Source organism: Carcharhinus amblyrhynchos, chromosome 6 (assembly GCF_965287045.1).
Source record: "Carcharhinus amblyrhynchos chromosome 6, sCarAmb.v2.hapA, whole genome shotgun sequence".
NCBI lineage: Eukaryota > Metazoa > Chordata > Chondrichthyes > Carcharhiniformes > Carcharhinidae > Carcharhinus > Carcharhinus amblyrhynchos.
The window spans coordinates 68,371,532-68,422,221 of record NC_137329.1 but is presented as its reverse complement, the minus strand read 5'-3'; the positions used below and the strand labels follow the sequence as shown (position 1 = coordinate 68,422,221).

The following is a 50,690-nucleotide window of genomic DNA, read 5'->3' as shown; positions in this document are numbered from 1 at the left end:
TGACACGGCTGCTGTCGAATTACTATATCCACATCATCCCTTTCCTTTGTGAATATGCAGACAAAAAAATTAACCTAAAACTCTTCCCATATCTTCACACAAGTTCCCTTCTTCACCTCTGATATGATCCACTTTTTCCTAAGCTATCCTTTTGTTCTTTATATATTGGTAAAACATCTTTGGGGTAACTCTTGCCAATATATTTTCCTGCCCTGTGATTTTTTTTGTTTCTTTTTTTATTTGATCCCTCTGCTGTCTACACTTCATTACAGAGGCTATCTGCATTGTTCACTTTTTTGTGACTATCATAAACGTTCTTTTATAGAACCACTTACTTCCCTTCCCGGAGACCGAGAAGTTCTGGAACCTGCGGAGTAGCTCACTGCTGCCTTGATGTTGAGGCTGGCTATGGTCACCTTCATGTCAGCAGCTTAGTGCTCCCATCACCATTCACCACTTATTTAATTGTTTGTGGGAGTGGTGGCGCAAGACATTTCAGTTCACTCCCCCATGAGCCCAGAGAGGAACCTTTCAAGCTGGCACTGTTCATTTTCATCCGGGCCCAGCGCTGCTTGCGAGCAAGCTTGCGCAAACTGGATGAGCAGCACCAGGTCCAACTAACAGTCAAGGGCCAGTCGGACACGCTGTCAGGGCGATCACAGTGTTCCTTACAAAGGCCCTGAGTTCTTCACTCCAGACAGACTCCGAAACCATCGCCGTGCCCACCACTGAGCAACTCTCCTCCTTAGAATAGTCGCCCTCCGACTCCAGGTCTCCCACTGCAGTGTATATGGCAGATGGCAGAGAACTGGCAACGAGTCGTAGCTCCACCTTGATCCCAGCCCCAGGATCGGCGGAGGAGAGGTTCCCCCGGGCTCTTCCCTTGCTTAGAATCATAGAAAAACTACAGCACAAACAGGCTCTTCGGCCCACAAGTTGCACCAATCTTATCTCTACCTACTAGGCTTATCTATAACCTTCAATCCTGTTAAGTCCCATGTACTCATCCAGAAGTCTCTTAAAAGACCCCATCGAATTTGCCTCCACACCACCAACGGCAGCCAATTCCACGCACCCACCACCCTCTGAGTGAAAACTTAAACCTGACATCTCCTCTGTACCTACTGCCCAGCACCTTAAACCTGTGTCCTCTTGTGGCAGCCATTTCAGCCCTGGGAAAAGCCTGTGAGAGTCCACCTGATCAATACCTCTCATCATCTTATACACCTCTATCAGGTCCCCTCTCATCCTTCGTCTCTCTAAGGAGAAAAGATCGAGCTCTCTCAACCTATCCTCATAAGGCATGTCACCCAATCCAGGTAACATCCTTGTAAATCTCCTCTGCACCGTTCCAATGGCTTCCACATCTTTCCTGTAGTGAGGTGACCAGAACTGAGCACAGTACTCCAAGTGGGGTCTGACAAGGGTCTTATAAAGCTGCAGCATCATCTCCGGACCCCTAAACTCAATTCCTCGAGTGATGAAGGCCGGTACACCATACACCTTCTTAACCACATCCTCTGCCTGCGAAGCCGATTTGAGAGTCCTATGAACCTGGACCCCAAGATCCTTCTGATCTTCCACACTGCTAACAGTCTTATCCTTAATATTATATTCCTTCATGCCATTTGACCTGCCAAAATGGACCACTACATATTTATCCGGGTTGAAGTCCATCTGCCACTTCTCCACCCAGTCTTGCGTCCTATCTATGTCACGCTGCAACTTCTGACATCCCTTCAAACTTCCACAACACCACCAACCTTTGTGTCATCGGCAGCCTTACCAACCCATCCCTCCAGTTCCTCATCCAGGTCATTTATGAAAATGACAAACAGCAAGGGTCCTAGAACAGATCCCTGGGGCACTCCACTGGTGACCGACCTCCATGTAGGAAAAGACCCATCTACAACCACTCTCTGCCGCCTGCAGGCAAGCCAGTTCTGGATCCACAAAGCAATGTTCCCTTGGATCCCATGCCCCCCCACTTTCAAAACAAGCGTTGCATGGAGGACCTTATCAAACACCTTGCTTCTGGGCCCAAGGGATGTGGTGGTTCAATCCCCCACTCTGCCCCAGACACCAGGACACCACACAAGTCCGGAGAAATCTCTGGTTGGAGAGCTGGGGTGCCCAGCATCAAAGGTCAATATAGAGAGAGAGGTTGGGGGGCGGTGGGGGGGGGGGGGGGGGGGCGGTGGTTGCGGATGCTTTCCTCACCACCACAACCCAAACAGCAGGGTGCTGCCGCAGTCCTCCAGCACCAGAAAAACGAACTCCTCCAGAACGCTAAATTGCACCGGGTGGAATGAAACGACAGGGGTCCCACTCGCACCGGGTCCCAGGGAGTCCCACTTGAGGGACTGCAGCAGCAGGTGTTTTATTTTCTTATTTTACTTGGGGACAAGGCACAAAAACGCTTGGGGGCAGGGCAAGGGATGGTGGAAATGGGGAGAGGGGTGTGGGTGCCTCCACCTCTACGCTAGGGGAGGGGTGTTGCGAGTCCCAGTGGTCTTAAGGTCCCCCTCCCCTGAAGTGTAGCACCTTTTCTTGAGGGGCATCCTGCTGGCAGGGGATCCCCCTCGCACTCTGCCCCTCCTTCCTGCCTCGCCCCTCGGGCTTTCCCTTCCCCAGGAGGTGTTGTAATTGCTGGCTGGGGGTTGCACGTCCCCCCAATGCCCAGACCTGGATAGCCGCGCATTCGTGATGCTGGGCCCAGCATAGGATACTGAGGCATCAACTGACCTCCCCCAGTAGATGGAGATGGGGGAGGAGGAACTCCACAGGAATGAAGGGCAGGACATGAGATAAAATGACCCCCCCGGGTGGTGGCCTCAAGAGGGTCCACCGCCAGGAAAGTCGCAACCACCGTGAGCCCCTTTTCCAGGGCAAGCTGAACAGCTCGCTCAGCCTTCAGGAGGCTGCAACAGTGGCTGAGGGGCTGACAACCCCAGCCATTGCCTAAACGCACGCCTCGATGGTCATGTCGGGGTGGGCATCGTATTTGACCCAAGTTGTTTTGCGATCAGGCAAATGGTGGCTGGGCCTTGGGAGTGGCAGGGGCCCTTGATGCATATGTGGGCCTGGAAGGCCCTGCCACCGCCGATGATGGATTGTCACCATTCTATCAATGGTGCTACTTCCACCCCAAATTGTCTGGATGTAATGATTGTTCTTTATTTTCTGTGGGGATGGAGGGAGGATTAGGCGGGGGCCTCTCTGGCTTTTATACAAAGCACCGAGAGGAGTAAAGAGGGAAGGGAGGGTAGGTATGTTGGGGGAAGGGGTTCTCTGTGCAGTTGTTTGCAGGGTCAGAGAGAGGATGAGGGAGGGTGAGGTGGGTGTGGACTCTGGTGCTCCCTCCCTGGTTTCAGAGAGGGAGAGGGGGGGACAGAGGAGCAGGAGGGAGGACGAGGGACAGGGCACTGAGGTGGGCTAGTGCTCCAGGTCAGAAGGGGAGAAGAGAGGGTGCCACTGTGGATGAATTAGCAGTGGGTGAGGAGGACTTTAGGTCTTCAGTCCTGAGGAACCAACAAAAGTCCAGGGAATCTCCCCCCCCCCAACCCCGACTGACCCCACAGATGGAACAGATTTCTTCCTTCATTCCCTCCCCTTCCTTTGCAGGTACAGACCTTAGGTGGATGGGACATCAGCCCAATAACTCAAGTCTTTTGATTTTTTAAAAATCCTTGGTGGATTCTGTCCTCCCTCCTGCAGATGAAGTTGGGCCCTGAGCCTCAGGCCCAAGGCCTCCAGTCTCCCAGGCCTCCCTCGCTCTCCCAAGGAGAGAGCACTTGCCAGTGGTTGCAAGTTGGGGCAATGGTTCTTCTGTACTCCCTTCCTTCTTTAGAAACACCCTGGAGGTGAACATCCCATCACCAGGGTTTCTTTATTCACAGCAGAATACTGTGCAATAGCTCTCTCATTCTCAGTTGCTTCCTGCTTCAGCAGGTAGGGAACATGAGGCTCCCTGATTGGACCATCAATTAGGACTCATCAGGGAGCTCTTGTTGTGTTTAACCAAATAAACAAAATCAACTTAACTTAGGGACAAGTCAAAAAGGGCAGCTGTCTAAAAAGAGGGGAAGTGCCCGAAACAAAAGACAAAATGGAAAGGAAACTTAAAACATCAAATTAAAATGTGATTAAAGGGGTCAGTAATACACCCCAGTCCCTGCGGTGCCCAACAGGCATGGAAAGCATCAAATGTGCCTTCGAACACCATATACGCCCTCTCCAGGGACACCCAGCCGTGAATATAGCTGCAGTGGCGGAGCAGGACAGACTCCCTCGATCCCCCGCTGCCTCGACCTGTAGATGGCATGCCTTGCTAAGCCCAAGAGCAAGTTCACGATGAGGTGCCCCTCCTTCCCCAGCCCCCCTCTGCATTGGGTGCCCATAGAGCTGGAGCATGGGGCTGAAGTGCAAACAGAACATCAATAAAAGATTTTTGAGAAAATTGGAAAGGTTGTGCAGCTATAACAAAATGACTCATTAGGGAGTTCATACTCTAGCAAACCAACCTCATTGGCCTGACTGAAGTCATCACAGGCTTGTAGTGTATTGTTTAAAAAAGTTCCTGGGCACAGTGCATGAATTTTTACCCTCAATGTTCCTTATATTGTTTAAACCAGTTGATATTGAGATAGTTAAACTCTCCCACTGTTATTGCCCCCTTATTCCTAAAGGCAGAAATTCATCTATATACATGTTCTTCTATCACCCCTTCACTATTTGGGGGTCTGAGTATACTCCTAGTAATGTGATTTCCCCTTATTCCTAAACTCAACTCATAAAGCCTCATATATTAACCCATTTAGTATATCATCCCTTCTCATACCTACAATTGATTATTTAACCAATAATGTTACAGTCCCCTGCCCTCACTTTTTCTGTCACCTACTCTATCCTACCTGAAAACTCAAGGGATCTTGAGCTGTCAATGTTGCCCCCTCTTTTAGCCAGGCTTCTGTGAGAGCACTGACATCCTGCTGCCATGTGTCTATCTGTGCTTGAGTTCATCTGCCTTGTTGTCACTTTGCATTGAAGTATAAACAGCTCATCCCATCAATTTGTCCTAATGCTTTAAGAAAAAAACCCTCCCTGGTACAGCATTTCTCCAGCCACACATTCATCTGATCTCTCCTCTTATTCTTGCTCTTGCAAGTGTGTGGCACTGGGAGTAATCCTGAGATTACTATATTTGAAGACCTACACATTAATTTATCTCCTAACTTCCTGTCGTCAGCTTTCAGGACCTCATCCCTTAGTTTGCCTATGTTGTTCATACTTATGTGGACCACAATCTCTGGCTGTATGCCCTCCCTCTTCAGAATGTCCTACAGTCGCTCTGTGAAATCTCGGACCCTGTTACCAGGGACACAACATACCATCCTGGATTCACATCTGCAGCCCCTGAAGCCCCTTGTCTGTAGCTGTTACTATCAAATCCCCTATCACTATAGCCCTGCCACAAGTTTTCCTCCCCTTCTGTGCAGCAGAACCATCCAATATCCTGGCTGGGAAGTTTGCTAATATGGTTTGGGTGGGTTTAAACCAATGTAGCAGGGAAGTGGGGATCAGAACAATAGGTCAGCAAGCGTAGAGACTGGGGATAAGCATGGGGCCAAGACAAGGCTACCTAAGAGGAAGAGGAGGGGGGAGGATGAACTCAGTGGGTCTGGAGAGCATCTGCTTCAATGTAAAGCACGTAACGGGCAAAACAGATGAACTTAGCCTTAATACATGCGCGGAACTTGGATGTGGTTGCAATGACAGCGACTTGGTTAAAAGAAGGACAGGACTGGCAGCTGAATATTCCGGGGTGTAAGTGTTTTAGGCAAGACAGAGGAGGGGCTAGAAGAGGTGGGGGAGTAGCAATACTGGTTAGGGAGCATATTGCAGCAGCACAGAGGGTGGACAATTTGGAAGGATCATGTAACGAGACACTGTGGGTAGAGCTCAGAAACAGGAAGGGCACAGTCACTATGCTGGGGGTATACTACAGGCCTCCCAACAGCCCACAGGAAGCTGAAGAACAGATATGTAAGGAGATTCTGGACAGGTGTAGAAAAAATAGGGTTGCTGTTGTGGGAGACTTTAATTTCCCATCTATAGACTGGAAATCCCTTAGGGCTGGGAGTCCAGACGGGGAGGAATTTATAAAATGTGTCCAGGAAGTTCCTTGGAACAATATGTTATAATCCAACTACAGAGGGAGCTATACTGGACCTAGTACTGGGGAAAGAGCCCGGTCAGGTCATCAAAGTTTCAGTGGGGGAAAATGTGACAAACAGTGACCACAATGCTGTAAACTGTCAAACAGTCATGGAAAAGGATGAGTGTTTTCCTATGGGTAAGTGATGCATTTTGGTAGAACTAATGCAGGGGCTATACAATAAATGGCAGAACCATCAGGAGTATAGACACACGGAGGAATCTGGGTGTGCAAGTCCACAGATCCTTAAAGGTGGCAGCACAGGTGAACAAGGTGATGAAGAAGGCTTATGGCATGCGTGCCTTTAATGGACGGGGTACAGAGTATAAAAGTTGGCATGTTATGTTACAGTTATATAGAACATTGGTTAGGCCACATCTGGAATACTGTGTCCAGTTCTGGTCGCCACGCTACCGGAAGGACGTGGAGACTTTGGAGAGAGTGCAGAAAAGGTTTATCAGGATGTTGCCTGGTATGGAGGGTATTAGATATGAAGTGAGATTGAATAAACTAGTGTTGTTCTCCTTGGAAAGATGGAGGTTGAGGGGCAACCTAATAGAAGTTTATAAAATTATGAAGGGCATAGATAGGGTGAACAGTTGGAAGCTTTTTCTCAGGTCAGAAATGACAAACACGAGGGGTCACAAGTTCAAGGTAAAGGGGGCAAGGTTCAATACAGATATGCGGGGGACGTATTTTACACAGAGGGTGGTGGGGGCCTGGAATGCACTGCCAAGTAGGGTGGTTAAGGCAAACACGCTAGAATCATTTAAGACTTATTTAGATAGCCACATGAACATAGAACATTACAGCGCAGAACAGGCCCTCCAATTAAGAAAAAAGCAATGACCCTCTAACCTAAACCAATCCCATTCCATCCATAAACCTATCCACGGACCTCTTAAACACCCCCAAACTAGGCGCATCTACAACTGCAGCAGGCAGGGCATTCCAATCCCTCACCACCCTCTGGGTAAAGAACCTACCTCTGACATCTGTCCTATAACTACCACCCCTTAATTTAAAGCTATGTCCCCTCGTGCTAGCTTTCTCCATCCGAGGAAAAAGGCTATCACTGTCCACCCTAGCTAAACCTCTAATCATCTTGTACGTTTCAATAAGGTCTCCTCTTAGCCGCCTTCTTTCTAGCGAAAACAACCCCAAATCCCTCAGTCGTTCCTCATAGGACCTCCCCTCCATACCAGGCAACATCCTGGTAAACCTCCTCTGCACCCTCTCCAAAGCCTCCACATCCTTCCTATAATGTGGGGACCAGAACTGCACACAATACTCCAAGTGTGGCCACACCAGAGAACAGACTGGGAATAGAGGGATACAAACAGATGGTCAAGTTAGGAACACATGATCAGTGCAGGCTTGGAGGGTCAAAGGGCCTGTTCCTGTGCTGTTTTGTTCTTTGTTCTTTCCATGGTGCCATGAACGTGGCTGTTGCTGCTTTCCACTGAAAGGCAATTCGCACCCCCACCCCCCTCCCCCAACACCAACAACATACAAAGCAATATATCAGTTTGAGTGGGGGATGACCACAGGGGACTCCTGCACTACCTTCCTGAATTGTTTTTTACTGTTCCTGATGGTCACCTATTCCCTTTCTGCCTCTATAATCCTCATCTGTGCTGTGACCACCTTGTAAACATGCTATCCACAATGTGTTCAGTATCACAGATGCTCCACAGTGAGTCCACCCACAGCTCCAGCTCCAAAATGTGGTGAGCCATTAGGTGCAGCAGGACACACTTCCTGCACATGTCAGAGATACTGGAAGCATCACATATTTCCCACATTGCATAAGAGGAACACACCACGAGTCTGAGTTCTCCTGCAATGACATCTCTCTAGATTAAGCTAGTTACTCCCTTTAAGAGAATTTAGTTTGGGACTTTCCTTTGTTTCAAATACTTCTATTATAATTGAAGTCCCTACCTTTTTTTTCCCAAAAATTCATAAGAAAAGACTCTGTAGGTATCATCTACCAATCGGCTGTTTCCAATGGGACTTTCTGAACCATGCTGTCACCTCCAAAAGCTGCTGTTGTGCCCCAGATTATCTCTGCTGCAAGGCTGCCGCTGCTCACCTCGCGTCTCTCTGAGGATAGAGAGAAAAAGGAAAGGAGCAGCTCACTCCCTCCACACCAAACTCCAACTTAAATACGGCCATCCAAAGTAGCACTCCAGCACAAACAAAGCACTGTAAGATAGCCTGCTTTTATACTACCTGAATCTAGCCTCTGAAAACCAGTTTCAGCCAATTATCTAGTTGAAGCTGCAAGCAGAGCCTGCATGAACCCTTTTTTAAAGCTGAATTAAAACTTACCTTCTTCTAAACCAAACATCAACATTTAGTTAAATTTTGTGGGATCAAAAAAGGATAGATCAGGGTATTTTTTAGAAGGCACCAATTCAGTGAATGTCTAATGAGATTTGGGGGTTCCGGTGCATCTCTCCTTAAAATGCCACGAACAGGTGCAGAAAATAGTCAAGAAGGCCAACGGGCTGGAGTATTGAGATACAGATGTTATGCTGCAGTTGTACAGAATCCTAGTTAAACCCCAGTTAGACTACTGTGAGCAGGTATGTGCACCACATCTTAGGAAAGATGTTTTGGCCCTGGAGGGAGCTCAACGCAGGCTTACAAGAATGATACCTAGACTTGAAGGCTTAGGTTATGAGGAGAGATTGGACAAATTAGTTTTGAATTTGGCTAGGATAAACGTGAGATGTTTCACTAATGTCCTTTAGGGAAGGAAATCTGCCATCCTCCCCTGGTCTGGCCTACATGTGTCTCCAGAGCCACAGCAATGTGAACTGCTCTCTGAAATGGCCCAGCAAGCCACTAAATTGTAACAATCACTACAGTCTCAACAAAGAAATGAAATTGGACGGACCACCTGGCATCGACCTAGGCATTGGAAAAGACAACGGCAAAACAAACAGCCCTGTTGACCCTACAAAGTCTCCTTACTAACATCTGGGGGCTTGTACCAAAATTGGAAGAGTTGTCTCACTGATTAGTTAAGCAACAGCCTGATATAGTAATTCTCACAGAATCATACCTTACAGGTAACATCCAGGCACTACCATTACCATCCCTGGATGTGCCCTGTCCCACCAACAGGACAGAGCCAGCAGAGGTGGCGGCAGCACAGTAGTATACAGTCGGGGCAGAGTCGCCCTGGGAGTCCTTAACATCGCTGCAGCCACTGGCAGTGTCTTTCCAGGGTTATGGCGTTGGCAGAGAGGCATTGAGCGGCAAATTTTCCTGTCATGGTGGAGAATCCTGGTGTCAACCACATTTGCTGCGTCATCCTGATTCATTCCCCCCTTTGCCCACATGGGTAAACTAATGTAACATGCGGGCAAGGATGAAGAGGGGCCACATCACACCAACCAGCAAACACCAAAGACTGTCGGAATGCTGGGAGCATTGGGCCGGCAGCTATACATCTGGTTCTGACTGGGGAGCCTCAGATTACAAATGAATAACATCAGGAAGATCAGATAACTGGATATGGGTGGCAGCCTAATAACAAAGGGGAACCACTTGCCCGAATGGATCGGCTGCAGTTGCCCAAACAGCACGATCCGTCTTGTCATTACCTTGAGAAATAAAGTCACCACCATTGGTGTGACTTGTACACTTAATAATTGCAACATAATTTGGGAGCTGAATACCTGAAAGGAGATTAGTGATGAGCTAACCATGTTTGACAGAATTTCCTTCAGAAGTAAGAAAGCTCCAGCGTTTCCACAACTGTCCAATGTCATGCATGACACCAAAGGCATGGCATGTGTCAGAATAGATATTCACAGATTTTCCAGTGTCCAACACAGGCATGTGTGAGGGCAAACATTTCAGCTGCCTATACAGAGCAAGTCGGTGGGAAGCAAGCTGATTCAACACCGAGTGGAGACCACCGACTGCATAGCCCACCTGGAGGTCACCTTGGGAGCATGCGTGGAGGAACCATTGACAGAAAGGACCGTGTGTGAGTTTGTGAAAGGGTGATCCTGCAGATCAGGTCACGGGAGAGTAGACAACTGGATGGCTGTTTCACGATCATGAGGATCACTGTCATCCGTGGGCATGAGTGTCATGGGATTAAGGATAGTGCAATGGACATAGCCAGGGATGGGTCACCCAGCAATGCTGTTTCATTTCGGGTAACTCTAGTAGCCGTCTAGTAGTTGGATGCAGAGTGACTTAAAAGGGCTGAGACAGCATGGGGAGCACGTCTTGGTTGGTAACCCAGGGTCAGCTTTGTGGAAATAATGACCAAGTAGGCAGCCGCAATGGAACAGAAGCAGGAGGGTAGGCCCCCACACAACGAGGTCGAGATGGGAGCTATAGTAGGCCACAGGCCGTTGGAACCCCGCCTGTGGGATTGGGTGAGGACAGCCTGGGAGAATGTATTTCATTCATAGACATAGAGGTTGAAAGCCTTGTTGTAATCTGGCAGCCCTAATGCAGGTGTGGTGGCCAGAGCAGTTTCTTCCAAGTGTCCTCCAAGTTAAGAGGATATCGTCAGGGGCTGAGGGAAGGGCAAGGTCTTGCTGATTCCAGCACAGTTGATACCCACTTAAAACAGTAGCCTGCCATATTCAAAAGGCTGGCACGTTTCTTTTTTGTGCGTGGTTTGAGAAGTGAGATGATACTGTCTACACACTTGCGGGAAAGGAGGCAGATCAGCCCTTCCAACACGTGACTTAATTAATCAACCCAAGGGCTACAGAGCTGTAGTTTGTCTTTGGAGGTCTTGTGACCCTTACCAGCAAGGGCGCACAACAGTGTCCGGGAGTTCTACAAGCAGGCCTCAAGCGATGGGGAACAGACGAGGAGATCGCCAACATACTGAAGGACGGTAGAACCATGGAGAGAGGAGACATCAACCAAATCGAACTGGAGGGCACGTGAAAAAATAGTGCAGCCCTGAAGCAATCAAATCCACGGTATGCTGTTTGCCCCTGTAGGTAAAGGCAAAAATGTGCTGGGAATCTGAATGAATGGGGATTGAAAAAAAGCACTGCACAAGTCCACGACCATATAGTGAGTGGAGGGATGCAGCTCAGAATTGTGGCAGGATTAGGAACCACTGGAAATACTGGTATGACACAGGAATTTCCTGCCTGGGGATCCTAGACAAAACACCAGGCGTTCTTACCCGATTTCTTTATGGGAAGGATGGGGGTGTTACAGGGACTAATAGAACAAAGAACAAAAACAGCCCAGGAAACAGGCCCTTCAGCCCAATGAGCCCACGCCGCCATTTTAATATTACCAGTACCCCCTCCACCCATGACCCCTATTTATTGTTTTATGGCAATCCACACTGAGGGAAACTAATTTAGGGACAATTTATTACTGCCAATCAGCCTAATAGCACATCTTTGGGGTGTGGGAGGAAACCGGAGCACCTGGAAAAAACCCACGCAAGCACGGGGAGAATGCGCAAACTCCCACAAACACTGGCCCCAAATCCATGTGTCTGCACAGCAATCAGTGATAGTCACTGAGCTGTCGTGTTGCCCAGTATCTGGTCTAGTTTAAGCACACCCTAACGACATGAAGCACTAGGCCAATCTCAAACATTCAAGAGCAGCCCAAGTACGACCCATCGTGTGTATGCCCCTCGTTGGACAACAAGGCGGACCGACTTAAAACCTGTGAATTAAAAGAGAAAAAACATTATTATCATACCACATCCTTTTACATTACCAGGGACGTCCCCCTGCTAATGAACTTTATCTAAAACAATCTCCTATATCCACCCATCTCCAACCCACTCATGTGCCTGTCTAAGTTACTCTTAAACAACTCCAGCGTGCCTGCCTCTACCACCTTACTTGGCAGAGCATTCCATACCCCCACCACCCTCTGTGTGAAAAACCTCCCTCTAATATCTGTGTTATACCTCTCCCCCCTCACCTTAAGCCCATGGCCCCTCGTACTGTGTGTCTCTATCATAGGAAATAGTTTACCTCTGTTTACTCTATCTATACCCTTCATAATCTTATATACCTCTATTAGATAGTTGGGACAAAAACTCCAAGGTGTAGGACTTCTTCCAGAACGGGTCGGACGCTGGGATTTCTGAGGCAAGGGTTTGGTCGGGTCTAGCAGCACCTTAAAGGGTTCTGCCAACAGCACACGACCCACATTGTTGGGGCCCCTTGCCCACAAGTGCTCTGGGACTCCCTGTAACTGCTCAGGCATGGCCGCTGTGGTGCTGCTGCGTTCCAGGGTTCTATGTTGAAAATAGGCAAAATGTACTTTGGGAACCCTGAGCTGGACAGAATTGTCATATGCAAAAATCAATCCCTCGGCATCATGGACGGTATGCCTGGGTCAGTGTGAATGAGACCACAAACCATAAAACCCAAGTTCCTTGCCTGCTGTCCCTGTATCACACAGGGACAGTGCAATATGGGATGCTAGACTTGGGGATTCCTGAAACAGTCTTTTGGTTATGGACAACTGCAGCAGCTACCCATGCTGGTCTGATGCATAGTGAGCAAAGAATTAAAGTGTAACACTCACCCAAATGAGGAGATGCTGCTTGCTCGTATGATGGGTCGGGTCTTTGGGAGAGTAGGGGGCTGTGCAATGGAGGTCACTGTACCATTCCCCTCGGAAGTGCTCGTATTTGCCCAGAGTCTTTATCAGTTCATGCCGCAAAAGATGAGGGGCCTTGGAAGTGTTGAGAGAGTATGCTTTAGCAGATCTCACCACCACACTTGGAGATGAGGGCATCGTTCATTTACCTGCTGAGAAGGGCGCATACTGTCAAATATGTAGATTCCGGGGCTTCTAGGCAAATTCCTTCTGGAGAACAGGTAAATGTACACCCCAGCTTACAGAGAATCTCCCATCTCAAAAGGTTTACGGGCACATCAATTCCTAGCAGAAACTGGTGTTCCCCTTGTGTTCCAAGAGGGTGAAAGGCATTTTGTTGGACGAGCGCAGCAATAATGATTGCTCAGAGACACCGACCACACTCAAAGTCTGTGATGATGGGGTGATATGAGGAGCCTCTTGTATATGGATGGTGGAATATGTAGCTCCAGTGTCAATTTAAAACTCAGTAAGCTTTCCATTGACTGTAATAGGGATCATAGGCTCTTTATCAACAATGGCGAGAACAGGCCATTGATGGGCTCAGCATCGTAAATAGGAATTAAAGGACTGGTGGGTAGTATAAGAGGTCATTTGGGGTGCAGGTGGTGGGGGAGGCGTGAGTGGCATGGTTGAAAGATCCTGTGCCTGTTGTCTCTGTGGACAGTTCTGGGCCCAGTGTCCCTGGAGACCGCAGGTAAAGCAGGCACCTGAGCTGTCGTCCTGGCCAGCCGATCATCCCTTCCCTTGCCCATGTTCCCCCATTCCTGCTCCACCGTGGTTGCCTCCCTTGGGGCCCTAGCTGACCAGCATATAACATCTTACCTGCGCATCTGTTCCCTGGTTTAGGTTTCTGGTATTGGAGCTGGTGCAACAGCTGTACAAGAGCATTTATGAGTGCCGACATTCTAGCATCTTGAGATATACCACAACGTTTATTAAAAATAGCACAAAAACACTCAATAATCCTGCACACCCTCATCAAGTTTCTGAACAGGAGCATGAATTTTATGCCAATCAACAGCAGAAGGGAACGACTTGCACAGGACTTTGACCAGTCATTGTCAGAGTTGGTCTAAGGCTGCAGGGGTAATGTCCCTGTTAGGCCACTGCAGCTGATCACAGAGTGACTTCCACTTCTCAGTGCCCACATAGGCACCAGGCCAACATCAAAGTCATCCTTTCATCATTTGAAAGATTTTACGTTTCCGGATAAATTTCTCTACATCAGAGATATGATGGCCGGTAACTCGGAAGATGTCCAAGGGCGAGTTCACCACGGTTTTCAGGAAAGGCATGGAGGAGCATTTATCGCACTGGTGCAAAGGGTGCCTGGGATCTGGTTCGAGATGGGATGGGGATTCTTGGGGATGCGGCTGCCATGAATCCTGAAGGCCCTGCAGCAGCAAGAGGGGGAATCTCTGTGAAGAGTATTGTCAAGGACATCAGTGGGGAGGGCTGACCCATATGGAGATGGGAGTTTGTATGCCCCCAACTGAACTTGATTGTAAGTCTGGTAAAGGAGGATACAGTGGCAAACGATCTTCCTCCTCCTCATCCTTCTCAGTAGAAGGTGATTTGTTAGTGGGGTTATGAGGACGTTGCACAACCAAGATCTTGGCCTTAACATGTCCCTTGTGAGTCCTTAGTTCCTCAGACCTTCTAGCATTTTCTAAATCCTTTTTCCATGACTCATCCAGAAGCTTCTGTACCTCCGTTCACCACTGGAGATATGCAGACCACCCAATGTGTCTCTTACCGTTCTTCTTTACTCCTAACACACATCCCAAACTCTCAATATGGTCCCTGTGAAGGGTACCATCAGGTGGAAAAAGCTTCCCCTTACTCTGTGTCTACTTCACCCATTCTGGAACATGGCACAAGCTTTCTGGCCCAGAGTGTACATACAATAGGTGTTCCTTTGTGGGGAGGTTCATTTGCCTTCCCTAATGAATTTCCTATGATCTATCCATGCTGGCCAGCGTGGGACACACACACACAAACACAGACAGTTAAGGTTCTAACAGGGTGAGTGAACTCACCTGATGGAGGGGCAGTGCTCCAAAAGCTCATGATACCAAATAAATCTATTGGACTTTAACCTGGTGTTGTGAGACTTCTTACAAAAGACCGAGAGAGGGACAGAGACAGACACATAAAGTTTTGGGGAATAATTTGAGCAATTTAGAACCTAGGTAGCCAATCAGTAAACTGGGACCGCAGTAAACAAGAAACGTACCCAACTGTGCATTGAACACCCAGGAGAGTATAACCCCAAACCCTTATGCTGCACCCTGGGGGACTCGAACCCCCATTGCTTACCTCTGTAATGGTTACACAGGACAGCGTGTATGTTCTCCCAGTCAAGACAGCTTGATGCCCAAAATTAGGCATCCACGGTCTCTGAGCCATTGGTCAATGATGCACCACACTTCCTTTCCATGTGTACACTCCGAGGATTTGCAGTCTCAGTGGAACCTCCAAAAACTGTCAGAGATCCTGGGTACCAGCAACCTTAGGCACTCTTAGTTGACTTGGCTACAGACAGCGTTAGACACCTTGCATAATCAATATGAGGCCTTTAATGACTTGTGCACAAGAAGAAACAAGGTCACAGCCTTTCTTTAAGTGTTTCTGATATTACAGAAAGACAATGTAGCAAATTATAGTCAATTATGGCAGATCAGAAAGTAATTTTTCTAATGCTTCATCTGAATACATATTCACCAATTAAAGCCTAGCTTTTGCCCTTCCTTGTTCGATAAAAAACTATCTTCTGCCAATCCTTCATTTGTATAGCAGATCCCTATATCTTGCCTTTGGTGTTTGTCATAGAAAACTCTGATCTTGCTCATCCTCTGGTGAAGTCCAAAAAGTCAAATGTTATGGGGCTTATGCAGATGAAGATTAGTCTGTTCATGCTGAATAGCAGACATTGTACCCTTTCGAAAGTCTGTAAGCTGATAAACATTTTCCACTACTGTACAGAGAAAACATTAAACTTTAATTTGAACAATTTAACTTCCATATTACAAAACTTCAATCTGAACAGTTTAACTTCCACATTGTATAGTCAGTTGGTAGTAATGAGGGAATGCTGCATTGGCACAGAGTCAGTACTGAGAAACTGCTGCACTGTCCAATGATCAGCACTGAGGGAGCACTGCTCTAGCTAGTAAGTAGAAAGAACAAAGAACAGTACAGCACAGCAACAGGCCCTTCAGCCCTCCAAGCCGCTCATGTGCCCAATTAGACCATTCGTTTGTATCCCTCTATTCCCAGTCTGTTCATGTGGCTATCTGGATAAGTCTGAAACGATCCCAGCGTGTCTGCCTCAACGACCTTGCTTGGCAGTGCATTCCAGACCCCCATCACCCTCTGTGTAAAATACAGCCCCCTGACATCTGTGTTGAACCTTGCCCTCCTCACCTTGAACCTGTGACCCCACGTGTTTGTCATCTCTGACCTGGGAAAAAGTTTACCACTGTTCACCCTATCTATATCCTTCATAATTTTTTACACCTCTATTAGGTCGCCCCTCATCCTCCACCTTTCCAGGGAGAACAACCCCAGTTTACCCAATCTCTCCTCATAGTTAAGACCCTCTGTACCAGGCAACATCCAGATAAACCTTTTCTGTACTCTCTCCAAAGCCTCCAAGTCCTTCCGCTAGTGTGGCAACCAGAACTGGATGCAGTATTCCAAATGTGGCCTAACCAATGCTCTATGTAGCTGCAACATCATATGCCAACTTTTATACTCAATGCCCTGTCCAATTAAGGCAAGCACGCCATATGCCTTCTTCACCACCCTCTCCACCTGTGCTGCCACCTTTAAGGATCTGTGGACTTGCACACCCAAGTCCCTCTTCGTGTCTATACTCCTGATGGTTCTGCCATTTATCGTATAGCTCCCCCTCTGCATTGGATCTACCGAAATACATCACTTCACATTTATCTGGATTAAATTCCATCTGCCATTTCTCCACCCAATTTTCCAGCCTATCTATATCCTGCTGTATTCTCTGACAATGTTCATCACTATCCGCGACTCCAGCAATCTTTGTATCGTCCGCAAACTTACTGATCACACCAGCTACCTCTTCTTCCAAATCATTTATATATATCACAAACAGCAGAGGTCCCAGTACAGAGCCCTGCGGAACACCACTAGTCACAGACCTCCAACCAGAAAAGACCCCTCCACTGCTACCCTCTGTCTTCTATGGCCAAGACAGTTAACATAGAACATAGAACACTACAGCACAAACAGGCCCTTCAGCCCACGAGTTGCGCCGATCACATCAACTCCTATCTATAACCCCCAATCCCATTCTCCACCCATCAAGCTAGCTCACCTCTAATCCCGTGAGATTTAACTTTTGCACCAGCCTGCCATGAGGGACTTTGTCAAATGCTTTACTAAAATCCATATAGGCGACATCCATGGCCCTTCCCTTGTCAATCATTTTTGTCACTTCCTCAAAAAACTCAACCAAATTTGTGAGGCATGACCTCCCTCGTATAAAACCATGCTGTCTATCGCTAATGAGATTATTCCGTTCTAAATGTGCATGTATCCTATCTCTAAGAATCTTCTCCAACGATTTCCCAACCACGGACGTCAAGCTCACCAGCCTATAATTACCCGGGTTATCCTTGCTACCCTTCTTAAATAACGGGACCACATTTGCTATCCTCCAATCCTCTGGGACCTCACCTGTGTCCAGTGAAGAGACAAAGATTTCTGTTAGAGGCCCAGCAATTTCATCTCTTGTCTCCCTGAGTAGTCTAATATAGATGCCATCAGGCCCTGGGGATTTGTCTATCTTAATGTTTCCTAAAAATCCTAACACTTCTTCCCTTGTAATTGAGATATTTTCTAATGGGTAAACACATCCCTCTGAGACACTACCAGTCAACATGGCCCTCTCCTGTGTGAATATTCATGCAAAGTATTCGTTTAAGATCTCACCTACTTCCTTGGCCTCTCAGCATAATTCTCTCCTTTGCCCCTGAGAGGTCCGATTCTTTCCCTGACAACCCTCTTGTTCCTAACGTATGTATAAAATGCCTTAGGATTCTCCATAATCCTGTCTGCCAAGGGCATTTTGTGACCTCTTTTTGCCCTTCTAATTTCCCGTTTGAGTTCGTTTCTACTTTCTCTGTATTCTTCCAGGGCTCCATCTGTTTTTAGCTGCCTGGACCTTATGTATGCCTCTTTTTTTCTTTTTGATTAGACCTACGATTTCCCTGGTTTCCACAGCTCTCGAATCCTACCTTTCCTGTCCTTCCATTTTACAGGCACATACCTGTCCTACAGTCCTATCGACTGCTCCTTAAAAGGCTCCCATATGCCAGATGTGGATTTACCCTTAAACAGCCTCTCCCAATCAACAGCCACCAAATCTTGCCTAATCCGGCTGTAGTTAGCCTTCCCCCAATTCAGCACCTTACCCATAGGACAACACTCATCCTTTTCCATGACTATCCTAAAGTTTACAGAACTGTGGTCACTATTTGCCACATGTTCCCCTACTGAAACTTTGATGACCTGACCAGACTCATTCCCCAGTACTAGATCCAGTATAGCCCCCTCTCTAGTTGGACTATAAACATATTGTTCCAAAGACCATTCCTGTACGTATTTTATAAATTCCTCCCCGTCCAGACCCCCATCTCTAAGCGATTTCCAGTCTATAGACGGGAAATTAAAGTCTCCCACTACAACAACCCTATTTTTTCTGCACCTGTCCAGAATCTCCTTACATATCCATTCCTCAACTTCCCATGGGCTGTTGGGAGGCCTGTAGTATACCCCCAGCATAGTGCCTGTGCCCTTCCTGTTTCTGAGCTCTACCCACAGTGACACGTTACATGAGCCCTTCTAAATTGTCCACCTTCTGTGCCGCAGTTATATGGTCCCTAAGCAGTATTGCTACTCCCCCATCTCTTCTTGCCCCTCTTCTGTCTCACCTAAAACACTTATTCAGCTGCCAGTCCTGTCCTTTTAACCAAGTCTCCGTCACTGCAACCACATCCAAGTTCCGCGCAAGCATTAAGGCTCTAAGTTCATCTGTCTTGCCCGTTACGCTCCTTGTGTTGAAGCAGATACACTCCAGACCTCCAGGCCCACTGAGGTCATCCTCCCCCAGAATGCTCTTCCTCTTAGATAGCCTTGTTTTGGCCCCGAGCTCGTCCCCAGCCTCTATGCTTATTGACCTATTGTTTTGATCCCACCCCCCTGCCACATTAGTTTAAACTCATCCGAACCACACTAGCAAAACTCCCAGCCAGGATATTCGTGCCCCTCCAGTTCAGGTGTAAGTACTGAGTGAGCCCTGCACTGTCAGAGGTCTGTACTGGTAAAGTGCTGCACTGCCAAACAGTCAGTACTGCACCGTCAAAGGGTCAGTCCTGAGGCAGTGCTGCACTGTTAGAAAGTCAGTAATGAGGGAGTGCTACATTGTCAGAGGGTCAGTACCGAGGGAGAGCTGCACTGTTGTAGGGTCATCACTGCAGGAGTGCTTCACTGTCAGAGGGGAAGTAGTGAGAGAATGTTGAATTGTCAGAGAATCCGTACTGATCACGGTCAGAGGGTCAGTACTGTCAGAGCTACACTGTAAGAAGTTCAGTGCTGAGGGAGTGCTGCACTGTCTGAGACTGAATACTGTGGGAGTCTGCATTGTTAGAAGTCTCACAACACCAGGTTAAAACCTGGTGTTATGAGAGTTATTACTGTGCCCACCCCAGTCCAATGCTGGCATCTCCACATCAGGAGTGCTGCATTGCCAGAGGGTCAGTACTGAGGGAGTGCTGCAATGTCATGTGCTCAGTACTGCAGGAATGCTGCACTGTCAGAGAGACAGTACTAAGAGTGCGCTACATAGCTGAGGGTCAGTACTGAGGGAATGCTACACTGTCAGAGAATTAGTCCTGAGGGAGTGCTGCACTGTTGGCAGGTAAAGTTGAGAGAAGAACACAAAGAAGCCATTGGAATGTAGATTATTTGAGTTTATTTTGAAAGTTCCTCACACTGATTGCTGAGTTACAGCAACAGTCACATCTTAGGGAACAGATCTGAATGAATGTACACCAAGCTGCAGAATTCACTGCTACAGCGACTCTGTCGTTCCTTATCTTACAGAATGTTCTCAGTTAAACCCCAGAAATGACATGTACTTTCGCCAGATGCTGTGTTGAGGAGGTCGCTGAACAAGTCCAGAACAGCAATCACTGAGTAGCCATTGCACCCCCACTGAAGCTGAGTTGAGAAAAGGGACTGATATTTCTGCAGGTTACCACCAGGAGAATTATCATGTCATTCTGGAAGCCTGTCATATTGCAGGATCCAAACTCCAGACTCCACCACTGATTGGAAGCATGTTGCTCAATGTGGTGAACAGGAGCAGGATCGACTCTCAGGGGTCGGTGTGGTATTGACTGGCCGTGAGTCCAGCTGGAGGGTACTCCGAGAGTTCTCACTGGATAAGTGGAGGCCATTCCTTGCCAGCAGCTCCCGAGTTATCAGCAGAAAAGCCTCATCAACGTTCTGTGCTTCTTTGGCTGATGTCTCCAGCACGGCCAACAGTCCAAATTTCTCAGCTACGTTGCAGGCTTCCTCGAATGGAACCTCACGCTTTTCCTTTAGATCAGCTTTGTTACCTAAACAGAGACAGGAGGCAAGCTCAATATTAGTTCCAGATCCTAGAGAATGATCAGAAATAATCAGCAGGGAAATGATGCCATTCCAACCATCCTGTCAGTGTGAAACTAAATTAATCCTATTGCCCTGCTCTTACCCCACAGCCCAACAGAAAACAATTTCTTTCGCCAGGGACTTGGGTTCAATTGTGGCCTTGGGTGAAAGTCCGTAATGCTGTGAGACAGCAGTGCTAACCACTGTGTCATCCCACAGTCACTGTTGTGTGACGTTGTATCATATCCCTTTTAAAAATCCATATACATTGTCACATCATCAGCATTGTCCTCATCAACCTTTTGTAGTTACCTCGTTAAAAAATTTCCAGAAAATTAAAAATGATTTTCCCTTAATGAATCCATGATAGCTTTCCTTAATTATCTTGCATCTGTCTAAATAATTGTTTGTTTTGTCCCAAGTTTCCTGATGTTTCCCTATCACTGAAGCCAAACTGATTGGTGTGTAGTTGTCGGCTTTATCCTAGCACTCCTTTTTGAACAAGGGTATAACATTCGGAATTATCCAATCCTCTGTAGTGACTACAGTGAGGTCCATGAGGTTGGCTTCCTGGAATATGAGCTCCCTAATTGAGATCAACCTACTCCTGGGCCTGGTAAGTTGTTCCATCAAGGGGGTCATCCAACCCGACTGTCTGCCCCTCTACCGCGGCTATAGTCATGGCCAGGTTTCCCTGAAGAGGGATCATGCAGTGCTGGAGAATACAGCTGATGTCTTCTGTGCCCACTGGGCACTGCAGGGACTGGGGTGTATTATTGACCCCTTTAATCACATTTTAATTTGATGTTTTAAGTTTCCTTTCTGCTTTGTCTTTTGTTTCTGGTGATTTCTCTCCTTTTAGGGAGCTGCCCTTTTTGAGTTGTCCCCAAGTTAATTTGATTTTGTTTATTTGGTTCAGTACAAAACTCCGTCCCTGATTGAGGTCAGAATTGCCTGTCCAATCAGGGAGTCTCATCTGTATATAAATGTCAGGCCCACAGGCACTCCTGATTTTGACCTTTTACCTAAAGCATTCTAGAGTTGAATAGAGTTTATAAATGAAGGGAATCTAATAAAGGGACACCTGCCCATGAGAGGCTATTTCAGTGGCGACAGAAAAAAAGAACGACCCTGAAGAGCTTGCTTGCTAACAGCTGGGTTTGCTTGGGGTAAGCCATTTTCCGACATCATGCCTCTGTTTGGGAAACTGGACACTGTTGAACTTGCTGTGGAGGACTGGATCCGATATGTGGAATGCATGCGTTACTTTTTTAAGGCTAATGACATTGTGGCAGATGCAAAGCAACAGATTATTCTTCTAACTGCTTGTTGACTGTCAGCATTTGCCATTATTCATAGCATAACTTTCTCCGAAGCACAAGAGACCAAACCTTCCAGGAATTGGCAGACCTATTGAGGGGCTCTTATGATCCTAAGCCACCTCTGATCCCGAGAAGTTACCAGTTTTATTCGGCACTCCAAGAGATGGGGAGTCCGTTACGGGTTTCCTAACAAGGTTGAGATGACTGGCGGAAGCATGTGAATTCAGTGTGACGTTTACTAAGATGCTAAGAGACCCTTTGGTATGTGGGATAAATAATGTAACTAACCAAAAATGCCTGTTAGCTGATGCTTGGATTTCAACAGTCGCTACAGCTGGCCTTATTGTTGCAAAATGCTGCAAGAGGGACATATGAGTCGCAAGGTATCCCGATGGAAGTCAACACCTAGGCCGATTCAACTGAATCCGGTGACTAGCACTCGAGTGCAGGAGATTACAAAGCCATCCCTGCACCCACCATCAACCAGGTCTGCCCAAGTACAACCCCAAAGCAAAGCCTTGACTAGACAGTCAATAATTCCTTCAGAATCTCACCCGGCAAGGCATTGTTGCTGATAACGCAGAGTCAGAGCAGCAAAGTAAGCCTTCAAGACCTAGATTTCGGAAAATGGCATGTAGGTTGGTGTCCACGAGAGTGCACATCCTGGAAGGTTCACCTACATCCGACATGGAATAATTAAACTGCATAGCAATGTCTAAATTGGAACCAATTAAGATAACTGTTAAGATTAAATGGACAGCCAGCACTAATGGAGGTCGTTACAGGCACAGCCGTATCAGTGGTTGAAGAATCAGTGTTCAGTGCAATTCACATTGAACACCAATCCTTAACTTTAGATAAGATTTTAGAACATAGAACATAGAACATTACAGCGCAGAACAGGCCCTTCGGCCCTTGATGTTGCGCCAACCAGTTAAAAAGCAATGACCCTCTAACCTAAACCAATCCCTTTCCATCCATAAACCTATCCACGGATCTCTTAAACGCCCCCAAACTAGGCGCATTTACAACTGCAGCAGGCAGGGCATTCCAATCCCTCACCACCCTCTGGGTAAAGAATCTACCCCTGACATCCGTCCTATAACTACCACCCCTTAATTTAAAGCCATGCCCCCTCGTGCTAGCTTTCTCCATCCGAGGAAAAAGGCTATCACTGTCCACCCTATCTAAACCTCTAATCATCTTATATGTTTCAATAAGGTCCCCTCTTAGCTGCCTTCTTTCTAACAAAAACAACCTCAAATCCCTCAGTCTCTCCTCATAGGACCTCCCCTCCAAACCAGGCAACATCCTGGTAAACCTCCTCTGCACCCTCTCCAGAGCCTCCACATCCTTCCTATAATGTGGGGACCAGAACTGCACACAATACTCCAAGTGCGGCCGCACCAGAGTTTTGTACAGTTGCAACATGATGCTGCGGCTCCTAAATTCAATCCCCCTACAATAAACGCCAAGACACCATATGCCTTCCTAACAACCCTATCTACTTGATTCCCAACTTTCAGGGATCTATGTACACATACACCTAGATCCCTCTGTTCATCCACACTATTCAGAGTCCTACCGTTAGCCCTTTACTCTACACATCTGTTATTCCTGCCAAAGTGAATTACCTCACACTTTTCCGCATTAAACTCCATCCGCCACCTCTCGGCCCAGCTCTGCAACTTGTCCAAGTCTCCCTGTAAACTTCGACACCCTTCCCCATTTTGGCAAAACTGAGAACTCATATAGAACATAGAACATTACAGCGCAGTACAGGCCCTTCGGCCCTCGATGTTGCGCCAACCAGTGGAACCAATCTAATGACCCTCTAACCTAAACTATTCCAATGTTATCCATATGCCTATCCACTGACCATTTGAACGCCCTTAAAGTTGGTGAGTCCACAACTGCTGCAGGCAGGGCATTCCACGCCCTTACTACCCTCTGAGTAAAGAACCTACCTCTGACACCCGTCCTATAATTATCACCCCTTAATTTAAAGCTATGTCCCCTCATGTTAGCCATCACCATCCGAGGTAAAAGGCTCTCACTGTCCACCCTATCCAATCCTTTGATCATCTTGTACGCCTCAATCAGGTCACTTCATAACCTTCTTCTCTCCAAAGAAAGTAACGTCAAGTCCCTCAGCCTTTCCTCATAAGACCTTCCCACCATACCAGGCAACATCCTGGTAAACCTTCTCTGCACCCTTTCCAATGCCTCCACGTCCTCCTTATAATGTGGCGACCAGAACTGTACACAATACTCCAAGTGCGGCCACACCAGAGTTTTGTACAGTTGTAACATGACCTCACGGCTCCGAAATTCAATCCCTCTACCAATAAAAGCTAACACACCATACGCCTTCCTAACAACCTTATCAACCTGGGTACCAGCTTTCAGGGAGCTATGCACATGTACCCTGAGATCTCTCTGCTCGTCAACACTACTAAGAGTCCTTCCATTAGCCCTATATTCTGTACTCCTGTTATTTTTACCAAAGTGAATCACCTCACACTTTTCCGTATTGAACTCCATCTGCCACCTCTCGGCCCAGCTCTGCAGCTTATCTATGTCCCTCTGCAAACTGTAACATCCATCCTCACTGTCTACAACTCCTCCAACTTTGGTGTTGTCAGCAAATTTACTAATCCATCCTTCTACACCTTCATCTAGGTCATTTATAAAAATGACAAACCGCAGTGGCCCCAAAACAGACCCTTGAGGTACACCACTTGTAACTGAACTCCAGGTTGAATATTTCCCATCAACCACCACCCTCTGTCTTCTATCAGCTAGCCAATTCCTGATCCAAACTGCTAAATCACCCTCAATCCCATGCATCTGCATTTTCTGCAATAGCCTACCATGGGGAACCTTATCAAACGCTTTGCTAAAATCCATATACACCACGTCAACTGCCTTACCCTTATCCACCTCTTTGGTCACCTTTTCAAAAAACTCGATAAAGTTTGTGAGGCACGACCTACCCTTCACAAAACCATGTTGACTATCCCTAATCAATTTATTTCCCTCTAGATGATTATAATTCTTATCCCTTATAATTCTTTCCAAAACTTTGCCCACAACAGAAGTAAGGCTCACTTGTCTGTAATTCCCAGGATGGCCTCTACTCCCCTTCTTGAACAAGGGGACAACATTTGCTATCCTCCAGTCTTCTGGCACTATACCTGAAGCCAATGACGACATGAAGATCAAAGCCAAAGGCTCTGCAATCTCCTCCCTAGCCTCCCAGAGAATCCTAGGGTAAATCCCATCTGGCCCAGGGACTTATCTATTTTCACACTCTCAAGAATTGCCAACACCTCCTCCTTATGTACTTCAATCCCGTCTAGTCTACTACCTGGTATCGCAGTATTCTCCTCGACTACACTGACTTTTTCCTGCGTGAATACTGACGAAAAATATTCATTCAGTGCCTCTCCTATCTCTTCAGGTTCCACGCACAACTTCCCACTGCTGTCTCTGACTGGCCCTAATCTTGCCCTAACCAATCTTTTATTCTTGACATACCTGTAGAGAAATCTACAGGGGAATCTCTGGGAGTTTTGGCTACAACCTTTATTCCTGTCTGGAGGAAAATTCACTGATATATTCCACCATTGATAAGGGCCTCTATCAACACAATCAATATTCTGGGGTATTGTCGACCTGCGTGAACTTCCAGAGAACAATGGAGAGCAGCTTACAAGGTCTACCTCAGATGGCCATTTATCTGGATGACGTTCTCCTCACAGGTAAAACAAAGGTGGAAACCTACAGATTTTGGAGAAAGTTCTTTCAACAGCCAGTTAGGACTAAGAAGGGATATCTCAAGTGAACTATCTGGACTACGAAGTGGACAAAGCAGGTCTGCATCCTTTTTCTGAACATCTCTATCAAATTTCCTCCCAGCTTTGACAAAGGGTCATTTGGACTCGAAATTTCAGCTCTTTTCTCTCATTACAGATGCTGCCAGACCTGCTGAGATTTTCTCTTCTAGGTTCTCTTAGCTTTCTTCTCTCCAAGAACAACAGTCACAACCTCTCTAACCTATCCTCTTAACAGGAATCACAGGTGGACCGAGTGGTGAAGAAGGCATTCAGCATGCTTGGTTTCATCGGTCAGAACATTGAATACAGGAGTTGGGATGTCTTGTTGAAGTTGTACAAGATATTGGTAAGGCCACACTTGGAATACTGTGTACAGTTCTGGTCACTATTATAGAAAGGATATTATTAATCTAGAAAGAATGCAGAAAAGATTTACTAGGATGCTACTGGGACTTGATGGTTTGAGTTATAAGGAGAGGCTGGATAGACTGGGACTTTTTTCTCTGGAGTGTAGGAGGCTGAAGGGTGATCTTATAGAGGTCTATAAAATAATGAGGGGCATAGGCAAGATAGCTAGTCAGTATCTTTTCCCAAAGGTAGGGGAGTCTAAAACTAGAGGGCATAGGTTTAAGGCGAGAGGGGAAAGATATCAAAGTGTCCAAAGAGCCAATTTTTTCACACAGAGGGTGGTGAGTGTCTGCATAAGCTGCCAGACATAGTAGTAGAGGCGGGTACAATTTTATCTTTTGAAAAGCATTTAGATAGTTACATGGATAAGATAAGCATTTAGATAGTTACATGGATAGAGGGATATGGGCCAAATGCAGGCAATTGGGATTAGCTTAGGGGTTTTTAAAAAAAGGGCAGCATGGACAAGTTGGGCCAAAAGGCTTGTTTCCATGCTGTAAACCTCTATGACTCCACGTTTCTATAACTGAAGTTTTTCATCCCTGGAACCATTCGTGTAAACCATTCTGCATTCTCTCCAAAACCTTCACAACCTTCCTATTGAGGCTGAACAGTGATGAAGGTTCATAACTAACTTGCTTTTGTACTCCATGCTCCTATTTATAAAACCCAGGATTCAGTATAGTTTAGTAATTGTTTTCTCACTACCTTCTCTGCCACCTTCAATGATTTGTGCACACATACATCCAGGTTCCTCTGCTCCTGCATTTTATGTCAACTTTCCTCTTCTGATCAAAATGTATCATTTTACACTTCTCTACATTAAATTTCATATGCCACTTGTCTGCATATTCCCCAGCCCTAAAAGGGTCCTGTACACCCTACTCTAGATTAGAAATATAAATCAGGAAAAGCAGTGATCCCTCTATATACCATTTCCTGGTCAGAAGTAAGTTGTGTTTTCTGTAATTCAACATTTTAATATGAATTAAATTATTACATAATGAAATTCTCGTAACACTGAAGATTAATGATTCAAAATACCATATGGGTCAAAATGAAATATCTACCAACACTGAGTTTTCACTTCAATGCACAGCTTTACTGACACTTGGGACAGAAATTCTGAATACATTGGAAAAAGAATGTAATATTTGATTTAGAAATGATATGGCCAACACATTTTCTGAGAGCTCCTGTACCTCAAGATTTCCCATTGCACCACAACACAAGCTGGTGAAAAGTCATTGGTAGGTGATACTTAGATGAAGACAAAAGAGTATGAGAGATTATATTTGTTGCCACAACCAAGAATGTTCACTTTTAAACTCAATCTCCTCCAAAAAACTGATAAGGTAAACCAACAAGGGGCTGGTTTCAAACTTAAAAAGGAAGTCCTGAAACCGGATTGACTGAGGATCAGGCAGGATTACGCTCAGGGAGGTTTTTAAACTCATCTGCTTCTTCATCCTATTAAAATACCCCATTCACTCATGGAGCAACGGCTGAAATGAGGATCATTCCTGCCTCCCCCCCCACCCCCATCCCAAATGGTGTCACAGAATGGACCCAGTCCCAAATCTAAATGGGTCCCTCCATCAATCCATTCAGAGTTCCCTAGGTTGAGAAGTCATCCCCTGGAGTGGAAATTGGCTCATGTCACTCCGCTCATTAAGAAGGGTGACAGAGTGAACCCAGAGCATTACAGACCAGTTAGCCCTAAGTCTGTGTTGGGAAATTGTTAGGGTCATTAATCAAAGATAGGGTAACTGATCACCTTGAGAAATTTCAGTTAATCGGGAGAGTCAGAATGGGTTCATGAAGGGTACGTCATGCCTGACAAATCACACAAAAGTGTGAGGTTATCCATTTCTGATCAAAAAGGATAAGTCTGAGTATTTTTTAGAAGGCACCAATTCAGTGCATGTGAAATGAGATTTGGGGTTTTAGGTGTATCGCTCCTTAAAATGCCATGAACAAGTACAGAAAATAGTCAAGAAGGCCAAGAGAATGCTGGCCTTCATATCTAAAAGGCTGGCTTTATTCTCTCAAATTCAGAAGGTTGATGTGTGATCTGCTAGAAATCTACTAAAGATTTATAGGGAAGGATAGGATGGTTAAGGATAAACTGTTTCCATTCATCAGAAGCTTTAGAACCAGGGCCATAACCTAAAAATTGGGGTTAAGCCGTTCAGGAGAGATGTTAGAAAACATTTCTATGTGCAGAGTGTGCAGGTTTGGACTCTCTTTGTGAAACAGTGGTTGGTGCTGGTTCAATTGTTAGGTTTAGTTCTGAGATAGACAAATATTTATTCAGCAGAGAATGTCTGAAGCCCATATCAAAGGATATGGGCTGAGGGCAGACCACAGATCAGCCATGATCTTATTGAATGATGGAGTGAGCTTGAGGGGCTGAATGGCCTACTCCTATATATCCACATCAACTTGACACAACTCAATAAAGTCATGGTGAGAGACGTTCACTCCATCTTCCCAGTGGATAATAGCCTAACCAAGATCTCAAAAGCACAGTGTTTACAAAGCTTCATGTCAGCAAAGTTTTTTGGCAACTTCACTAAACGGAAAGTTTTGATTGCTGATCACATTCATCATCTGCTTTGGCACATTCTGCTTCAACCACTTACCATTCTGAATCATCTCTGCACCAGAAATATTTAAACACACAAGGTCGGGCATTTTGCAAGGCCTAGAGGGTGCACCTGGTCTGTAGTGCAACAATGGAAAAACATGACAAGAGGCTCAGTGATTCTAGAACAGCTGCAGGAAGCAACTATTGGCTTTGTAGGACAGGGGCAGCAGCAAAGGCTCTACTGTCAACCCACAATAAACAAAATCTATCAGCCAGTTCCCAATTCTGTTCTCAATACCGGATCTCCAGACATTCCCAGGTCCAGTGGATCAAGATGGAGCAATTGTACACGATAAACAGAGGAAATGATGAGAGCATTGAAGGAGATGTTTGCAAACCATAGCACCCCACTCTGAACAGCAGTCCATCATTTGTAAATGAATACTTCAATGATCACTTACAACTTCCGGCACCATACCAGCTTCACAAAATACAGTTGAACAGTATGGCAGAAAGAGGGGTCCACACTGTAAGAGACCCCCTGAGGAAGAACAACTTCCCAACATCATTCCTAACCTCTAGTCCCACTCCACTACAATGCAGCTCAGACGCATGTGAACTCCAAATGAACAGAAAACTCCACACACAACTCCCAATCCTAACAAAGAAACTAATCCCAGGGTTTGCAGCCAAAACTTATCAAAACAACCAGAGAGCAGTCCTATAGGCAGTAGTAACTGCTTCTAACTGCAACAGAGATTGCACCTGACACCTGCCACATTTACACAAGGAAAACACAGTCTGGATTCAGAGCTTTGATAGAGACGGCATTATTGTGCAGAGACACTGAGGCAGCCACATTCAGACCCTCTCATTATTCCTTGCTCCTTCTCTGACCAAAACTGCAAGAAGTTACAAAGGGTCCATCACACAAACCAGCCACCCATCTCTGTCGACACTTCCCACTGCCTCAGAAAAGCAGCTAGATAATCAAAGGCTCCACGCATACTGGACGTTCTCCCAAAAAAATTATAAATGTCGAACTTATGTAAAACTGGAGTAAATCCCACTGGCTTTTTTTCATGGGATTTCCAAAATGAATCTCCCACACTCTGTGCATCACACATTGCCCTAGCATGAATCTCAATAAATATCAGGGAGCAGGGCCTATTCCTGCTGGAGAGGCCGGCAGCATATTGCTGAGAGAGCCACTGCGCATGTGCTGATCTGTCAGCTCTGAGATTGGCACACACACAGTAGCCTGCATTGCCAGCTTCCTGATTGCTAGCCACCCCAATCACTGGCCAGCACCACCCTCAATGCCCCTACACCGCCTCCCCCGCAGCCCTCTTCCCCACCCTGATGCCCAGCCCCAATTGCTGTCCACACTCCCTCGTTTACCAATCCCGACTGCAGTGACAATAGGATCCCCCGACCCCACCAATTGCCCCAGAGGCCCCACCCCCAATAGGCCCCACACCCTCTGGCCCTGTCCCCTTGGAACTGCCCGATGGGCAGTGCCAAGGTGCCCCTGGGCATTGCCACTTTGCCCCTTGGGCAATGCCAGGGGCCTATTGGCACTGCCAACTTGGCAATGCCCAGGGGGCACTCTTCCCTTTACCACTGATCTCCTACGGGACCTCCATGGCCTCCTTTCATTTCAGTAGGGGTCAGGCTGCCAGCTTCCCATTAGTGGGGAGCTGTTGTGAACCCCACTGGAGTGAAACTCCTGGCAGGGGAGGGACGGGGGGGCAGGGAGTGGGTTGTAGGCAGGAGTCCCAGGCCCATTAATGACATTAAAATTAGAATTTAAATATTCAAATCAGCAACATCTGAAATCTAGCAGCTAGAGACACGTGGAGGCCGTGGCTCCCAGCAGGAAGCCCACTACGAGGCCTCAACTTATGTCTCCCGGTTCACTGCACTTCTCTAGCTGGGAGAATCACCCCTCAGTCTCTTCCACAAAAATCTGAGACCATCTACCAAGCAACTCAAGAACACTTCCTTCCCTGCTGCCATCAGACTTTTGAATGGACCTACCTTATGATAAGCTGATCTTTCTCTACACCCTAGCCATGACTGTAACACTACATTCTGCACCCTCTCCTTTCCTTCTCCCCTGTGTACTCTATGAACAGTATGCTTCATCTCTATAGCATTCAAGAAACAATACTTTTTGCTGCATACCAATACATGTGACAATAATAAACCAGCCTCACAGCTCCTCACGGAGACGACAGATTCTCACGGAAATGGCAATTCATAATAAAGGTGATGATTCCTGGCTCCTCTGAGGGGCTGTGGCACACGATACCTTCAAAACCTGGATCAGCTCCATGGTATTCCTATCTCTGCAATGATGCTAGCCATGTTGGGAACACTGGGTATTGGATTGTGATAGCAACCAGCCTTCACCGTTTAAGGGCACTGCGGAAAGTCACACAGCCCAGGAATGGGATCGGTAATCCTAGAAGGAGGATCCAGCCACCATTTTTAAAGGTTCCTGTGACTCCAGTGAATGTCTCAGATGAATGGATTTTCAGCGGAACTGGGAAATATTTGAGATGTAAAAGGTTTTACATAAGAAATGTAAAAAGTTTTATGAAAGTTCAGAGGAAGGGATAGTTAGCATGTAGAAGTAAAGGCAGAGTCTGTGGTAGGGTGGAAAGCAGGCGGGAGGGAGACTGAATGGCAGAGGACAAGAGGATGTGTTAATGGGACAATAAAAGAAAGCCTATTCTTCAGTGATGGACTTAGTCTACACTTCTCAGAGTGCAATTTCATCAGCCATGTGCTCCTTGCTGAGTTCAGTTCACTTGTAAAGTTTGACATTGTGGTTCAGGCCATTCTTATACTAGAATTATTAAAATATTGAGATCTGAGAGACACTGAATGATTATGTTGAGTCTAAAAAGCCATTCCGTATCCACACAGCATTCTTCTTTTAATCCAGTGGGTTTTATTTTATTAACAACTCTCTTTGGCAGCTCTTTGTCAATCAGCTTGCATCAATAGTTCACACACCATTGAATTGTGCCTCAGACATTGTGGGATATGTTTCAAGGCTCACAGAACTTCAATTTGCAGCTTAGCCCAGATTCGGGCTTTTGGAGAAGGATGCTTCATTTAAAGTTCCCTAAGATCATGTCAGAGCAAGGTAAATTGTGTCCGGGAGCATGTGAACTTTCCAAACTCTCTTCTCTCAACAGCCTCAGAATAAACTCATTTAGACCCTGTGACTTCACATTGCAAATACAAAGAATTGTTTTGAATAAAATCAGTCCCAGATATACACTGGCTGAAGGTTAAGGTTGGATAGGGCAATATGGGACCATTGATGAGTGACCCTTGACCCTCTCTGAGTAATGATTAATCTGCATTTACAACTTACAACTAACTGGTGACTTATGACCTCAACTGGTGTGTCAGCAGGCATGAGGGTGTGGGCAGGCATGAAGTTCTAAAGAAAATACAGGAAATGCAAGTGTAACAACATCCATGGAGAGAGGAACAGATAATGTTTCATGCCTGTGATTCTCAAACTCAATGTCACAATCAGACAGGACTAACGTTTGACTAGGCAACTTACCAATCAACATCTGGACAACATTAGCCGCTCCATATCGCTGAATCTCATTGATCCAGTGAGGCACAGAGTTGAAGGAGGAGAGTTTGGTGATATCATAAGCGATTAATGCTCCGTGTGCACTACGATAGTAACTCTGGGTGATGGTCCGGAATCGCTCCTGTCCAGCTGTGTCCCACACCTGCAACTTCACACAACAAGGAAACCACGTTAAATAGTCACTATTTGCCAGGCATTGTGCTTCAACCAAACAGCTGCCAACATTACCCAAATTCAATCGCTAACACCGAGGGAATATCAAGGGAAAGAGTGAAGTGAAGCAAAATACAAGTGAAAACTTCAGTATTTCATCGACAATCACCTCAACAAACAGCAATGATGCAGGACTGTGAGAGAGGGAGAGAGAGAGCGAGAGAATGGAATGAGAGGCAGACGCAACAGAAAGAGTGAAAGAGACAGAGTAGGTGGAGAGAAAAACACAGGGGGTGGAGAGAAAGACAGTAAGAAGTCTCACAACACTAGGTTAGAGTCCAACAGACTTATCTGGTAGCAAAAGCCACTAGCTTTCAGAGCGCTCGCTGCTGCTTTGTCAGGTGAATGGGAGTTCTAATCACAAAAAGAGCATATAAAGACACAAAGTCAATTTACAGAATAATGATTGGAATGCGAGTCTCGACAGCTAATCAACTCAGCAATCACGAGGCAAGAGTGTTCTCTTCCTGTTGGAGAACACTTCAGCGGTCACAGGCATTCGGCCTCTAATTTTTGGGTAAACGTTCCCCAAGGCAGCCTTCATGACACATGACAGCGCAAAGTCGCTGAGCAGATACTGATAGTCAAGTTCTGCACACGTGAGGACGGCCTCAACAGGTACCTTGGGTTCATGTCACAGTATCTGTAACCCCCACGACTTGTCTGGGCTTACAAAATCTCACTAACTGTCCTGGCTGGAGACAATACACATCTCTTTAACCTATGCTTAACACTCTCTCCGTTCACATTGTCTGTACCTTTAAGACTTGATTACCTGTAAAGACTCGCATTCCAACCATTATTCTGTAAATTGAGTTTGTGCCTTTATATGCCCTGTTTGTGAACAGAACTCCCACTTACCTGATTAAGGGCAACCAGCACTCAGAAAGCTAGTGGCTTTTGCAACCAAACAAACCTGTTGGACTTTAATCTGGTGTTGTGAGACTTCTTACTGAGTTTACTCCACTCCAGCGCCAGCACCTCCACATCAGAAGGGAGAGGCGCGGGGGGTGGGGGGTGGTGTAGGTGGCGGGAGAGGCGCGGGGGGGGGTGGAGTGAGGGGGGGCAGAGTGAGAGGGGGCAGCGTGAGGGGGGCAGCACGATGGGGGGTGGCGTGAGGGAGGGCTGGCGCAAGAGGGGGTGGCACGGGGGTGTGGAGCAAGGGGGCGGAGCGAGGGGGTGGAGTGAAGGGGCGGCGGGAGCAGAGCAAGGGGGCGGCAGGAGCGGAGTGAGGGGGGCGGCAGGGGCAGAGCGAGGGGGCGACGGGGGCAGAGTGAGGGGGCGACGGGGGCAGAGCAAGGGGGCGGCAGGAGCGGAGTGAGGGGCGCGGCAGGGGCGGAGCGAGGGAGGGGCTGAGAGGGAAATGCAGGGATTGGGTTCAGAGAGAGAAAGAGAGAGACAATGTGAATGCAGTGATAGTGAGGGATTGAGTGACAGAGTGATTAGTGTGATAGTCTATGTGAGTGGTTTGCCCCACCTTTACTCTCGTGCCCTCAATATTCAATGTTCTGACAATGAAGTCGACTCCAATTGTGTTCTGCTGTTTCTCAATGAAGACTCCAGTTTTGAAACGATGAACCACGCAAGTCTTGCCAATGTTGGAATCTCCAATCAGCACTATCTTAAAGAGGTAGTCAAAGGCTTCATCTGCACCAGTTCCCAGTGAATTCATACTGCAATGAAATTATACTTCAATCTATCAACTGGTAATGAAACCTCTATCAAAATTACTATTATCTGTAACTTAAATATGTTTTCATCACAAAATGATTGCAGCTCAGCAGAAGATCATTTAGCCCATTTTATGTGCTGGCTATCTCACAGAGCAATTCAGGCAATAATCCAACTCTTGTTGGAAACCCTCGATTGAATGTTGCCCCACCACACCCTCATGCAGCACCTTCCAGATCTGAATCGCTCGCTTCATGAGAAAGTTCCTCCTCATGTCATCATTGCTGCTTTTACCTTAAATCTGTGTTCTCTGATTCCCAGTCTTCCACCAATGGGAACAGTTTCTCTCCGTCTACTCATGATTCTGAACAGCTCCCTCAAATCTCCTCTCAACCATCTTTCCCCCAGGGAAAACAATCTCGACCTCCAATCAATGTAACAGGTTCCTCATCCCTGGAACCATTCTCGTCAATCTTCTCAGCACCCTCTCTGAAACCTTCACATTCTTGCTAATATGCCAGCTCATAGGCCAAACTCATAAGAACATAAGAACATAAGAAATAGGAGCAGGAGTAGGCCAACTAGCCCTTCAAGCCTGCCCCGCCATTCAATAAGATCATGGCTGATCTGAAGTGGCTCAGTTCCACATTCCCACCCTCTCCCCATAACCTTTAATCCCCTCTCTTATCAAAAACCCATCAACCCGCGTCTTAAAAATATTTAGCGAGGCAGCCTCCACCACTTCAACGGGCAGAGAATTCCAGAGATTCACCACCCTTTGAGTGAAGAAGTTCCTCCTCAACTCTGTTCTAAACTGCCCCCCCTTATCTTGAGGCTATGCCCTCTAGTCTACTATCCTTTCTGAGCGGGAAGAGTCTCTCCATCTCTATCCTATCCATCCCATTCATCATCTTATACGTCTCAATGAGATCTCCCCTCATTCTTCTAAACTCTAACGAGTACAAGCCTAATCTATTCAGCCTCTCCTCATAGCTCAACCCCCTCAACTCCGGCATCAGCCTAGTAAACCTCCTCTGCACTCCCCCCAAGGCTAAAATATCCTTGCGTAAGTACGGCGCCCAAAACTGCACACAGTACTCCAGCTGTGGCCTCACCAATGCCCTATACAGCCGCAGCAAGACCTCCCTACTTTTATATTCAATCCCCCTCGCGATGAAGGCCAGCATCCCATTCGCCTTCCTGACCACCTGCTGCACCTGCAAGCTGGGTTTTTGCAACTCATGCACAAGGACCCCGAGGTCCCTCTGCACCGTCGCCTGCTGCAGTTTTTCTCCACGTAAGTAATAATCCTTCCTACCATTATTCCTACCAAAGTGGACCACCTCGCACTTGCCAACATTAAATTTCATTTGCCATTTCCTGGCCCATTCGCCCAGCCTATCTAGATCCTTCTGTAGACTCTCCACACCCTCCGCACAATTTGCCTTTCCACCAATTTTGGTGTCATCAGCAAATTTCGACACCCTACACTCGGTTCCCTCCTCCAGATCATCTATATAAATGGTAAATAGCTGAGGCCCCAGCACCGACCCCTGGGGCACTCCACTAGTCACCATCTGCCAACCCGAATAGCACCCATTGACCCGCACTCTCTGCCTCCTATTTGACAACCAATCCTCTATCCACGCTAACACCCTACCCCCAATTCCATGCCCCCTGACCTTCTGTAATAACCTCTTGTGAGGTACCTTGTCAAACGCCTTCTGAAAATCCAGAAAGACCACATCCGCCGGCTCTCCTCTATCCACCGCCCTAGACACATCCTCATAGAACTCCAGTAAATTTGTCAGACACGACTTCCCTTTAAGGAAACCGTGCTGCGTCTGCTCTATCAAGCAATTCCCCTCAAGATGCCTCGCTATTTCCTCCTTGATGATGGATTCTAACATTTTACCTACAACAGACGTTAAACTAACAGGCCTATAATTCCCCGCCTTTTGCCTGGCACCCTTCTTAAACAACGGTGTAACATTAGCCGTTTTCCAATCTTCCGGCACTTCCCCGGAATCCAGCGACGTCTGGAAAATAACCACCAAGGCATCCACTATCACCTCCGCCATTTCTTTCAGGACCCTCGGATGCATTCCATCCGGTCCTGGGGACTTGTCCACAATCAGCCCCTCCAGTCTGTCGAGCACCACCTCTCTAGTAACAGTAATGTCATCGAGACCCTCCAGTCCTACCACCTTTCCATCTCTAACACCCGGCAAATTATTCACGTCCTCCTCCGTGAAGACCGAAACAAAAAAGTTATTCAAGACCTCCGCCATATCCCCATCCCCTACCACTAAGTCCCCCTTCTCATCCTCTAAGGGACCAACGTTCACCCTAGCCAGCCTCTTCCTTTTTATATATTTATAAAATATATAAATGGATTATGAGGAAATACTGGCAGCTAACATAACATGGAATCCCAAAACCTTCCTATAGGGAAATAAATAGTAAAAGGGTAGCAAATCGAGGAGTAGAGCTGATTAAAAAGGGAATTTACACATGGAGACATCTGTCTTTACCAAGGACGTAGATGCTTTCCAGGCCATGGTGACAGGCAAGGAAATTCTGTCTCTGAAAAGGTTCAAAGTTGATAAGGAGGAAGTATTGAATAGCCCGTCAGTACAGGAGGTCGATAAGGTATTGGTACCAGATGAGATGCATCCAAGGATATTGAAGGAAGTGAGAATGGAAATTGCAATGGCACTGGTGATCATTTCTAGTCTTCTGTAGACTCAGAGGAAGTGCCAGAGGACTGGAGAATTGCAAACATTACACCTTCGTTCAAAAAAAGGCTTTTAAGATAGCCCCAAGAAGTACAGACCAGTCAGTTTAAGTTCAGTAGTGGGAAAGCTTCTGGAAACAATTATTTGAAATAGAATTAGTAATCACATGGAAAAATGTATGTTGGTTAGGAAGAGTCGGCATGGATTTCTAAAGGAGAAATCATGTTTAACTAACTTGCTGGTGTTTGTTGGAGGAGGTAACAGGGGGTGTCAATGCTGTTGGTGTGATGAACATGGACTTTCAAAAGGCATTTGATACTCTGCCGCACAACTGATTGTGAAAAGTTATAATGAGGGAATAAAAGGGATAGTTGCAACGTAGATACAAAATTAGCTGAATAAAAGGAAGCTAAGAGCATAATGGTCAATGGATATTTTTCAAGTTCGAGGAAGGTTTGTAGTGGTGTTTCCTAAGATTCAGTATTTGGGTACAAACAGAAAATGCTAGAAAATCTCAGCATCTATTAGCGTCAGCTCTGATGAAGGGTCATCGTCTGAGGTACCAGCATCCTCATCAGCTTCCAAAATGGTCCCGCTCTCTAACTTCCAAAGTTAGAGAGTGGGACCTCAGGGGACTGTCTAGACTGTCTGGGACCCTCTGGACTGTCTAGTGGTAACCCATTCCCTTCTTTCCTCTAGTCCCTTAAGCTGCAGTGTGACTATCCTTTAAAGGTACTATCCACATAACTCTCAACCTGGTGGAGGCACTACTGGAGCTCCAGTTTCTGCAACTGGGAGCACTCCCTGCATGTGGTCATCTAACACACTGGTAATGTTTAGGATTCCTCACATAAAACAAGCCACACATTCTGCTTGGCTGTCCTCAGCTGATGTTGCTCCTCATGTTCACAGACCTAGCTCACCAATGGAGGATGTGCAGCTGCTGGGCTCTTCCAGGATCAACTGGGCCAAGTGTTCTGGGCTCCTGGTCAGTAGCAGACAAACCCCCTCTCAGAGGAGCTCAGGCCTTTCACCTGGAGCAGGACCAGCCTCCTCTGCTTGGAAGTTTACCTCTACCCTGCTGGCAAGAGTTGGAGGCCAAAGTCACTGCTCACCTTGTTCACTTAATAGGATTGTTCCAAGTGCTGAGAGTTCTCGTCATAAGCCAACTGATTGCCTTCACCCTTGCCCTTTCAATAGCTAACCTAAACTGCTGGTCACTTTAACCCCCTGACTTTGTCACAAACATCCAGAGAACACTTGTCTGGTCTTCCGGGGCAAAAGGCTGCTGCTGAGGTTCCGAATCTGGAATTGTGCCTCGAGGGAGGAAACTTTGCAAATATCTTCTTTGTTAGGAAGATGTGCAATTTGGTCTCGAAATATTAACTTTTTCTTGGTGTTCTCTCTATTCCCACTGGAAAGCCAACAGCATAGTGTTGAGCGGACTACTTCACTTGTGCCAATCTGTCAGTGCCAAGATCAGCTTGTGTGCAGCAGCTCCGCACTACTGGCCTCCCCATTGCCGGCCAGCCCCACGGCTCCCCATTGCCGGCCAGCCCCACGGCTCCCCATTGCCGGCCAGCCCCACGGCTCCCCATTGCCGGCCAGCCCCACGACTCCCCATTGCTGGCCATGCAGCCTCTCCTCCCCCCACTGCTGGCCTCCCAGAAGTGTCTGGGCTAGCCCCAACCCCCCCACCTCCCACCCCTCACCCTGGGCAGTCCAGATTGCCCGACCATCTCCCAACTGCAGCCCGAAACCCCACTCCACCCCGATGGCCTGCCCCAGTCGCTGGCCTCCCTTTCTCCATCACCGATCCTGAATGCACAGTGGCAGCAGAACCCCTTATCTATTGCCCCCAGAGGACCCACTCCCCATTCGGCCTTGCTCCCCCTTTGGGCCTGCCCCCCATGGCACTGCCCAATGCCCTGTGTGCAGTGGCAAGGTGGTCCTGGGCATTGCCACTTTGCCCCTTGGGCAATGCTGGGGGCCAGGCTTGCATTGCCAGGGCTTCCATGGCCTCCCTTCACACGAATGGGATCAGGCCGCCAGCTCCCCATTAGTGGGGTGCTGTTACAAACCCTGCTGGAGTGAAACAATCCTGGGGGTGAGGGGAGGAAGTGTGGTGGTGGAGAGGCTAGCAGGCCCAGATACTTCAGTCCCGAACCCGCTAATAAGATGTAAATAGATTTTAAATAATCAGCTCCATGCTGATTTCTTGCTGTGTGTAAAAGATTTTTCTCATGCGACCTTTGGTTCTTTTGCCAGTGGTATCATCTACTTCTCAACATTTCTACCAATGAGAACAATCTTTGATCTACAGTGTTGTGACCAGGAGATACAGCATTGCCATTCACCTCTATCTACTCTGCCCATTTACTCCTGATATTGAATATCTCTATCAAACCTTCTCTAAACCTATACTTACCAAGAACATTCCCAGTTTCTCCAATCTATTCCCACAGCTGATGTTTCTCACCCTTGGAACAATTCTCGAGAAGCTTCGAAAAGCAGGGCTCCTATATTGGCCCCAGTATTCTTCCAATCTGAAAAACAACTGTTTGCTACTAGTCTGACACACTTTTCAATCACGATGCCTTTTTTCCATGAATTCTAACTGCTGACAAGCTTTACCTAATGGCCTTCAGAAGTCCACATACATCACATTAATCATGAAACCTCTATTACCTCATCAAAAAACTCAATTCGTTAAACACGATTTGCCTTTAATTATTTTGTGCTGAATTTCCTTATTATCATTGACAAAGAGTTTTTCCAGCACCAAGGTAAAACGACTGACCCGTTGTTGCTGAAGTTATACTTGCACTTTTTTGAGAATATTTTGTAACTCTCCAGTCCTCTGGCACCATTCCTGAATCTAAGGAGGATTAGAAGATTCCAGCCAGCAACTCCACAATTTTCACCCTTTCAGATGGTCCTGGTGACTTATCAAAGAAAAAGAACAAAGAAAATTTCAGCACAGGATCAGGCCCTTTGGCCCTCCGGCCCTCCAAGCCTGCACAGACCGTGCTACCCGAGTGAACTAAAGCCCCCTTCCGGGGACCATATCCCTCTATTCCCATTCTATTCATGTATTTGTCATGATGCCCCTTAAAAGTCACTACCGTATCCGCTTTCACTACTTCCCCTGGCAGTGAGTTCCAGGCACCCTTTGTGTAAAAAGCCTGCCTTGTACATCTCCTTTAAACCTTGCCCCTTAAACCTATGCCCCCTGGTAATTGACTCTTACACCTGGGAAATAGCTTCTGATTATCCATTCTTTCCATGCTCCTCATAGTCTTGTAGACTTCTATCAGGTTGTCCCTCAACCTCATCATTCTAGTGAGAACAAACCAAGTTTCTCCAACCTCTCTTCATAGCTAATACCCTCCATGCCAGGCAACAAGCTGGTAAATCTATTCTGTACCCTCACCAAAGCTTCCACATCCTTCTGGTAGTGCGGCAACCAGAATTGAACACTATGTTCCAAGTGTGGCCTTACTAAGGTTCTATAAAGCTGCAACATGACTTGCCAATTTTTAAATTCAGTGCCCCGGCTGATGAAGGCAAGCATGCCATATGCCTTCTTAACTACCTTCTCCACCTGCATTGCCATTTTCAGTGACTGGTGACCTGTACACTCAGATCCCTCTGCCTATCAATACTCTTAAGAGCTCTGCCATTTACTGTATATTTCCTATCTGTATTAGACTTTCCAAAATGCATTACGTCACATTTATCCAAACTAAGCTCCATCTGCCATTTCTCCACCCAAGTCTCCAATCGATCTATATCTATTGTATCCTCTGGTGGTCCTCAGCGCTATCCACAAATCCACCAACCTTTGTGTCATCCGCAAACTTACTAATCAAATGATTTTCCTCCAAATCATTGATATGTATGTATATTTTATGTATATATATTACAAACTCCAAAGGTCCCAGCACTGATCCCTGAGGAACACCACTTGTCACAGCCCTCCATTCAGAAACACACCCTTCTACTGCTACCCTCTCTCTTCTATGACCAAACAGAATATTACTGTATCCACCTAGCCAGCTCACCTCTGATTCCATGCGACTTCACCATCTCACTAGTCTGCCATGAGGGACCTTGTCAAAGGCCTTACTGAAGTCCATGTAGATGACATCCACTGCCCTACCCTCATCAATCATCTTTGTCACTTCCTCAAAAAAGTCGATCAAATGAGTGAGACACAACCTCACCTTCACAAAACCATGTTGCCTTTCATTAATATGTCCACTTATTTCCAAGATAGAGTAAATCCTGTCTCGAAGAATCCTCTCTAATAATTTCCCTACCATTGATGTAAGGCTCACCAGCCTGTAATTACCTGGATTATTCTTGCTACTCTTCTTAAACAAAGGAACAACACTGGCTATTCTCCAATCCTCTGGGACCTCCCCTGTAGCCAGTGAGGATATAAAGATTTCTCTCAAGGCCCCAGCAGTTTCCTCCCTCGCCTCTCTCAGTATTCTGGGGTATATCCCATCAGACCCTGGGGACTTCTCTACCTTAATGTTTCTCAAGAACCCTAATACCTCCTCCTTTTTGATCTCAACATGATTCAAATTATCTGCACACCCTTTCCTTGACTCATCATCCACCAAGTCCTTCTCTTTGGTGAATATTGATGCAAAGTACTCATTTAATACCTCACCCATTTCCTCTGGCTCCAAGCATAGATTCCCTTCCTTGTTCTTGAATGGGCCAACCCTCTCCCTGGCCACCCTCTCGCTCTTCATCTATGTATAAAAAGCCTTGAGATTTTCCTTAATCCTGCTGGCAATGTTTTCTCATTACCTGTTTTAGCTCTCCTTACTCCTTGCTTAAGTTTCTTTCTACTTTCCTTGTATTCCACACTTGCTTTGTGTGTTCCCAGCCTCCTGGCTTTGGCAAATGTTTCCTTTTTCTCTTTGACTAGGCTCACAATATCACTTGTCATCCAAAGTTCCCAAAATTTGCCATATTTATCCTTCATCCTTGTAGGAATGTGCCAGTTCTGAATACCTATCTACTTACACTTGAAAGCCTCCCACAAGGCAAATGTTGATTTGCCCTCAAACATCTGCCCCCATTTGATACTCTTCAGTTTCTGCCTAATATTGTTGTAATTAGCCTTCCCCCAATTTAGCACCTAACTTGAGGACTACACCTATCTTTATCCATCAGTACCTTCAAGCTTACTGAATTATGGTCACTGTTCCCGAACTGCTCCCCTAGTGAAACAACAACCACCTGGCTCATTCTCCAATACCAGGTCCAGTATGGCCCCCTTCCCTCATTGGACTATCTACATACTGTTTCAAGAAGCCCTTCTGGATGCTCCTTATAAATTCTGCCCCATCCATGCCCTGAGCACTAAGTGAGTCCCAGTCAATATAGCCAAAGTTAAAATCTCCCACCACAACAACGCTGTTACTTTTACACCTTGCCAAAATCTGCCTACATATCTGTTCCTCTATCTCCCATTGGCAGTTGGGCAGCCTATAGTAAACCCCCCAACTTTGTGACTGCTCCCTTCCTATTCCTGAGCTCTACCCATATTGCCTCGCTGTATGAGCCCTCCGAGGTGTCCTCTCACAGTACAACTGTAATATTCTCCTTAACCAGTAATGCAACTTCCCCACCCTTCATACATCCTCCTCTATCCCACCTGAAACATCTGTATCCTGGGACATTAAGCTGCCAATCCTGTCCGTCCCTGAGCCAAGTCTCTGTAATAGTAACAATATCATAGTTCCAAGTACTAATCCAAGCTCTAAGTTCATCTGCCTTACCTGTTACTCTTCTTGCATTAAAATAAATGCACCTCAGGTTAGCTATGGAAAGGGCAAGGGGAGATCTAGAGTAAAGTATTACTCAAGGAAGGACTAATTTTAATGGAGTGGGAATGAATTTGGCCAGGGTAAGGATCAAAGAATGGTGGGTAAAACTGGAATAGAATAATAAGCTACCTTTAAAGAGCTGAGGGTTCAGGTAGAGGCAAGGTATATTCCTACACAGGGGAAAGGTAGGGCAATCTCTTTGATTAACAATCACACCCTGCCTGCTCTTTCTCTGAGTCTTACTCACCCTACTCTAGAGGGATCTAGGTGTATGTGTACATAGATCCCTGAAAGTTGGGAATCAAGTAGATAAGGTTGTTAAGAAGGCGTACGGTGTCTTGGCGTTTATTGGTAGGGGGATTGAATTTAGGAGTCGCAGCGTCATGTTGCAACTGTACACAACTCTGGTGCGGCCGCACTTGGAGTACTGTGTGCAGTTCTGGTCCCCACATTACAGGAAGGATGTGGAGGCTTTGGAGAGGGTGCAGAGGAGGTTTACCAGGATGTTGCCTGGTATGCAGGGGAGGTCCTATGAGGAGAGACTGAGGGATTTGGGGTTGTTTTCACTGGAAAGAAGGCGGCTAAGAGGGGATCTTATAGAAACATATAAGATGATTAGAGGTTTAGATAGGGTGGATGGTGATAGCCTGTTTCCTCGGATGGAGAAAGCTAGCACGAGGGGGCATGGCTTTAAATTAAGGGGGGGTAGTTATAGGACGGATGTCAGGGGCAGGTTCTTTACCCAGAGGGTGGTGAGGGACTGGAATGCCCTGCCTGCTGCAGTTGTAAATGCGCCTAGTTTGGGGGCGTTTAAGAGATTGGTGGATAGGTTTATGGACGAAAAGGGATTGGTTTAGATTAGTGGGTCAATGTTTTTTTTTAAAAATAAGACTGGTCGGCGCAACATTGTGGGCCGAAGGGCCTGTTCCGCGCTGTAATGTTCTATGTTCTATGTTCTACTCTGGTTCCCCTTCAGTTAAATCACCCTTGCTTTTGTTCCCACGTCCTGCCAAACGAGTTAAACCCTCCTATGTGACACTAGCAAACCTCCCGGCTAGAATATTTATGCCCTTCCAATTTATATGCAACCCATCCTTCTTGTACAGGTTCCATCTGTTCCAGAAGAGATCCCAATGGTCCAGATATCTGAAACCCTCCCTCTTACACCAGCTACTTAGCCATGTGTTGAGCTGCAGTATCTTCCTATTTCTAGCTTCACTGGCACGTGGCACAGGGAACAATTCTGAGGGGGCATGGCTTTAAATTAAGGGGTGGTAGTTATAGGACGGATGTCAGGGGTAGGTTCTTTACCCAGAGGGTGGTGAGGGATTGGAATGCCCTGCCTGCTGCAGTTGTAAATGCGCCTAGTTTGGGGGCGTTTAAGAGATCCGTGGATAGGTTTATGGATGAAAAGGGATTGGTTTAGGTTAGTGGGTCATTGTTTTTTTTAACTGGTCGGCGCAACATCGTGGGCCGAAGGGCCTGTTCTGCGCTGTTGTGTTCTATGTTCTATGTTCTATTACAATCCTGCTTTTAAACTTTCTACTTAACTCCTGCTGCTGCAGAACTTCATCACTGAGGTCATTAGTACCAATGTGTACCATGACCTCTGCCTGTTCACCCTCTTCCTTCAGAATGATTTCTGCCCGTTTAGAGAGATCCTGGACCCTGGCACCAGGGAGGCAACATACCACTCTGGAGTCTCTTCCACATCCACAGAACTGCCTTTCTGCACTCCAAACTATAGGGTCCCCTATAACTATTGCTTTTGTGCTCTCTGCCCCTCCCTGCTTAACAACAGAGCCAGCCCTGGTGCCACTGCTCTAGCTGTTGCACCTGTTATCCCTTGATAGGCCATCACCCCCAAAATGAAATCCAAAATGGTATACTATAAGAGAGGGGGGCAACCACAGGGAATTCCTGCATTGGCTGCTTGCCCTTTCTACTGTTCAATCTGCCTGCACCTTGGGTGTGACCATGTCTCTACAGCTCCTATCTATGATACATTCTGCCACCTTCACGCTCCTAAGTGCATCCAACTGCTGCTCCAACCTATCCATGGGGTCTGTGAGGATCTGCAGTTGGGTGCACTTCCTGCAGATGTAGTCGTCCGAGACACTGGAAGCGTCACGGATCTCGCACATCTCAAGCGCAGCACTTAACCCCACTGACTAACATTTCTAGCACCAATTAAATTATTTAAGAAAATTTATAAAACTCTTATCTTCATTCTTACTTTCTCACAGTGGCCTTTTTTTTGGTTGGAGGAGGAGGGAGGGAGGGAAACACTAATGTACTGTTTCAGGCTTATCAATCCTTTACACCAGATTTTCCACTTCCCACTTCTTCATAGATGTTGCTGGGCTGACTTCTCCCAGGAGTCCCTCAGCTGCCTCCACCTGATGCTGTAACTCCTGTTTATCACTGGAGGTGTTCTTCCGCTTCCCACTTCTTAGGAGGTGTTGCTGAGCCTCTATCTCCACAGCTGCCTCTACCAACTTTAAGTACAACCAGCATCTCTAATAGCATCATAGAATCTACGACCCGTAACAGGCCCTTCGGCCCAAACTGGTTCATGCTAACCAAAAAGCCCACCTAAGTTAACCTCATTTGCCGGTACTTGGTACATATCACTCTAAACATTTCCTATCCACATCTGTCCAAATGTCTTTTATCTCTCCTTTTAATTATTTTTTAGACCAAGCTGTGCCTCTTGCAGTTGCAGCAGTGCCTCCTGCAGCAGTAGTGAACTTGCCAACTTTAAGGGCATTCAAATAGTCATTGGATAGACATGTGGATAATATTGGAATAGTTTAGGTTAGAGGGTCAAAGGGCCTGTACTGTGCTGTAATGTTCTATGTACTTTCACTATGTATTTGGTAGCATCCTTGGTAAAAATGCAAAGTACTCATCTGATGCTTCAACATGCCCTTGGCCATCTCCTTTTTAGTTTCTGATCAGTCCCACCTTACATTTACTCTCCTATTGTTAATTACTCGGTTTTAAAACTGGCATTGGTGATTCTCTCTTTCATTAGCTGCCATTCTCTTCTGCCACTAAATAGGGCACAAATACTTTCTCTTATTTCCTTTTCACTTTCCCTGAGAATTTTTAATATTCAGCCTGGTTTTCATTTGTATTATCAATTTGCCACGTGCTTCACCTTACTCTATCTCTTGTTTGTTATCCAGGAAGCACTGGATTTGGTTGCCCTACCTTTCCCCTGTGTAGGAATATACCTTGCCTCTACCTGAACCCTCAGCTCTTTAAAGGTAGCTCATTATTTTATTCCAGTTTTACCCACCATTCTTTGATCCTTGCCCTGGCCAAATTCATTCCCACTCCATTAAAATTAATCCTTCCCTGAGTAATGTTTACTCTGGGTCTCCCCTTGCCCTTTCCATAGCTAACCTAAACTTTATAATATGATGATCATTGTCTCCTAAACCTTTCCCTACCTGCCTCTTTTTCACCCAGACCCACTTCATTTCCTAGATTACATCCAGCAATCCTTCCTTCCTTGTTGAGCTGGAATATTTTCCTGAACATACTTAACTCTTTCCCCTCTCTCCCCTTAATACTCTCTCAATCTATATTAGCATATTTAAAGTCAACTTTTATAACTACACAATAGTCTTTGTACCTGTAACATCCTTGCAGATGTTTTCCTTTATATTTCTCACTATTTGGTTGTCTACAGTATAGTCTGAGTAATCTAATTTCTTAACTCTACCCAAATAGCTTCTGTCCTTGACCGCTCTCGTATGTCCTTTCTCCAGCATTGTAATATTGTCTTTAATTCATACTTTCATCCTTCTCCTAACTTTCCAGATCATCTTGTAGTCAGGAATGTTTAGTACCCAATCCTGCCCTTTTTTGAGGTAGCTCTCCATTATTGGCGATAAATCATATTGTCCATGCCTGCCCTTTGAAGCTTGCCAGCTTTATATTGCTACATATAATCCCTGCATTCACAGCTGTGCATATTCAACCCAATTTATACTTTATTGCATTTCTTCTTACTTTGACCCCACCTAATGCTTTATTATTTCTTCCTCTTGTGCAATCTTTTTCTCACAATTCAAAGAACAAAGAATAATACAGCATAGGAACAGGCCTTGGGGCCCAACAAGCCTGCAGTGACACATGACTCCTTTCTAAACTAAAGACTTTTTGCCTCTTTGTGGTCCGTATCCCTCTATTCCCTGCCTACTCATGTATCTATAAATGTTGCTTAAATATTGCTATTGTATCTGCTTCTACCACCTCTTCTGGCAGCGCATTCCAGGTGCTTACCACCATCTGCATAAAAAACTTGCCTCTCACACCTGCTTTAAACTTTCCCCCTTTTACCTTAAACCCATGTCTCCTAGTAATTGACATTTCCACCCTAGGAAAAAAACTCCGACCATCCATTCTATCCATGCATCTCATAATTTTGTAAAGCTATATCAGGTCTCCCCTCAGCCTTCGATGTTCAGGTGAAAACAAGCCAAATTTCTCCAACCCCTCCTCATAGCTGATACCCTCCATATCAGGTAACATCCTAGTAAACCTTTTCTGTACCCTCTCCAAAGCCTCCATATCCTTCTGGTAATGTGGTGACCAGAACTGGCCTAACTAAAGTTCTATGCAGCTGCAAGTCCGATGAAGGCAAAAATGCCATATGACAAGTTGTGTTTTCCACTTTCAGAAAACTGTGGGCCTGTACACCTAGATCTCTGGGCATGTTAATGCTTCTAAGGGTTCTGCCATTTTCAGATTCAATTCCAGCCTCCGGTAACTGTCTGTGTGGAGTTTGCATATTCTCCCGGTGGCTATGTGGGTTTCCTCCGGTGCTCCGGTTTCCTCCCACAGTCTGAAGACATGCAGGTTATGTTGATTGGCCATGCTCAATTGCTCTTGGGTCAGGAGAGTTAGCAAGGCAAATACGTGGGGTTACGGGATTTGAGCCTGGATGGGATTGTTGTCAGTACAGGCTCGATGGGCTGAAAGGCCTCTTTCTGCTTTGTAGGATTCTATGATTTACTATATACTTTCCTCCTGCAATAGACCTTCCATTGCATTTGCCTGTGTTAAATTCCACCCCGCTATTTCTCCACCCAAGTATCCAGCATTATCTATATTTTGCTGTTTCCTCTGGCAAACCTCCTCACTATCTGCTGCTCCCCCAATCTTTGTGTCATCTGCAAACTTACTAATCAGACCACCTACTTTCTCCTCCTAATCATTTATATATATTTCAAACAACAGGAAGTCCCAGCATTATCCCTATGGACCTCCATTGGCCACAGATCTCCACTCAGAAAAACACCCTTCCACTGCTAGTCTCTGTCTTCTATGACCAAGCCAGTTCTGTATTCATCTGGCCAACTCACCATGGATCCCATGTCACAACACATTCTGTATCAGCCTGCCATGAGGGATCTTGTCAAAGGCCTTGCTGAAGTCCATGTAGACAACATTCACCACCCTGCTCATCAATCGTCTTTGAAACTTCCTAAAAAAACTCAAGTTTTTGAGACACAACACAAAACCATATTGCCTATCACTAATAAGTCCATATTTTTCCAAATGTGAGTAAATCCTACCCTCAGAATCTTCAATAATTTCTGTACCACTGATGTAAGGCTCACCAGCCTGTGATATCCCGGATTATCATTGGCTATTCTCCAATCCTCTGGGACCTCTCCTGTAACTAAAGAGGATACAAAAATTTCATACAAGGCCCCAGCAATTTCTTCCCTCTTCTCCCTCAGTGTTCTGGGATAGATCCCATCAGATCCCAGGCACAAGTCTACCTTAATGCTTTTCAAAACACACAGCACCACCTTTTTTTATATCAGCATGTCTTAGAATATCAACATATCATATTTTGCATATCTTGTTTTCCTAGATGGATAGATAGAATCCTACAGAGCAGGAGGCGGCCATTCAGACCATTGATTCTGTATTGACTACAATCTCAGCCAGGCCTTATCCCCATAACCCCACGCATTTACCTGAGCAAATCCCCTTGACACTAAGGGGCAATTTAGCATGATCAGTCAACCTAATCAGCACATCTTGGGCTGTGGGAGGAAACCGGAACACCCGGAGGAAACCCACGCAGACATGGGGAGGATATGCAAACTCCACACAGGCAGTGACACAATCTGGGAATTGAACAGGGTTTCTGGGACTGTGAGGCTGCAGTGCTAACCACTGGGCCACCGTGCCACCCATTTTCATTTCTGTTATTTGGCAGGGGGAACCAGGATGTTAAATACTCATCAATAATCACGAACAAACCATCCCAACAAGACACTGGACCTGATCCTGCTAAGGGGTAACCCACCCAGGCTGTATAGGTTCCACCTCCCTCAGTACTGGTCCCAATTTCTTTCCTTCAGCACCCTTTCTATATGTGTGCCATTATGTTTTTCCCCCAGTGTGGTTCCTGCTAATGAACTGGCTAGAGAGGCTGTAAACAGGGCAGCAGTGAGATCAGATCCCAGTTAGTGATGTATGTACAAGGTGGGCAGGTTACTGTTACCTGATGGTAAGAGAAAATCTGCAGGTGGAATGGGAACTATGGGATATGGCACTACACAATGTTGCTTCTGTCCTTTATTATTTCAGATCTGTTTCCTGACCTACATCAGCTCGACATTTTCTTCACAACAGCTACTTGCTTAGAATGAGTGTAACAACAGGACATAAATCCCAGCGGCAGATACCGAGGAACAGGTGTCTGTCCTCACACTCAGCAGTAAATGATCTATTAGCTCCTCTGTTCTGCTGAAGAACTAATTCCCTTTTTATCTCTGAGGAGTTTGCTGATACTCAGTGTCACCTGAAGTTTCCTGGTTCAGGCTGCTGGAGGAAAGTAACAAAAGCGGGGTGTAGATGTGTTTGCGTTTCCAGTCAATGTCTTCTTTGATTGAAGACAGTGGCGCCGAATTTAATGGGTTGTGAATCGCTCTTTTTAGTTATGAAAAAGTGATCGATATTGAAATGAAGTTGTGATCAGTGTGTCTCCCACTGCCAGCTGCTGTCCATGTTATTTTGCAATGAAACTCAGCGTTAAACACTCTGTCCTCTACGATCTCGTCCCGCCTCTATTCACACAATCCATAGCAGGAACCTGTCTAAACCATATTCCAAATTTTGCATGTGTTTCTCACATGTTTTAAATATCAAATCGCAGGTTTTAAAAATAAGAGCTTCACCTTCCTGTTATGAAATCTCTCTCCCTTGAAACCTGCCCAAACTGAGTACAGCTTCCCCCACAGACACAGGCAATCGCAGCCGATTCACCTGCTCACAAACGGGCTGAATGTGAAAACTAGATCAGCCTTTTAAACAGAGACAAACACTGGCCAAATGAAACAATTAGCATCGAGCATAGGCCGAGAAACAATTTCCAATCCAAATCACTGCGGCTACACGGATTCTTCATCATCTGGGCACGAATCAAACTTCGTCAAATTGTAGCTGTTTTATTCTAGTCCTGAACAACGACAAGTCAACTACAGGACTGAGTGCAGAGACATTGAAGAGACTTACTTTGTACCATTTGCCCCTGGTGTTTATTCAGGAGAGGCTGCGACCTGACGGCTTTCTTAGAACAACAACTTCCGACTCACCTGCTCAACACCACAGCGAACATATCAACCCACCCACATCCACACTCACACCTACAGCTTCCGGGACTGCTGCTCTGCTGCCCATTGTGGGGGTGGCGCACAGACTGAAAGTTACCCTGGATAAAAGCAAATGACTGCGGATGCTGGAATCTGAAACCAAAGGAGAAAATGTTGGAAAATCTCAGCAGGTCTGGCAGCCTCTTCAAGGAGAGTAAAGAGCTGTTTCGAGTCCAGATCACCCTTTGTCAAAGCTAAAAAGCAT

The 50,690-nt window shown here is 46.3% G+C and overlaps 1 protein-coding gene across 2 annotated transcripts; it reads right to left on the bottom strand.

The window, feature by feature from the left end:
- Window positions 1-19,855: 19,855 nt before the first annotated feature.
- LOC145344485 (ras-related protein Rab-19-like) lies at window positions 19,856-50,457 on the bottom strand. 2 transcript variants are annotated; one of them, XM_080191659.1, is made up of 4 exons: window positions 50,349-50,457; window positions 34,020-34,215; window positions 32,294-32,477; window positions 19,856-20,511 (listed from the first exon to the last, which is right to left on the bottom strand). In XM_080191659.1, the coding sequence occupies exons 2-4, from the start codon at window positions 34,212-34,214 to the stop codon at window positions 20,237-20,239; spliced, it is 654 nt and encodes a 217-aa protein (XP_080047785.1). In that variant the 5' UTR covers window position 34,215; window positions 50,349-50,457; the 3' UTR covers window positions 19,856-20,236. The 2 variants fall into 2 exon arrangements, with proteins under 2 accessions (XP_080047785.1, XP_080047786.1); XM_080191660.1 differs by having other exon boundaries at window positions 32,294-32,471.
- Between the last annotated feature and the right edge of the window lie 233 nt (window positions 50,458-50,690).

Bases quoted from the DNA above. Each gene is read 5' to 3' on its own strand.
- LOC145344485 (XM_080191659.1), bottom strand. From the start codon at position 34,214: ATGAATTCACTGGGAACTGGTGCAGATGAAGCCTTTGACTACCTCTTT. The intron at 32,478-34,019 runs GTGGGGCAAACC...TGTTGTGTGAAG, and splicing joins TTGAGGGCACGAGAGTAAAG to TTGCAGGTGTGGGACACAGC. The intron at 20,512-32,293 runs GTAAGTTGCCTA...GTCTCTGTTTAG, and splicing joins TGTTGTCCAGATGTTGATTG to GTAACAAAGCTGATCTAAAG.